At 38.2% G+C, this 72089-nt stretch overlaps 1 protein-coding gene across 1 annotated transcript; it reads left to right on the top strand.

Annotated features, from left to right (window-relative positions):
* Window positions 1-20835: 20835 nt before the first annotated feature.
* On the top strand, window positions 20836-60767 carry CAND1 (cullin associated and neddylation dissociated 1). Its single transcript, XM_056130846.1, has 15 exons — window positions 20836-21178; window positions 32099-32242; window positions 36336-36490; window positions 38846-38969; window positions 40803-41059; window positions 41142-41247; window positions 42131-42276; window positions 45468-45760; window positions 47076-47217; window positions 47561-49054; window positions 49771-49866; window positions 52371-52540; window positions 52644-52808; window positions 54112-54219; window positions 54946-60767. Exons 1-15 carry the CDS (start codon window positions 21111-21113, stop codon window positions 55168-55170), a joined length of 3693 nt encoding a protein of 1230 aa, XP_055986821.1. The 5' UTR covers window positions 20836-21110; the 3' UTR covers window positions 55171-60767.
* Window positions 60768-72089: the final 11322 nt, after the last annotated feature.

Genomic DNA, 72089 nt, shown 5'->3' with positions numbered 1-72089 from the left:
CTTCCACTGTGCTATCGCTCCAGCCCATATATATATATATGTATGTATATGTATATATATACATATATACACACATATATACTAATATATATGTATGTATATATGTAGTATATGTGTATACTACAAAGGCAACAATACCATAAGTAAAAAATCATATATATGTATACATAGATATATATATCCTATATGTGTGCATATATATAGCACTGTAGCACTGTTCTCCCATTGTTCATTGATTTGCTCTAGTGGGCCCAGTAACGTCTCCATTGTGAGACTTCTTGTTACTGTGTTTGGCATATTGAATATGTCACGGGTAGCTTGCCAGGCTTTGCTGTGCGGGTAAGATACTCTCGGTAGCTTGCCAGGCTCTCCAAGAAGGGGGAAGGAATCGAAACTGGGTTCGCCCTGTCGGCCGCGTGCAAGGCAAATGTCCTACCCAAAAACTATATATATAACATATATATTTTTTGTTTTTTTTTTTTGAGGTCACACCTGGAAATTTTCAGTGGTTACTCCTGACACTGCATACAGGAATTATTCCTGGCAGTGTTTGGGGCACCATATGGGATTCTGGACATCAAACCCAGATCAGCTGCATGCAAGGCAAGTGCCCTACCTACTGTATTATCTCTCCAGCTCCTCAAGTATTTATATATGTTTAACTTATATCATCTATTATTAACCAAAAATTAATGATAACTTAAACAATTGAAGTATAATTTTATAGCAAAAAAACAATCTCATTACTAACTAGACAGAGGTTCAAATTACATTTTTCCAAGTAGGCCGTATATACAGATGGCCAGCAGGTACATGAGAAGATGTTCAATACCACTAATCATCAGGGAAGTTCAAATTAAAATTACAAGAGATTTTGCTCCACATCTGTTAGAACGACTATTATCAAACCAACAAGAGAGTTCCAGTGTTAGTGAAGACATGCAGAAGAGGGAACCATTAAGTTCTATAGGTGTCAATTATTACAGTTACTGTGGGAAACGGTACAGAGGTTGCTTTCAAAATTAAATGTAGAGCTACCATACAATTCTATAGTTCCATTTCTTGGAATGTACCCAAAGGAAGCAGAAATATTAACTTTAAAAGTTCTGTGTTCTTTACAAAAGCAACCAGTGCTGACGTGGATGTGGCAAGAAAGGGACCCTCCTTCACTGCTGGTGGGAATGCCGGCTGGTCCAACCCTTTTGGAAAACAGTATGGACGATTCTCAAAAAATTAGAATTTGATCTCCCATTTGACCCAGCTATAGCACTCCTGGAAATATATCCCAGAGAGGCAAAAAGGTATAGTTGAAATGACATCTGCAATTGTTTGTTCATTGCAGCACACTTTACAATAGCCAGAATCTGGAAAAAACCTGAGTGTCCGAGAACAGATGACTGATTAAAGAAACTTTGGTACATTTACACAATGGAGTACTATGTAGCTGTTAGAAAAGATGAAGTTATGAAATTTACATACAAGTGGTACTACATGGAAAGTATCATGTTAAGCGAAATGAGTCAGAAAGAGCGCGATAGACACAGAAAGATTGCATTCAGCTGGGGAACATAAAGCAACAAAACAGGAGACTAACACCCAGGAATGGCTGAGATTAGTACCAGGAATTTTGCTCCATGACTTGAAGGTCAGCCACACGTGCTAGGTGAAAAGAAAGCTCAGATAGAGAAGAGAGCACCAAATAAAGGGTGTTGTGAGGACCCTCCCAGGGTGGGAGAAGCATGCTAAAAGTAGTCTATAGACCAAACATGATTGCCACTCAATGCCTCTCTTGCAAAACACAGTACCCAAAAGAAGAGAGAGAGAACAAGGGGGAATGCCCTGCCACAGAGGCAGGGTGGGACGGGGGGTATGGGGGGTGGGAGGGATGCTGGGACCCGTGGTGGTGGAGGATGGGCACTGGTGGAGGGATGGGTACTTGATCATTGTATAACTGAAACCCAAGCACAAAAATTTATAAGTCTATAACTGTACCTCATGGTGTTTCACTAATAAAAAAATAAAAATAAAAAATAAAATAAAAAGATCTGTGTTCTTTAGAAGGACAGATACCAGATGATCTCATTTATCTGTGGTATATAGAAGTATAACAGGAAAAGGAAATGCATCATCTTAAAGAGAAGATGCCCAGATTGACCTTGCCCCTTGAGCATATAAATTCGGAGGACAGGGAAAGAAAGAAACTGCGAATGATAATAAGAAAAGAGGGATGGCAGGTAACAGGGATAAGGACGGTTCAGGGGCCTCAAGCACATTGATATTGCAGAGATTTTATCTCTATATATACATAAATATTATATACATACATACACACATATATAATTCTAATATATACACATATAAGCAGTACAAGCACATTGACAGTACAGGGATTATATATAATTCATGTATATAGCCATATATGCAATACACATATATATGCTAATATATATGTGTGTATGCATGTAGTGTATATATATACTACAGAGCCAACAATACCATAAGTACAAAATCAAAACTACAACAACTAAATTTTTTAAAATGTTCCTTCCAAGAAGGCAGACTGGAGGTAAGAGGGAATGCTAGAACGTTGGTGGAGAGTTGACACTGGTGGTAGGATTGGTGTTGGAACATTGTATGCCTGAAACTCAGCTAAGAGTAACTTTGTAAATCATGGTGACTTAATACCTAACAAGAAAAAGATCTGTACTCTTATATCAAAACAGTATTATTCAGAGTGGCCAAGTTATGGAACTAAACTAAATGTCCACAGATGCATAAAGGGAAAAAGATGGGTATGCACCTACATTCCAAGTCACATTCATTTTATCCTTCTGAATGTGCCTCAGTTCCACCTTTTGCAGTTCAACACATTTCACAGTTTCTTTCTCATTGTATTTCTGAAATCTATCCTTTTTATAGTAAAAGCTAGTCATTTACCTGCAAATTACATATTTCACATTGTAGCAATTTTCATCAACAGCCTGACAAAGTCAATTTTGACCAAGATCATAGTTTACAAATGGTAGCTTTAAGAAGAGTTCAGATGTATATGACTTCAAAATCCATGCCCTTCTGTACTACTCTATGGCATGAAATGTAATGACTAAATCAGTACCTCAAAAGGTCATGATATTGCAACATCCAGCATAGCATCTTGTACAAAACAGGGAATCACAAATGTTAGTTAATGTGAATTGGCAAATACAAAACAGTTACTTTGAACATATATATTTAAAATATAGATGTTCGTATAGTTCAATAAGTTATTTTATTGGCACTTATAAAATTTACACGGTTCTTTAAATATAGTTTTGTTATTTTCTAAGAGAAAAGAATATAGAGAAAAATCAGTAGACTGCAATAATTTAATAAAGGAAAAGATTAGAAAACACAGAATATAATTAAAGTGGGAAAATAAAATCATTACTTGAAAAAATGTGCTCATTTCACATTCTTCATCTAACATTTTTGTTATTCCTTTACTTTTATCAATTCACAGTAGATGGTTAATGTTGCATATTAAAAATATAGAAGATTTCTACAGAGGAAATTCACTACCACAATGTAGTATTTGCGTACCCTTTTCAAGAAATGCAAAGGCTTACTGGCAATGCCTGCAGCTGAGAGAATAGTATCAAGCATATTCTTCCCTAGAGCCTTCAGAAAGAACATAGTTCTACTGACTCCCAGATCTCAAACTTCCAGCCTTCAAATTGAGAAAGAATGTATTACCAAGGACTGGGGAGATCACTCAATAAACTGAAGTACATGCTTTACAGATAGTAGTCTGATCCCATCCCTAGCCATGCACAGCCCTCTGAGCACCCCCACTCAGGAAGCACCCCCAGAACACCACCGGGCACAATCCCCCAAGCAATTAACTAGGAGCAGTCCATGAGCCCTGTGGGATGTGACTGCAAAAATGAAGCAAACAGGCTGGAGTGATAGTACAGTGGGTAGGGCATTTGCCTTGCACACAGCAGACCCCAGTTCGATTTCTAACATTCCATATGGTTCCCTGAATCCCGCCAAAAGTAATTTTGAGTGCAGAGCCAGGAGTAACCCCTGCGCATCACAGGGTGTTGTACAAAAGAGAAAAAAAAAACCCTGAAACAAAACAAAAAAGAATTAAAACAAAAACAGAAAACAATTATCTATGCCAAAGATAATATCTCAATCTTTTCTAGGTTTATAAAGATGTCTTTTGAATAGTAATTTATTCTCTTTTTTTCATCCGAGTCTGCTTCCCCAAACTGGCATCTGGCCATTCGGAAAACTTTCATATATGGCATGGCCACATTAGGCCACTTTGGTCCATTATAATCTCTATTTTATGTCAATTGTGATTTCTTAGCCCACTTGGTATCTGGATACCGGTGTCCATTTTCATTGCATCCACTATGGTAAGGCTTGGTCTGCATGTTTCTGGGTACCTTTGTTAATGCTGACTAAGGTGTATATAGTAGTTTCTACTAGAGCTGTGGATCTCATAGTGGCATCTGTAGCTAATGAGAATGAATGTTACCCTGACTCATAACAGAATTGTCATTCTCTAGAACCAGCACTTTTCCATACCAAGGAAGATTGACCAAGATGGAGTTAGAGCTCCATTTGGTTATACTTACTCTTCAACTCTGTAATGGCCTATGGTACCTCATTATTGGGGGATTTCTCTAAGGGGAAAAAGTTGTTTTCAAATTGTACCGGAAAAAGTGATCTTTAGCCTTCTGATATGGATTCTCCTCTTTGTATGTCTCTGTTGATATGTCCCAAAATTTAGCTCTATTTGGTTGGAGAAAGGTATTCTTTTTGCCCACCCCTACCGCCCACCATGATTCTCTTTACAGTTTAGCAAGAACTTGCCCCCCATTATATTCTCATTGTCTCTGCTATTTATTTATGATCAACCTTATATCATAAGAAAAAAATTCCTCTTTTCATCTGTCATCTTGGAAGATTGCCTGTCATCTCTCTCTCTGACTTTTTAGAAGTTCTGTTTAGTGACAGAACCGAGCTTACCATACACGGTAAGGGGACAAGAGGGGAGTAGGTGAGGGTGCGGGGAGGGTCCTCAGACAATAGTGGAGGGAAGTGAATGCTGCAGGAGAGTGTGGTGTTGAAATATTGCACACATGAAACCCTACCATTAAAAATACTATAAATTGAAGTATCTAAAATTAAAATAACATGAATACATAAAGTAATGACCAAAATGAAAGTCATACTTTAAGAATGTGTGGGGCTGGAGCGATAGCACAGCGGTAGGGCATTTGCCTTGCACGCAGCCAACATGGCCGACCCGAGTTCGATTCCTCCGCCCCTCTAGGAGAGCCCAGCAAGCTACCCAGAGTATCTCGCCCGCCCGGCAGAGCCTGGCAAGCTCCCTGTGACGTATTCGATATCCCAAACACAGTAACAACAAAGTCTCCAATGGAGATGTTACTGGGCCCGCTTGAGCAAATCGATGATCAACGGGAGGGCCTTTACCTTTACCTTTACCGTCTCTTTCAAAATCCTAATTGTTTCTTCTTCAAACTACAGTCTATCCCAGGCCATGGTCAGCTCTTCCTGACAAAAGGACTACAGAAAATAAAGATAGATTATAAATTATTGAGGAAAGAAAATGCACTCAGTGCTATTTCAGAAATGTATTCTTCTGTGTCAGTGTCATTCATGATTTTGTTGTCAGAACTTCATTTTTCTGAGTGCTCTAACCCAATAGGTTTGGTGGTTTTGAAGGTTAAAGAATTTTTTTCATTTCTCTTCAAAAACCTTGAATTGACTTTAAATGATGAATAAGACTATTTTTGGGCTCAGAAGAGTATCTTTCCTCTTTAAGCTTTAGAAGCTTTTATTTTTTTAATATGAATTTTAGAACGAGTCCTCAAGAGAAGCTCTAGTGAGCAGTCAGGAAGTCCCTCTGGAGCTATTTTCAAAAGGGTCTTTCTAATCTCCCAAGGCCAGATTCTTCTATGATATAACTAAGATTCACTTTTCTCTAATCTTAGGAGAAATTTCCTGTCTTTTAGGGCCTTTGTTAGTGAACTGTAAATCCCTCTACAAGCATTTTCCATACTGTGGACAAAGGAGTCCTCATGGTTTCACCTGAAAGCCTAGGTCAAACAGAATTTCTGTTCTATTAGAATTATAGACAAGTCATCAAATTCTACATTGTGGCAGTGATATCTTTTTCAATAGAATACTTTTTATTTTAATGTGCATCATTAACCATTTACTGTGAATTGGAAAACGTCAAGATTAATAACGGAGTTATATGTGATTATAAAATGAACATATTTTCTCAAGTATATTTTCTTTTTAGTATTTTTCCACCGTAATGATATTTTCTCCTCTTCTCTAGTTCTTTTCTTTACAATAACATATCATAATAGTACACTGATTTTTCTCCCCACATTATTTATTTAAAAAAAAATTAGGTGAGCCAGAGAGGATACATAAATAGTATAGTGGATAAGGCTCTTGCCTTTCATGCATACAGACAAAAAAATGAAAATAAGTGGTCCAGTAGATATAACTCAACAGTCTGGAGCTCACATGTGAGAAGGCCTGAATTTAATCCCTAGAACCACATGGCCCTCCAATTACCACCCGGATGACCTTTGAGTTGGGAGGAGCCCTGAAGCATTACTAGGTGGGGCCAAAGAAATCAAATGAATAATTAATTTAAAAAATCAAGATAGGGTCAGGATGTGGCTTATGGGTAAAGTCCATGCTCTGTACAAATGAGAATTGGGTTTGACCCCCAGCATCACAAAATAACATTAAATTCTTTAAGAGCAATATGAAACCTGAGAGATAGTACAGTGGGTGAGGTGCTTGCCTTATACACACCAACCCAGATTTGGTCTCTGACATACATATAATACCCCAAAAACTACCTAGAATGATTCCTGGGCACAGAGTTAAGAGTAAAACCTGAGTACAGTCATGTGTAGCTCCCAAATGCCAAAATAAATAGATAAAATAAAAAGCAATATAAATTTAGGTGCGAATGAATTGACTTTTTAACTGTATGAGTATATATAATTTAAATAATATATCCTAACAACTGTTTTGCATTTGTTGTTTTAAATTAACAAACATATGTGATGCCCACAGGTGCAATGCCAGATGCTGCAATATCAAGCCAACATTTTTGGAATCTCAGTCTCAGTCATGATGTTTCCTAAATACCAGGGCTTAGCTCTTGAATTAACATATCTTTTGGGGGAACACAATTTTAACCCACAATGCTTCCTAACAGAAATGTGAATTTAAAAGTTGAGCTTGTTTGTATGATCATTTTTATTTTCACCATTTTTCTGTTAAAGATAATAGTGTGCATTGCACACTGTGTCCCTATTCCAGAAGGTAATGACAACTAAACTCTCCTTGTGACATCCATACACATGGAGTTCTGAAAGGGTTTGTTTTGAAAAGGATTGTCAAGTTAAAATAGTTTGAATACCTTGGTGAATTTTATAATACCAAAAAAAGAATATTTTATAAAAGGTGACATGGAAATGAAAACTCAGAATAGGTATTGTAGATACAGTTTTTAAAGAACGTTTTTTCTTGATTGAATAATTGTAATTTATAATAGCACTAATGATGGTTTTCCTTCTACATTATTCCAGCAGAGTTACACTCATTTATTTGTGTATTTTCAATGGATGCTTTTGTGCTACAGTGAAAGAGTTGAGTAAATACAATTGAGAAGCAGGAACATGACACCAAAAACTATTGTATCTTAATAGGAAAAGTCTGTCAACTTCTGATCTAAGTTCATGAAGGATAAAAGGGGGTATTATGATGTGATGCATATAAATGTTAAGAGAATTCTCCAGAGTTTACATTTAAAATACACTGTAGCACTGTCCTCCCTAGCGGGCACCAGTAACATCTCCATTGTGAGACTTGTTGTTAATGTTTTTAGCATATCAAATACGCCACAGGTAGCTTGCCAGGCTTTGCCCTGAGGGAGGGACACTCTCAGTAGCTTGCTGGGCTCTACGAGAGGGGCAGAGGAATCAAACCTGGGTCGGCCATGTGCAAGGCAAAGCCCTACCCGCTGTGCTATGTGGAATGTATAAAAAGGTCTCTGAAATTCATTAGCAGGAGAGATTTTTTTGGGGGGGAACTCCTAAGTGGTGCTGCCAGGACTTGGGTCACATGTAGTCAATCAAGGATCAAACTTGGGTCCTCACACCTACAGAGTATGAGCTGCACCTCTTTAAGCTGTCCGCAGCTGCACCATATATTACTTTAATTTGCTAATTAAGAAAATAAGAAGATATAAGACTACTTCTGTGGTGAATGGCATAATACTATTAAATTGACAATATTTAGTTTAATCACTATATTCTCTCAACTCTTTAAGTAGGTTTATATCTTTACTTAGAAGATTTATCATCAGTTGGTGAAAAGAAACAATAAAAAGAATGGAGGCTAAGAGAGTTAAACAGTAAAGAAATATTGATCTTCTTTAGTTCATCTTGAAGTCTGGATAAACACTATCTCAAGGTACCAAAAAGCATTGTCTGAATATCTCAAAAAGTTGCAAAAAATTACTAAGTGGTAATATTATAAACTTCTAAATATTATTTACAATCTTTCAAAATTTAAAGATAAATGAAAAGGTAATTTGAATGTAGAATCAGGAAAGTAAAACTTCAAAAAAAATATTGCACACTTTGGAGTGAGAACCACCTGTGACTTGCAGTAAGATTATACACAAACAGGTTTTTGTTTTGTATTTTTGTTTCTTTTGGGGGAGCAGATTAGGTCACACTCAATGGTATTCAGGGGCTATTCCTGTCTCAATGGTCAGAAATGCTTAGGCAGTGGTTAGGTTCATCATGTTGAGTTCTCAATCCAGGTGCACATAACTGCTTCATTCGGAGATTTTTGTTCTGTTGAGAGTGAATGGAATGTCAGAAACTAGTTCGTTTTTCATGAACATTGTCTTGGTGAGATTCGGCTGCAGTCCAACCTTTCCACACTTACGGTCGAAGTTGGCCAGCATTTGTGCCGCTTGGCTAATGTTTGGTATTTTTAGAACAATGTCAAAATCAAAGCAGAGGTGGTGTATTTGCTGACCATCTATCTTCACTCCCATTTCTTCCCATTCCAATTGTCCATGACGTTCTCGAGGGTGGCACTGAAGAGTTTTGGTGAAATGGCATCACCCTGCTGAATCCCTCTCTTTATGTTGATGATCACTTCTTTGTAAAATGGTGAGATCCTGGTAGTGAATCCACAATACAGCTCAGGGAGGATCTTGATGTATTGGGCTTGAATGCCCTGATTGGCTAGGGCTTCAATGACCACTTCAGTCTCAACAGAATCAAAGGCCTTCTTTAAATCAATGAACGTTAGACAGAGCGGCATCTTGAACTTGGTGCCAGAACTGCACAGGAGGAAGAGAACAGCGTGGAACGCCTTCAAGAGCATCAAAGAAGTTAAGAGGACAAAGAAACTCCAGCTCCGGGCATATCTTTTCAACTCCACCGTTCTTCTGCACTAACATACGCCTTAGAGACCTGGACCCTAGGAAAACAGGATGAGAACGCTATTCTGGTCTCCCAAAGAGGAATCGAAAGAGCTATGCTTGGAGTATCACGCTTTACTCAAAGTGAGAGAAGAAATCCGGAGTTCCGACATCCGTCGACGATCGAGAATCAGGGACGCTGTCTCCTTTGCCAAGGCATCGAAAATCAGATGGGCTGGACATGTAATACGATTTGGAGATGACTGCTGGAGTAGAGCCATTACTGACTGGATTCCACGGGAAGTCAAAAGAACATCTGGCCGCCCAAGTACGAGATGGTCAGACTACTTCATCAAGACCCTGAACGAGCGGTTTGAGGCTCTTCGTGTTCCTGGAGTGAACAGATGCCATTGGGCTACAGTAGCACAAGACAGGGATGAACTGAGATGTTAGTGCGCCCGCTGGAGCAAATTGAGCAATGGGATAACAAGTGATACAAATGATACAAGTTAGGTGACCATATGTGGTGTCAGGAATTCCAACCAGTGTTAACAGGATTCAAGGCAAGTGCTACTTGAGACTGGTAGAATAGGGTAACTTAAACAAAATTATTGAAAAAGAAGAAAATATAAATCTCTTTATTTCTAGATAGTATTATAATACATATCTAAATTTTAGAATGTTCTTTGACATATTTTCTCATAATAAAATGTATAGACGATTTAGAAGGATGATGTTTATTGATTAAGAAGTACCATCAATAAGGTTATGTGAATTTACAGTACATTAAATTAACAATATTCCTAAAAAGCTGATTAATAAATTAGTGCCCAGTTACAAAGAATTCTCAAAGGGCATAATAAGCCTGGTTATTTATGTTTTACAAATTATTTGGTGAGTGCATCACCTATATGATAATTAAATCTGTAGAAAATTGCTCAATTGAAGGGATAGCTAACCGGTTTCATAGTGAAATCAAAATGCAAAAAAAAATCTTTAGAAATTGAAGCAAAATTCTTCATTTAGATCCCAAGCAGAACAGGTAAAACAAGAATACTAAAGCCAAAACAAAATCGTGTTAGTTTTGTGTCTGAGCTATCTGGGGATGATTTTATTTAATTGGTCTAGAGTGTGATGATGGGTGAACACTATTATTTTTCTGTGTATGCATAAACTATTCACTACATTACAAGTTATTATTATGGATAGATTCAAAATATTGAGACTAGTATGTCAAAGAAGTCAACAAATATATAACTTTACTAGATATTACCACATTTCTTTTTAGTATTATGTTATTTTCTTATTCTACAAATACCCTTTTTAAAAGCATAATATTCTTTAGAAGCATTCTAAGTGATTCAGAGTTATGAGAATCACATTACATTAATTCTGAAAGTAGAAAAAGAGAACAACAAAAGCCCAGAGCATGTAGGGAAAAATACTTAAATAGAGTTGGTGAATGATATGATAAATGAAGCATTGTTGAGATGTGGCAACTGAAAAATCTAAAAAGACCTTAACTTGCAAATATAAAAAAAATTAGGAAGTGATAAAAGTGACTCCAATTCGTTAGATAATTACTTTTACATAAGAGAAGGAAAGCTTTGTAACTGTTCTCACAGTGACTCAATTTAAAAAAAAACTATAGATTATTTAGTGCATTACATTAATTCTGTGGGGTATTTATTAGCATGCCCAATATGTAGTGGAGAAAACAAAACCTTAATGAGGTTAAGTAGTTTGCCTAAATCACCTAGCCAGTATCTAGTGTGGCGAAGGTTTACTGAATTATTCTGTGAGTAATAAGTTATCGGGGTCTATAAAAATTAATCTTTCTAGGAGTTTAATAGAATAGAGAATTAGGAAAGTGTTAACTTGAATATAGATAATAAAAGAAATGCAATATTTAAATTGTTTTCTAAGATTTTCTAGTGTTCATGATTAAAATATTTTTGAGCATATAAAAAAATATGGATAGTACAGCAGAGAGGGCATTTGCCTTGCACACAGTCCACCTAAGTATGATCCCCAACATCCCATATTGTCCCCTAAGCACCGCTAAGCAATTCCTGAGTGCAAAGTCAGGAGTAACCCCTGAGCATTGCAAGGTGTGACCCAAAAAGCCAAAAGCCAAATATATACATAAACATATGTGTAACATTTACACTCGATTGTGGCAACCATATTACATGCATCTCATTGAGGCTCAGATAATCCTGTCATAAATTACTGTCAATATTACTATCATTTTAAGAAATAATAATTTCCCAAGATTCAGTGGTATAACCAAAATTTAAACCTATGTCTATGTGAATTATAGCCTGCATTCATAATCACTTGTCTATACAATATGGCATATTGAGTTTAGATGGGGACTGGAGCGATAGCACAGCGGGTAGGGTGTTTGCCTTGCAAGCAGCCAACATGGCCGACCCGAGTTTGATTCCTCTGCCCCTCTTGGAGAGCCTGGCAAGCTACCGAGAGTATATCGCCCTCATGGCAAAGCCTGGCAAGCTACCCGTTACGTATTCAATATGCCAAACAGAGTAACAATTGTCACAATGGAGACGTTACTGGGCCCACTCGAGCAAATCGATGAACAATGGGAGGACAGTGACACTGACAGAGTTTAGATGGCTCTGCAAGGCTCTGAATGCACTCAGAGGTAGGGTGCATGCCTTATGCATGTGACATTCTAGGATTGATTTTCAGTTCTGCAGAAAATAACAAAATAGAACACTTAGGGAACAGAGATAGTACAGCAGATAGACTGTACATGTAGCATGCATGCAAGTCAGTTCGAATCCTAGCCCCACGTGATCCCCCTGAACATTGCTGGATGCAGTCCTGAATGCCTCTGCACTACTTGGATGACCCAGGTGCCCTGCCCGAGGCCAGATCAGCATCTTGTCCTGGGGCCCCTGCCCTGAGCCTAGTCTAGGGATTGCTGTTGCAGTCCCTGAATCTAAACCATGACTGGCAGTGGATAGGGCAATTTCCTCAGCCCCTGTAATTTCTCTTTGGCTGCTCAGTAATTTTTTACATGTAGATAGCAATATTTTTAATAGCACAAATTCAAAACCAGTAACTATTCCTTAGGTGATCATATTTTTTACATTACCTGTTACTATAAGTAATAATGATGAATTAATTTCATTGCAGGAAATATCCATTACTAAAAGCATCTCAGATTCATTTCATTAAATTTTATTTTCACCGAAATTGCTATTTTTCAACCCTAATTTTATTACAACTTTTCAATCTCTGATCTTACGAGTTCATGATTTATCTTTAATTTTTTTCACACATTTTCCTCCTAGAAATTAAAACTTGCATCTGGTAATAGGATACTTTTTAAGCAATATCATTAAACAATACCCATATTTCAGGCAAAAATGCAATATTAGCAGAATTTTAGCACGTTTGCATCTTTCACCAAAATTGATAACCAGTTTTGCATTTATAACATATTTTTAGTTGCCTATAAATCCTGAAAAGTGCTCTTATAAATTGTTATTAGAGGGAGTATGGTGCAGCCAGCAGGTCAATCTGTACCTGTGAGGTGAGTGCATCAGCAAGGTGATGACGCCTTCAGACTTCCGGATACCTCAAAACTGCTCCTGTGCCTTTGGCCAGACCCCAAAAACTTGGGACAAAGTTTACCAAGAAAGTAAATGACTAAAAGTTAGGTATGTGGGAGACACACCCACAAACCACCTCCAGTTCAGCTATATAATTGGAGGCATGGCCTCTCTGGTTCCTGATCAGACTACTTAACGGCCATGATCCCAGAGACTCAGAAACAAATCTCGAAACCAGTGGCTTTTGGCAGAAATGCGTCCGGTCCCTGCACTAGGTTACCAGCACCAGGCCACCCCAGGTGGGAATTGTTTTTTTTGCTTTGGCCTGTTTCCCCTGGCTGCCCAGTGACCACCATCCTCCAGAGGCCACTGGACAGTCTGGCTTGAGCCCACAGTGACGAGACATGTGGGGTCTCACTGGATGGAGGTGGAGCCGGCCATTTCCTCCCTGTCCCAACGAGACCTCAAGTCGCAGACCACAAACAGTCTCTTTGGCTCCTGATCAAGCTGCTTAATGGCCATGATCCCAGAGACTCAGAAACAAATCTCGGAACTCAGCGGCTTTTGGCAAAAATACGTCCGGACACCACAGTAGGTTACTGTCGCTAGGCCACCCCAGGAGGGAAAGGGTGCTGTCCATCTGCCTGCTCCCCCCTGGTGGTTCGGTGGCTGCCATCTTCCAGAGGTGATTGGGCAGTCAGGTTTGGGCCCTCAGTGATGAGACATGTGGGGCCTCACGGGATGGGGGTGGAGTCAGCCCTTTCCTCCTCGTCCCAACAAGACCTCGAGTCGCCACCCATGAACAACCTCTCTGGCTCTGATCAAGCTGCTTAACAGTCATGATCCCAGAGACTCAGGAATAAATCTTGGAACCCAGCAGGTTTTGGCAGAAATCCCTCCAGATTTAATTGTTAAAATTTCAGAATTTCAGAATCACGTGGCCACTACTGCAGCCACGAAACATCATATGTTATTCATAACCAGCAATAGAAAAAAATTGTCTGCTTTTGCCTTTTTGGCAGATCTGAGTGTTAGGGTAAAATCCCAAATTTATAATGATGGGTCTGGTATCAAAGTGTTGAACGTAATCAAAGTAGAGAGAGAGTAATGTGGAGATCATCTGCCCCACAGGTAGGGGGAGGGTGTGGGGTGGGGGTATACTGGGGTTTTTGGTGGTGGAGAATGGGCACTGGTGAAGGTACGGGTGTTTCATTGTATGACCGAGACTTAAACCTGAAAGCTTTGTAACTGCTCTTACGGTGATTCAATAAATAAAATTTTAAAAAATGAAAACAAAAAAAAAGTAAGGTGGAGTTCATGCCCAATTCAATCAGCCTAATCAGTGGCTGAATAAATAGCAGTACTCTTACATTAAAAAAAAAATGTTATTAGAAAGTGCCAGATTTCAAAATGCCAGATTATGCCTAATAATATAAAAGTCAAAAGTAAGAAAGAGTAGACATTCCAATGTAAGCACTTTGTGATATAAATAATCTTTGTGATGTCCTCTAATATGCTGTAAATGTATTTCTCACTCAGGAGGAATAATCCCTTCATAGAACAATTAAGTTTGATTTAGAGTGCCACTAAAAATTAACCAAGTACTTCTAGAAGTTGTTTAGAAGAGAGTAGATCATAAGAACAAATATAACTGTTGAATTGTTTCCAACCAATAGGAAATAAATCTTCCTAAGATTAGACTTGCCAGAGCATTTCCTTCCTTTTGCATCTGAGTTGAATTCAGTATTGACAAATGATCTGCAAGAGGAAGCATTTTGAGTCAGTTTATTCTTATGCAAAGTTGTTTATACTGATGTACAAATCAAAAATTTCTCCCTCGCTAACATATTGACTTTGACATTCAAAAAAGAATTACATTTCAGAAATGAATAACTGATTCAATAAATATAACTATAGATTTATCTTTTTTTGTTTCCTTTAACTCAATTCATAGAATTCATAGAAGATGTATAAATTAAGTATAGGGCTGGAGTGATAGCACAGTGCTTAGGGCGTTTGCCTTGCACACAGTTGACCCGGGTTCAATTCCTCGGAGGGCCCAGCAAACTACTGAGAGTATCCCGCCTGCACGGCAGAGCCTGGTAAGCTCCCCATGGTGTATTCGCTACGCCAAAAACAGTAACAAGAAGTCTCACAATGGAGATGTTATTGGTGCCCGCTCAAGCAAATCGATGAACAATAGGAAGACAATGCTATAGTCCATATATATTTGATACAAGACTCTTTTTAAAAGAATGTAAAAATTGAGGCCAAGGAGATAGTTCCAGGGTTAGGGCACATGCTTAGCATCTCCTGATTTCTACTTCCTGGCACCACATGCATCACCCCCATCCCAGAGTAGGATACAGTCTGGGAGTCCCTTGAGCAGCACTGGAATGGGCCCGGTGGTCTCCAAAATTGCCCAAGCAACAGTTCATCTTCAGGCCCTAACCTCAGTCATAATGGTCTAGTTGATTGAGAAAAGAATCCCTGGAAGGAAGTATTCTACGGCCCCTACCCACAAAGAATCTCAAATAAACTTAATGTTCTGTCAAAACCCTCTTCCCTTACTATTGCTCATTCAGCTTACAATTTAGGGGGAAAAGTTATGAACAAAATAATTTTCAAATCATATTTGTAATAGTCTCATTCCTTGAGAGGTTAATAGATAGGACTGTAATGAATTCTAGCTTAAATGTGTGCTTAAATAAAGTTGTTTTAGTTAGTTTGGACTGCCATAACAAAATTCACAGACTCTGGTGACTTAAACAACAGAATCAATCTCTTATTTTACAATTCAGAAGACTGGAAATCCAAGTACGTGTGTTCATTATCAAATTATGGTGAGATCTTGCTTTCTGGCTTACAGACATTCACCTTCTTTTCACCTTCTCACAGACCCTACAGAGAGAAAGTAAGCTCTATTAGTGGGTTCTTGTAAGGGCACTGATCCCATCAGGTTAGGTCTTGAAGGGTTCTGATCACAAAGGGGACTAATTCCCTCATAATCTTATAGAAACCTAAATATCTTGGGACCTAAGAGATAGTACAGCAGGTGGGGTTCTTGCCTTGTATGCTGCCGATTTGGGGTTTGATCCTGGGCACCATATGTAGTCAATCTCTTAAATACTTTCAAGAATGATCACTGAGCACAGAGCAGAGGAGTATGCTCTGATTACAGCTATGTGTTTGGCCATAAACGAGCAAACAAAAAACTTAAAAGAAGCAAACAAAAGCTTTTCTCTTAGCCTTTCTCTTAGAGAATGAGATCTAATCTGGCATTTACAAACAAGATTACAAGCGGTCCCTGAAAAGGTGCTTGTCATGACTGTCTCCTGTAACCACAGTCTCCTGTGACCACAGCCTGTAGTTTCTTGCTTCCAGTGTTGTTAAGTACAGGATTATAGATTGGAACGCAAAGTGATTGGTACAATGTCACTCCATTCCAGGGTAAAATTCCTCACCTTGGAGATCTCTTCTTGATTTGTTACCAGAATAGAATTTTTTTATTGGTGAGGGCATCACTGTCTTCAGTCCATTCAGATGATAACCGTATGCTCTATGCTATGAAAGTTTTACTCATCAGAGTTAGTGTAGATGAATCCGAGTTTTGGTGTAGATTGCTGTGGTTACAGAAAGAAGTAAAACAAGTTTTCTTATTATGCCACCTTCTGACAGAATGTGTTTGAGAAAAAACAAGGTAACTTCTTTTGCTTTTACACCAAGAATTTCCCATTATTTCTCCTCTTCCTCCTCCTCCTCCTCCTCCTACTCCTCCTCCTCCTCCTCCTCCTGTTCCTCCTCCTCCTCTTCTTCCATCTCCTTCTTTTTCTTCTTCTTCTTCCTCCTCCTTCTCCTTTTTTTCCTTGGTTTTTGGGCCACACCCAGCATGCTCAGGATTATTCCTGGCTCTGTGCTCAGGGATCACTCTTGGCAGGTTCAGGGGACCAAATAGGGTGGTGGGGATTGAACTCAGGTCCCCTGCATGCAAGGCAAGTGCACTACCTGCTGTATTATCTCTCAGACTCTAAAAATGTCACATTATTCAGAAAATCAACTACATTATATTTCCATTGTCTTTTATGTATTGATTGCTATCTCATAATATGTAATTCACCTCAGTCTTGCTATATTTAGCGTTATTTATTTATTTTTGGGGGGCCAGACCTGGCAGAACTCTGGGGTTACTCCTGGCTCTATGCTTGGGATTGGCTCCTGGTTGGTGCTTTGAGGACCATGTGATGCTGGGGACTCCTGCATGCAAAGCATGTGCTCAGTCCACTAAGCTGTATTTCTTGCCTCTTAATATTTAAAAAATAATTTAGGATCTTGCATTCATTTTAAGTACAAAATAAAATATAAATTTATTTTGAGTACTTGTATATAGCAAGCAATTTTATCAATTTCTCTTTAATTACAAAACTTTTGTTATAAAACTTAAGGTTTGGTAACACAAATGTTCTTCGAAGTTAAGCAACATGTGTTATTTATTTTGCATTCCTAGCCAGGGTCTCATATAGTGCCCAGGACAGGATAGGCAAGCACTCAATAAGTGGGTATGAACTAAAACCAAAGAACTCTTTGATATTGGAAGAACCTTTCAGTAATTTAAAGAACTCTATTTCCATCCCTCTCAAATTTCTTTTCAGTTTCCCATTAAAGAGCATTGACTAGAAACAACTAGAACAAGCAGAGGAGAAATTCACTTTGCAATTTAAAATTGACTTAGCCTTTAAAGGCCTTTTAAAGAAAGGATTTTTCTGATTTTTTTGGTAACAAGCTTTATTGATACACAAATCAAATTTCTAAGTGATCGAGTATACAAAATAAAGTTTAGCACTAGTGAGTACCTGTTCTAAACTTAACAGAGGCTAAGTACTGAAAAGAAGCAGAAGTGGTTTAAAGTTGGTGTACGTTCTTAGGAACTAACTCTAGGGGGAGACTAAGTAATAAACACTCCAGTTCTTGGAAAAGGAGACAGGGTGAGGGGTGTAAAGCATTTAGGTAGAGACAAGCAGTCTAGCATGGAGGTTTGGAAAATGGGCTCGAAACTCTCTGCCTGGGTTTCAGCCCTGACTTTACTGGTGAACTTGAAGAAGACTGTTAACCTCTCTGTGCCTCTTACGCTTAAGTTGTGGGTTAAATGACCTAATGTGCTTGAAATAATGAAAATGTTGATGAACTTAATGACTTGGAGTCTTTGAGTTTCATGAACATTATTAGTTCAGAAAACTTTTGAAGAAAGCAATTGCTATATTAGAATAGCAATTAGAATAGTGGGGAGAAAATAAAAACCTTTCTTTTAGGGAAAGAAAGGTTTCTGATTGCCAAAATTCTTGGACTTGGCAATGAAGAGTTATTGATTGCTTTTAAGAGGGAACTATAATGCTATAAAAAGAGTGTTTTGGAAAAATCTTTAGGCTATATAAAATGGAATGTAACAAAGATAAGTAAAAAGACAGAAAAATAATAATAATGAATTTTTAGGTGCTTTTATGACTAATGTTCAAGAAATGTCTTAAATATTATTAAATTCTGGGCAATTGCTTGACACTTTAGATATTCTGTAGTTCTTTCATATACTAGTATAAGACAGCTATTATAAATGGAATTGTCTCCCCAGAATTAATCTGCTGAAAATGTAACTTCCAATGTGGCGATATTATATAGTCTTTAAAGAAGTAAGTTAAATGTATGATGGGCCCTCAAATCAACAAAATTCTTAAGTATTCTTATGAGAAAAGAAAGTAAACAGATAAAGGGCTGTGTGAATACTTGACTACACCTGAACAAGTGGCCAAAGAACCAGGAGAAACCTGCGGGCCAGCCGCCATTAACCTTGAACCGAACTGTGAGAAAACAGATTCTGCCTCTAGGTTAACCTGTCTATTATATATTGTTATTGCAACCCTGGAAAAAAACAATTTGGTGCCTTTTTGGGGGGGAGGGGTGTCAAAAAGCTGTATTTATTACTCTTTATATAATGTTGAAAACAATACCTCAGAGTTTCAAGACACTTGATGCAATAGCACTGAGGTAACACAAATTCTGAAGTTACCCATGAAAAAAACTGAGAATCAGGGAGTCTAGACAAGATTCATCCTGAGCATTCTGAAGAAAAACATTACAGTTCAGTTGCAAACTGACAGATAAAATAAAGCATTTACACATCACATATAAAAGGAAAACAGAGGTTTGAGGGTCTTGATTGAATTCATACCAAAAATAAAAAAAAAAAAGAGTGGGCCTATCCAAGATTTTTAAACCAGGGGATTCACAGAAGAAAAATCACCCGCTTGTTGGTGTGATGTGTGGAAAGTACATATTATGAAAGGATCGTGTAAAGCAAAAGGGAATTAACTGTGCCGGACCGTAGTGAGAACTCATTAGGGTGAAAAAGGAAGAAATCTGGTACTACTGGGATGAAACGGCATGGAAGTAAATCTACAGGGGGTAGACAAGAGGGGAAGTTTAGGTAGTTTAGGTAAGGATTATGAGCTAGCTCATCATTGTCAACTATTACTATCTGTAACTGTTCCTAGCTTTCAGACGACATGCCATAAACCTTGGAGTTGAAATTTGTAAAGGACTATTCAGAGTTTTTGTTTGCTTTTTATTTTCTTTTACAAGAGGAAGTAACCTTTTGAGATTAAATTTCCTTGTCTCCTATTTATATAAGTTTTTATGTGAGTGTCTGGGGGTGGGGGAGGGGTAGTTTTGCTATTTTGAATTAAAAAGGGTAAGCAAATACATTTCATCGATCCTTGGCCCCAGAGTCCTGTAACTACGATCCTTCATCTTTCAACGCAGAGGGAGTGTGCTTAGACCTGAAGATAGAATCACGAGCACTGTACGACGAGGAAGCAGCTGCTGGGAACACAGGATTGACCCGCAGGGCGCCTGCCAGGCTGCAACAGCCCCGCTCCGGAGTCAGTCTCTAACAGCAAGAGCACCGGCAGAAGAGACTGGAGTCCACCGCCTTCATCCGGAGGGCGCGGCGCTTCCATCCGCCACGGCCCACCTCGCCGGACTGCAAACCCCAGTCCCCACTCCTCCGATGGGAGCCAATGAAGACGCTACAAGTTCCTTCAGCCAATCACCGCCTGGCCTACGGCACCAGCCGCAAGGAATTCTGGGACTTGTGGTTTTTACGTGGCAAAGCGTCTCTCCCCCCCGCCCCCATTCGGCTTCCAGCAATCTAGGCCACGCGTAGATTCGAGACGGAAGGCGCTCCTGATAACGCTTCAGTTGCGCTCCAGATTTACCCCCAGTCGGCACTACTACTAAGTATTACACTCTTTAAGAATAATAATCTTTTATATGTATTTTTTTTTAAATCTTACTGTCACGCAGAAATAACGCCCCTCCTCCTCCTCCCCCCCCCCCCGTTTCAGATCAAGAAATGCTTGTCCCACTCGCCCCCCCGTCCTTTAACCGTCGCTTTCAAGTCTCGCGAGAGCACCCCTCCTTGGTCGTGGTCCTGCCTCCAGGAAGGCGGGTCCTGCGAAGACTGGCACAAGCCCCGCCAATAGGACCGCGCTCTCGCTCAGCGTCTCTCCAGCGTGCGTGAGGAGACCTCGGTGACCCCTGACCCCGGCCTTCCGTCGCGTCTCGCGTCCGCCGCTCCTGCTCCCGTAGCGAGGGAGGCGGGTTTTGGCCTCTTGCCCTACGGAGCGGGTGCGGAGCGAGTGGGGGACGAGCCGGGCCCGAGAGGTAGCGTTTGGGCCCCGCGGAGAGACCCCCCCCGGCCCCGCCCCCGCCGCCGTGCGCGCCGCCGCCGCCGCCCATGAGCGCCTTCCCCGGGGAGCAGCGCCGTCGTTAGGGCGGCTCCGGAGCCTCGGCTTCCCCCCCGGGATAGGCCCGCGCCTCGCCGGGGAGGAGGGGGGAGCCGGCGGAGGCGCCTCCCCAGTCCGCGTCGGCGTCGCTGCGACCCTGGAAGCGGGAGCCGCCGCGAGCAAGAGGAGGAGCCCCAGCAGCAGCAGCAGCAGCAGCAGCAGCGGCCGCCAGCGCCAGCGGGCGGGATCGAGGCCGTCAACATGGCGAGCGCCTCGTACCACATTTCCAATCTGCTGGAAAAAATGACATCCAGCGACAAGGACTTCAGGTGAGGCCGAGATCCGGCCCCGGGCGCGCCGCGGGCCGGCCGGGCCCGGGACCCCCGGCCCTCCCGCAGGCCTGGCCCCACCCCTCCGGCCTCGGCGCGGCTCCCCGCTCCTCTCCCCAGGTGGCGGGCCAGTGGGCCGGCCGCTCAGCTGGTGGACCCGGGCCGGCCTGGCTGCCCGAAATCCCGGCCAGCCGCTCCCCGCCCTCCCCCACCCCCATCCCCTCCGGGCCGTTGCCCTGCTGCGTTCCCCGGCTTGTGGCCCCGCGTCCCGGGTGGCGGGCAGGGTCCGGCGCGGCCCTCGCCGCGGGCAGGGGAATCGGCCCGGACCCGGAGCCCCGAGGCCGGGCCTGCTCGCGGCCCTTGGAGGCGCCAGGCCGCCCGACTTGCGGGCCCAGCGGCTGCTCTGGCCGTGGGGGGTGGTGGCCCCGGGAGGCCCCCAGCGCCGCGATCCGCTTATTTTGAGGCGGGGAAGGAGGGTGCGGAGGGTGCGCGAGTGGAGGGGGTGGGAAACGGCTTAGTCGATCGGAATGCAAACTTTGTGTGTGTGTGTGTGTGTGTGTGTGTTGTGTGTACGATTTCTTTCGTGGAAGGTAGGGCTAATAAGGGGGAGGGGCGCCGCGGGGTGGAGGCCCCCGGGTTTTCCCGCCAGCATCTCTTGTCATTTTTTTCCCCCCCATTTCTGGTTGAAGCCACCCTCCCCCCCACCCTCCAGTCTCCCCCACGGCGGGACCTCGAGCGGTTTTCGGTGGAGCGCGGAAACGGGTGGTGTTGAAAGCCGGGGGTTTCTCCCGGGGGTGCGAGGTGACGGGGACGCGCCCGGGAGCCATGTGCCGGCGGTTCCAAGCCCTGCGCTCGCGCCCCGGGGAGAATGGTTACATTTTCCCGGGTTCTCCCGCACTCCCACCGCCCCCCCCCCCCCGCCCCCCGCCGCGCGGCGCCGCTGGGATTTCTGGTCCCTGCCTTCCCGCCGCCGTCGCGGCGCAAACGCCCCCGGGTTTCCAGAGTGGCGTATTTCGATACTTGTGGCTTTTTGGTGGTGGGGAGGTGCGTGTGAATTTTAAAGGAAGGAGCCAAATGGACTTCGATTAGAGAATTGTGGCAGAGGAGCTCGCTCGCTCTCTCTCTCTCTCTCTGTCTCTCTCTCTGAGGTTATGAATTAACTACATCCTTCATGACCCCAAAGCACGCCCAACCCCCCCCCCCCCCCATCCCGGGAAGAAATTTTCCGATTTGTGGAAGGAGACCCGTGAAAAATGTTAAATGCTCGCGTGCCCAGTAAAAGCCATGTGCTGGCTGGCGTAGTGAAGTCGCCTATGAAATAACAGTTTTGGTTTTGTGGCTGCTGAGCCAAAAGTGTTTTTTTTTTCCCCAAAAGTTTTGCTACCCAGAGAGTTTAGTAACTGCCTTTGACACTTTTTTAAAAGTCAGTTTGCTAATATTAAAGATTTTTGTATCGTGGCATTTACTCAGACCGGATTGTTTGGGTATCGGTAGTTTAGATCTGTGTAGTTGAGGGCCAAAATCAAAGCTGTCGGGAGAAATAAATTGGAAGGTACTTTTGAAGAATTACGGTGGTGGTTACATGTTAATGCACTTTGGAACTTGTTCTCGGTTCAAGCCATTGAGATTTAAGCGAACATAACAATACTTTTGTATACACCTATACATATATCAAAACAGTCAGCTGGAATGTGCGGAGTGATTTTTTTTTTCCTTCCAGTTAGTCTGGCTCGTTCTGTAAAAATGGTGACTTTCATTTTTATTTTATTTTCAAACTAAAGATACCAATTTTCCTATAGTGGTACACTTGTTTAACTAGTCAGATTTGTATATGGGTAATATGTTTAGAAAGCCATGTGTTTTTACTACATACGATTACTGACAAGCTGCCTTTTTGAAATTTCTTGGAAATGTTTGCATGCTTGAGGTTTTTAAAACGTGATAAGAAAGACGCACGATTTTACTCTGTAGTGTTGGGGTTGATTAAGACTATTAATTTGCTCTGGAATAAATCAAAACAGTTTTTTGAAGATGAGTTATTCTAGAAGTTAATACTTTTTTTTTGGTTGATCAGTTGCCGTTTATTCCATTCTCCCCACCCACTGCCCCAGTCTCTGAGCTTCCCATTCTCGGCTCACACTCCCCTCAATCCTGTCTCTGAGGCTCATTTCTCCGTGCTCCATCTGGCAGCCTGGGTTCTCTCTCTCCATGTGCCAGCTCCTGTATTCTTCTTCTACATTCTTCTCTCTGTCCCCGGTCCATCTTGCCGCCCTGAGCTCTCTCTTATTCTCCAACTCAGTTTATACATGTCTAATAGTGAATATTGTAGAAGATAGTGTGTAGTGTATACTATTAGAGTATATTAGTGTGTATTAGTGAGTGTATATTAGTGTATAATAGTGTTGTAGAAGATATTGTTTAGGAACAGCAGTGTCTTCCAGTAATTGACATTATTTTTATATTTTATTGAACGTCTACACCTAATAGATTAATCAGAATGCATTTGAAGTGAAGTATTTTGAGGATTTCTCTATCTTTTAATACAGGAATTAATGACTACATGTGTTCTGTTTTAAAGTAACACGATCTACTTTAAAGTAACACGATCTAATTTCTCATAAATTTGTTAATTGTAATTTGTGCTAAGTTTTAAAATACTTGGCGCTAGAAGGATCATGTTCAGTACAAAGTTAATTACCAGTAGAATATTAATATGTAAGAAATAAGTTCTCATGGTAGAATACAAAGAACAACATAGGGATTTAGACATAATTTTTTTGATGTATGAATTGTGAGATCTTGGATGGGCTACTTAATTTTAAAATAAGTATTAGGGCTTAATTTGGGATTAAATCCTCACTTTCTAGAGTTCTGTACTTTTGATGGTTACTAAAGGCCCCTTGTAGGCCTGAAATTTAAGGTCTCTGGATAACTACATAGTCCACTAATGAAAAAATGACCAAGAAATGTGTGGACTCAATTTTAGAATGTCAGCATTTTTAAAAGAATCTTGTTAGGCTTAGATCATAGGTTCATTTTATCTGGAAAGCACATCCTAGTCTTATTCCCATGTTTTGATATTTTGTGTTCTTTGAAGGGCTACTAAGGTTTAGTACCAGTAGACAGGCTATTCTGTAGGCAGCAGAATGAAAACTTAAATGTGCATGAACCCCACGAATGTTCCACTTATGAAAATGACTTGAAATTCAGTGGGTTGAGGTAAGGAAAATTTGCTTTTATTCTAGTATGTTTTGCCACTAAAGTTTTGGTGCTTACTCTAGACTTTACCTACTTCATTCTAATCATCCTTAAAACTCTTATTAAAGCCAATTTTTTAAATAGTCTTTTATAGTCAAGTTCTTACTGCTAGACACTGGTAGTTCTGGGGATTTCGAATATGCTGGGAGCATAAACTTTCTGAGAGTTTTGTAAAGGGGACAACTAAGAGTTAGACTTTATATTTTCATTTTCTCTAAGGCCTATTATGGAATATTTTGTGCTAGAAGGTACTTTTAAGTAATTTCCTGAGAGAGACAACAAAAAGATTAAGATCCAGTGCTTCGGTAAATCTATATTGTATGGTTAAGAGAAAACAGTATTTACTGAGGGTACTATGCAGTTGTTAGTCTTAATGTGGCAGAGCAGGAGATTTTACAGGTTTGTGAAGTGATGAGAGGTCTTGAAATTCTAGGTAGAGAAAAGGTGCAGGTATGAAAGCACACAATTACAGAACTATTGGGAGGGGCAGTTTTTGACTGCATGCTGGGGGATGACCAGAGAGTGAGTTTATCTCATTGAACTGAGTTCTTTTGTCTGTTGCTTTGGCCTTGTGAGTTCACAGTAGACTGTTTTATTTTTTGTTTGTTTGGTTGTGGGCCACAGAGCAGTAGTGGTCAGGGCTTACTCCTAACTAACTCTTTTCAGGGATCACTTCTGGTGTTCCCGGGGGTGAGGGGGAACCATATAGGTTGCCGGGGACTGGACCAAAGTCAGCCAAGTGCAGGGCAAGCACTCTACCTGCTGTGCCGTCTCTTTCGCTTCAGCCCCCTCAGTAGATGACTCTTACTGAATTGGCCGTTTTGTTCTTGAATTAAAGAGGGAAATGTATATGCATATATGTATATATGTATATATATATATATATATATGGATTTGGGGAAAGTTTCTTTACGAAACCATTGTAAAATCTACCAGTCTTAAAACATATATTTGACGGTCTTGAAATTTTTGTATTGGAGAGTATATTGACTAAGTAATAGTTCTTGCTACCACTTAAATATATGTTTGGACATTGGAGGGTATTTTCTCTCAGAAATTGTTTGAAATGCTAATAATAATAAACCACAAGTTTATTAATGTACTTGAAAGTGTCTTAATAAACATTTACAGTAAAGAAACATGAAATGCCAAATGAAGTTACTTTGATTACCTGTGCTTAAAGAAAAGTAAGCTTAGAAGTATTTTTATGGAGGTCAAGAAGGTGGTTTCTGGGCTGGAGCGATAGCACAGCCAGTAGTGTGTTTGCCTTGCATGCAGCATACCCGGTCAACCCAAGTTCGATTCCTCCGCCCCTCTTGGAGATCCCGCACAGCAAAGCCTGGCAAGCTCCCCGTGATGTATTCGATATGCCAAACACAGTAACAACAAGTCTCACAATGTTATTGGTGCCCACTCGAGCAAATCGATGAACAATGGGAGGACAGTGACAGTTTATATGTATGGATTTTAGTTCTTAGCTTCCAATTCTACTGATTTTTGTGTCTAATTTTATTCTAGTACTGTATAGGACTAGGTCACTTTGTAGTGTAGTTTGAAAGTACTACCATTTTCCTTTTCCTTTTTGTATTTTTTCTTTTTTTTTTTGTTTTGGATTTTATCCTGCCATTGTTGCGGGCTACTCTCAGTTCTGTGTTGGGGATCACTCCTGGTGGGGTTAAGAGAGGACCTTCTGCTGGGGGATTAGACCTGGGCCTCCCACATGCAAAATAGGAGTTCAGCTTGTTAAACTCTTTCTCTGGCTCTCCAGTTTTCTTTTCTTTCCCAGAATTGCCATAGCTACTACTAGAGGTCCTTCTATAATGCCATATAAACTTCGTTATGTTTTGGTTTTATTTCCTTATAAAATAGGACATTGAAATTTTAATTGAGATTTCATTGTCTATAAATTGCTTTTGGTAAATTGACTATATTGACTCCCATCTACAGGAAAGTGTTTTTCATGTCTTAATATCTAGTTCTATGTCTTTAAAAATGTCTTTCATCTCTTGTTTTTAGTTAGGCTTCTGTTGAAAATGTGGAATTCTTTATATCTGAAGTTGTACAATATAGGATATCTGTTTCAAACATTATTTCTGTACCTCTGCATTGGATATACTAAATATTTCCATCCATGTTTAATTTTAAAGATCAATATGCTTTATTCCTTTCAGTAGAGGAAACCAGGTATAAAGTTACAGACCGTAACTGTTCTATTTATAGCTATGTTTGCAGACTTTGGCATAGTTCCTAATGATGTTATCCCCCAAATACCTATTGAATAAATGAATGATATGGCACTGCCTGTAGGTTATATCCATGTGGGACTCCCCTAGGAGCTTAAAAGTTTACATCTTAACTCTTCCCCTCTTTTACCGTAAATCAATCTTTTAATTTTTTCTTTGTCTTGTTGCATTACCATCCTTTTTCAGTGCCCCAGATGGGAAACCTTGAGGTCACCTTTCCTGCTTTCTCTTCTTTCACTTCACTGATGAATATTCTAAAATTGATCTCCCTGTCAGCTTTTTTTTCAGTCCAGTCTAATTCCTTCCATTAAAATTTTCTTCCTAAATATAACTGATCCTTGCCTTTCTCTCTAATTCCTGTTGACCAAGTCACTAAACGTAGCTTTTGTCCCACCAAACCAAGCCCCTTGAAATTCTAAGCTCATTGAAATTACTCTCCTCTCTTTATAACTAGTTGAGTGGATATTTTATTTTCTCACATATCTGTATGTGTGCACACAGTTGTTACTTAGAGTAAGTCCTTGAAATTCTCTTATAAAGATAGCCCTGGTACGGGTAGAGTTTATTATATTACAGACAGGGAGATCAGACTGTGATGTATTTCTTAGTTAAATAAGACTTAAATATTTGGATTTAAATAAGAGTTTGTTTAGTTATTTGGGGGAGGATTTGCTGTTAAACGTGGAGATTTGTTTATCAAAGTGTTGGGTGCAGGGTCATTTGACAATACAGGGAGACCGAACTAAAGCAGAGAAAAAGTATAACTGGCAAAGAAGCAGTAGTCATTCATTGAGTAAGAAAGGAGGATGTTTGGTATTTGGTGGTGTTGCTTATGTGTACTTAACTGGGATGTTTTGCGAGATTATTTCTGCCTAGGGAAGTATGAGCTCAAATGATGGTGAAAATGTTGAAGGATTGGAGGATGCAACTGACTTTGTTATGAGACTTTTTTTCCCCTTTATTGATTATCATAACCAATGCTAGCTTAACATCATTTCAAAAAAATTAATATTTTTTGGCCTTTTTTTTTCACACCCGGTGATGCCCAGGGGTTACTCCTGGCTCATGCACTCAGGAATTGCTCCTGGCGGTGCCTCGGGGGACTATATGAGATGCTGGGAATTGAACCTGTGTCATGTTGGCTGCCTGTAAGGCAAACACCCTACCCTCTGTGCTATGGCTCCAGCCCCGCATCGTTTTCTTAAATGCAACCCACATTTGTTTTAAGAAACCAGGCGTAATTTTTAATTTTATTGGGAGGGGGTGTCTTTCCCATGGTGGGGAGTGGATTGGTGACTATTCCTTGCTCTGTGCTTCTGCAGTGCTCAGGAGGCCCTGTGTTGGAGAATCATCCCAGGCCTCCTGCATACAGACCATGTGCCCAGCCTTTGGGGCCATCTCCCTGACCATCTCTACTGTTTTCATACTACCTGTCATAGCTCTTCTCATTTCACGATCACGACCATCCTGTTATTCGTTGATTGCCTCGAGCAGGCCCCAGTAACATCTCCTTCGTCCTAGCCCTGAGAGTTTTAAAAAAGTGCCATATTCAAGGCTCTTTCAGAGTTAGGAGAATGAGACCCATCATTGTTACTGGTATTTGGCATATTGGGTAGACCATGGGGAGTTTGCCAGACTCTGCCTTGTGAGCAGGTTACATTCGATAGCCTGCCAGTTTGTCCAAAGAAGGAATGAGATAATAAGATGTCGAGCGACCGAGAATGTGGCTGAGCGCTTCTGGGAGCTGGGTTTTATAGTCTCTGGGTCTTGGCCATTGATGGGATTACACGGCGCCAGGGGGCCAATTGGTGGGTGTGACCCCCCCCCCCCCCCCCCCCCCCCCCCCCCCCGCCTACTGGAATTTGGAGGATGCTCAGCACCGATCCGAAGGCTTATGGTCTCAGCATGGTGGTGGCTAGTTCTGGAGCCGGAGCCCTGGTCGGGGCAGGGAGGGAAACTCAACCCGCTTCCCTCCAAGGGGCCCCGGCGAGGACAGCCAGGCGCAGGGGCAGGAGACTCTTCTCATTTAGTCTGGCTAAATGAAAATTGGCTCTACCCAAACTTCCACAGTGTTCCTGGAGTAATATTTTTGAAATGCAATTCTGATCATTATATTTGCTCTCCATCTCCTACATGCTTTTTAGTAGCTTTCCATTGTAGTTAGAGACGGAAATTCTATTCAGACTTACAAGTTGCTTTATATTTTATCTTTATATTTTAGCCACTCACAGAAAGGCCCAAGGGTTACTCTTTGCCTTGCTCAAGGATTACTTCTGGTCGTGGTTGGTGAACGGAGATGTTGTGCCTGGGATAGAACCTGGCCCCCTGCATGTAAAGCATGTGCTCAGTTTGCAAAGCTATATCTTTGCTTGCGCTCTCTAATTTCTTGGTCCCTTCGTTATTGTCCCCGTACCCACCTACTCTAATTCCTGTCTATGCTCTAGAGTCTGCCTTGGTACACAAACCTTTCCAGTCTGGTCAGTTTACTTTGTACCATTGTGTTTTCTTTGTTTCATATTCTCACAGCATTATCTCAGTTCATAATAATAATTAGTATATGTGTGTATATAATATATATTCATGTGTCTGTGGTTTTAAAAATTAATACACTTCTCCTCAGCCTTTAAGTTCCAAGGCTGATTTTTCCAGCCCTGATATTCCTAGCATCTATCACAGTAAGTTCTCACTAAATGGGGGTGGAGGGGGGAATACATAGATAAACTTTACAATCTCAAGCCAGCTTCAGCCATACAAACCACTGTTTGCTTTTGGTTAGGAGTGGTTAGATCCAGCGTAAACCTCAGTTCTTCAGCATTCTGCTAAATGCCCTTGAATAGTGTTTCAAAAATGGCTTTGCATTTATGGTAACATTTACTGTCACATTCGATGGAAAAGTTAAAAGAAAGGGAGTCTCATTCCAGTGCTTAAAACCATACCTAAAATGGTAATAATAGACCATTTATAAACTGCACTGCCACTGCCCTCCCGTTGTTCATCGATTTGCTCGAGCGGGCCCAGTAACGTCTCCATTTTGAGACTTGTTGTTACTGTGTTTGGCATATCGAATACATCACGGGAAGCTTACCAGGCTTTGCCGTGCGGGCGAGATACTCTTAGTAGTTTGCCAGGCTCTCTGAGAGAGGTGGAGGAATCGAACCCGGCTTGGGGCTGGCTGTGTGCAAGGCAAACGCCCTACCGCTGTGCTATCTCTACAGCACATTTATAAATTGAGTTCAAATGTGCTATGTGCTAATAACTTCTATACAAATAGGGGTGTGTAACTGCGTGGGGATGGGGTGTGTGTGTGTGTGTGTGTGTGTGTATGTGTGTGTGTGTGTGTGAGAGAGAGAGAGAGAGAGAGAGAGAGAGAGAGAGAGAGAGCGAGCGAGCTTATGTGGTGACAGGGAAGATCTGGTCTGTTGAATGCAAGTTAGCCTCTTACTCCTGTACACCTTATCTGTCTGGCCTTAAGTACTGTCCTGTATAACTGTCCTCCTGTTCGTTGATTTTCTCGAGTGGGCACCAGTAACGTCTCCATTGTGAGACTTGTTCACTTTTTTTTTTTGGCATATCGAATAGGCCACGGGTAGCTTGCAAGGCTTTGCCGTGTGGGCGGGGTGCTCCGTAGCTTGCCAGGCTCTCCGAGAAGGTCGGAGCAATCGAACCCAGGTCAGCTGTGTGCAAGGCAAATGCCCTATCCGCTGTGCTATGGTTAGGGTTTGGTACACAGTTTAATATTAAATTAACGGAGGAAGTTATTCTTAGGACTTTGGGTTTAGAGTCAGCAATGAAAACTGTTACACCTTTTCATTCCATTGTTTTTCTGAATTTTAAAAAATACTATCTTTTTAATTTTTTAGAACTCTCCCCTCCTACCCCCCAAATTTACCATTAGTCAGATTTTGGCTTCTTTCTTAGATGACTCCAGAAGTCAAGGTTTATTTACTGTTTTTTCCTTTTCCAAGCCTTTGTAGCATAATAGAAGGTAACTATATAGATAATAACAATAGGATGACTTGACTTACCAGTAAAATATGTTTAGAAATGTTATACAAGTTTTTGTTTTGAGGTCACCAGCTTTTTTTACTTATATTCATGATCACTGTTTTCTTGCGTTTTATGAGTAGCGTTTCAGAGGTCCTTGAAGGTCAATTGCTGTGGTTAGTTTATTTTTCTGGTTTTTTTTTTTGTGTGTGTATGTGTGTGTGTGTGTGTGTGTGTGTGTGTGAATCTCAGAATGGTTAAACTACTTCAGTGTGTTTTGCAGAAGTGCCTGCAATAGTGTGCTTCTTCTCACTTGTGGTTTTCTGGTTTGTACACGTGTTTTTACATTCAGAATATTGTGAGGTTTTAATTCTGTTTTATTATACAAAATGAGAAGAGGTTTCCAATCATAAGAGTTACCCATTTTCTTAAGGTTCATGCTTTATTTTTATTTTATCTCATTTTAAATATAGGCTTTTTAATGAACAGTTTTACAAGATTTGATAGAATTATGCATGCATATAATCTAAAAATTCAAATTGTATTTAAATAAATATATGTACCAGTTACTAAAATGATTCTTAAAATTTCCTTAAAAGTGATGAATTGCTGTGTTAGTGTGCTTTGTCAGTACTCAGGTTATTTTCTTTGATGCTGATTTTTATTGCAGATTCAGTAATTGTTTATTAATTGACTTAGGATAGATTTTTACAACTATGGTGACGTAGGCATATGAGGAAAAGTCTCAAGCCTATATTTCCAGTAGTTCAACTGTTTCTCTTTTTTTTTGCTTTTTGGGTCACACCCGGTGATGCACCGGAGTTACTCCTGGTTCATGCACTCAGGAATTATTCCTGGCGGTGCTTGGGGGGACCATATGGAATGCTGGGAATCAAACCTAGGTCGACTGCGTGCAAGGCAAACGCCCTACCCGCTGTGCTATTGCTCCAGCCTCTCAACTGTTTCATTTAGTTGAGATTAAATAGTGGAGCATGGTTCAGTGTTTAATCTTACTTTGTACTTTTTTTTTTCAAGGAGAAAAGATTTGATGTCATTCGAAACGATTTTTTATAATCCTCTTCTTGAAAACACACTTGCTACCTAGTGGTAAAAGTTGAGGTGGAGTTGAAAATTTATTTTGTAAATTTCTCAATTCACACACAGTATGACACAGGAAGGTATTCAGGAAGATGTTCTTAATATTCATAGTTAAAGCTTCCTAGATAAAATTCAAATCACATATAGAGTAAACGAGATACTCACTTTCTGAGAGCAGTGATGCATTAGAATGAAAGAGTACACATTGTTCATTCTGTTAGTAAATTTGAAATTAACTAACGGGAAAGATACTGTTTAAATAAGTTATTAGGAAGGGGAGATGATGAAAGTCTTTTTTTAATAATTTAAAAGTTAATCAAATTTTAATTTTTTACAGGTTTATGGCTACAAATGATTTGATGACAGAATTGCAGAAAGATTCCATCAAATTGGATGATGACAGTGAAAGGAAGGTAGTAAAAATGATTTTGAAGTTACTGGAAGATAAAAATGGAGAGGTACAAAATTTAGCTGTCAAATGGTAAGTTTCTTTGTACGTGCTCCCCATCTCATTTGCCTCACTACTGCTCCTCCAGCACCCCCTTGTTAAAAGCCTTAGTGAATAATTGGTAGTTTTTTACTCTCTGGAATTTTATGTAAGAACTTGTAGGTAAATGTTTACTGATTGTGCTTGGGACTTTTGGTACATTTTCTCATAATTCTATGTTAACCAAATGTGTCAATCATGGCATGTTAATTCTTAAGAAGTACATATGGGTGAATAGGGACTTTCTCACTTATTTAACCATACATAACCCAGGTTTTGGGGTTTTTTTTTTTTTTTTTTGGGAAAAGCTAGGTTAAAAGTTTTTTTATCCATCTCTTTGTTCTAATTAGGGTATAAATTTAAGAATCAATGATGGGAGTAAAATTAATACAGAGTAGCACCAGTAAAATCATATTTTTCATACCAATGGTAGTTACAAAGAATGTTTAAAATTGTGGGAACTGCAATTGTGTCTACTCTACACTAGGAACACCTTATGTTGTGTGATGTTGACTCTCCTAATAGGTGTAGGATTTCAATTCTTGGACCTATTAACACATCTATTGAATTTGTGTATACTAAATTTTAGAAATACTTAGTTTGCATAGTTAGTAAAGATAGTTTCTTATAAAATGAAGTTAATGAAAATTTGTGTTATTGAGCATCAAATGAAGCATTGTCTTATTTCCTCAGTTGGATTTACTTAGAAAGATTTTGTGTGCTAAGGCTTTTATTAATATTTGGTGAAACAGGAGAAAATACTTCTCGGCATGCAGCAAAGTTTTACTTAATTTGGGGAATTTTTATCAGTTTAACAAAAGGAAATAGGCTTTCAAAATAAGTTATGGTAATGCAGATGAATCTATTTTTATGTTAGCCTTTTTGATCTTTTAATAAACAGAAGTAAGATTTCTTCAGTACTGCTGAATGCTTACCAGCATATCAAGATTAAGAGTGGAGAGGTGGGGCTGGAGCGATAGTACTGCGGGCACGTGGCCAACCTGGGTTCAATTCCCAGCATCCCATATGCTCCCCTGAGCACCTCCAGGAGTAATTCCTGAGTGCAAAGCCAGAAGTAACCCCTGTGCATCGCCAGGTGTGACACAAAAAAGCAAAAAAAATATAAGCGTGGAAAGGTGTATAGATCTTAATCATGAGTATTGATCTTTATTTAAATGATAGAAATTTGATTTTTCTATTTTAATTTTTGCTTATATTTATTTTGTGGTTTGGGAGCCATAGCTGTTGGTACTCAGAGCTTATTCCTGGTTCTGCACTTAAGGATCAGTCTTAGGTTTGTTGGGAGGACCACGTATGATGCTGGGGATCCAACCATGGTTCTCCCCATGTGAGTCAAGAACCCCACCCATTGTACTATCTTTTTCATCTTTTTGACAATCTTACAGTTAGTGGGTTGAGGGGAAAATGACACATTTTTAAGAAAATAAGAAATTAAGATACATGCAGAAAGTATTACAAGATGAAACCCTGGAGCTTATTTTTACAAGAGAAAACCCTAGTAAGGAGACAGATTACTAAGTAACTTAACAAGAAATTGGGGAGGGCTAGAGGACTCAAAGGGCTGCGTCCTTGCTTGTATGCAGAAAGCCTAGGTTTGATCCTGAGCACCACATTGTTTCTTGAGCTCCACTGGGAATGACCTCTGAGCACCTCTGGGTGTGGCCCACTGCCCCAAATTGGGGAAATAGTCTATGAACTAATCATCCAGAAGAAACTCAGAAGGCACGAAAATCCGTGCTCTGTTTTTTTAAACCTCAAAGAAAGGTAATTTAAGTACAGATGGTGCCTAATACTGTTTCAGAACATAAAATATGAAAGCTTCTGATCTTGTACTTAAATACTGACAACAGTTCCTAACTGGAGTGAATATTAATAAAGAAAAATGAGTTTTAAATTTTATGACATTTACTTTCATTTAAATGTACAAAATAAATCCTAATACTATTACATACCATGACTCATTGGGGTTCATTTTAAGAATACAAGGTCAGTTAAATGTTTTGTATCTTAATATGTCTATTTCACATTAGAGGAAGAAAAAAAACTATCTGCTTAGTTGTCAAGGCAGTGATAAGATGCTACATTGGTATTTAATTTTAAAAGGAAAAAAGCTACTGAGTATATCCCCAATCCTGTCTCTGACCTGTGTGGTTTTTTTTTTATCTTTTTTGTTTCTGTGGATTTCTTTTTGGGTCACACCCAGCTATGCTCAGGGGTTACTCCTGGCTTTGCACTCAGGAATCACTCCTGGCGGTGCTCGGGGGACCATATGGGATGCTGGGAATCGAACCCAGGTCGGCTGCGTGCAAGGCAAACGCCCTACCCGCTGTGCTATTGCTCCAGTCCTCCGGGTTTCATTTTTTAATGTGAGTTCTGTACCTCACCAGCCAGATGGTAAAATTTTGGAGCAACCATACCTTGTTACTCAAAATAATTTTGAACTTCATGGCACTTTACTGAATCTACTAAATCTACTAAAAAGTTCCTAATATGTGCTAAATTCTGTGAGAAGAGCATGAAGATAGGAACTTTTCTCCACTCTTAATATATGAAGACTTATTGATATGAAAGATTGGAATGTTTCAAAGCACAGTGTAGTACTAATTGCATTTTTGCAGTTACTTTTAATGCTTCTAACATTTAGATAACAAAGAAGAAAAAATAGGTGATAAGCTTTTAATGACATTAAGGATAGAGATGTTTTACAGACTTAACCCCAAAGGCAGGGACAGTGAGAGTAAAGATAAACAATTAGAGCTGCATTAAATTGAATTGAGGTCCTTTTTCTGAGGAGGCCACAACTGGTGGTCTTGCTTCTGGCTCTGCACCCATGGATCACTCTTGGCAGGCTTGGGGGACCATATAGAGAGCTGGGGATTGAACCCTGGGCAGGCCATATGCATGATAAGCACCCTACTTACTGTATGCTCTGGCCCCTTAGTTGAAATTAAAGGAGGTCTACTGTATTGAAAGATACTTATTTGTACATCATATCTGATAAGTTAATATCTAGGTGTATAAAGAAGTAAGCATAAGATTTGAATAGATATTAAAGAACACATTCTGTTGATAAATTTATGAAACAATTAAATTTCACTGATTAATGGAAGTACAAATTAAGGTCATGTGAGGTATGTACCTGTGAGAATGGCTTACATCACAAGCAGCGTAATACATTGGCAGCAATGTGACAGAAAAAGAAGTCTGTGCTGTTGAGAATGTGAATTGGTGCAATTGTTTTGGAAAATAGTAAGTGCTTTCTAATGAAGTTACAGCAGTCATTTGATATAGCTGCCCCACTTTTGGCTACCTGTCTGAAGAATTAAAACATCAGCACATGACGCTGGAAGGACGGTATAGAGATTAAAGTGCTTGCCTTGCATGCAATTTATGGATCAAACCCTGGTGCTGGGCCCCTTAGCACGGTCTCTGCTTGGCACAAAAACTACAAAAAGTTTTCTCCATTCTATATATATTCTTCATTCCATATATATTGCAGTAGTTTTTACAGTAAAAGTATGGAAGCAACTGAATTAGCCAAACAAGATTGGATAAAGATGATGTGCATTTATACACTGGGCTCTAACCCAGCTATAAAAAATAGGAATTTTGGTATTCACTTAAAAATGGAAGATGAAGGGAATTTGTGAAGCAGTATAAGAACGAAAGACAAGTATTGAATTAGTTTACCTGTAAAATAATTACCTTTACTTGTAATATTTTTTTCATTTTTTCATTTGTAATGTAAAGGTATAAAAATTAATAGGCAAGAACACAAAGCAGTGTAAGGTTATTGAGGAAAAGATGGGGGCAGGGTGGAGATGACTTGGGAATGGTGTCCAAACCCTAGTAGCAGGGTATATTGTTTATAAGAGAGCAGACAACTTTCCCCTTTCATATTTTTCTCAGTGACACTGTTTTACTTCAGTAAAAGAAAAAAAATACCCTTCATTGGTAAACTATTCTTGATACTTACTTTTTGTTGATAGTCATTAGGCAGAAAAATTGATATTCCTAATTTCTGATTTTATATTTATCTAGATAAATTTTTTTCTTTATATTACAGTCTTGGCCCTTTAGTGAGTAAAGTGAAAGAATACCAAGTGGAGACAATTGTAGATACCCTCTGCACCAATATGCTTTCTGACAAAGAACAGCTTCGAGATATTTCAAGTATTGGTCTTAAAACAGTAATTGGAGAACTTCCTCCAGCTTCCAGTGGTAAGTAGAACATTTTTACCTATGTTCTTGTATATGGACTTCTCCTTTACTTTTGTTCCTCCTGGGCAAGTAGAGATTTGTTTATCCTTAAAGACTTTTGTAAGCATCCCTATAATTAAATATACTCAAAATTTTAGTCTTAAATTAGTTTTTTGTTTTCTTTTTGGGTTGCGCCTGGGGTATTCAGGGGACCATATCTGGTGCCAGTGTTTGAAATATGGTCAGCAGTATGCAAGGCAAGTGCATTACCCCTATTCTCTCCAGTCAAGAATATTATTTTCATTGAATTTATCTCATGAATATCATTTTAAAGGATTTTCACATATATGTAAGGTTTTCTGTTTTATGGATTATGACTACAGAATAGATCTAACGGCCGATGCACAGTGCTGTGAGGGAAAAATATAGCTACAATCACGGGGTATTTCCTATTAGCTATTTTCAGTATTAATTTTGCTTCACATCAAAATGTATTATACAAAATGTAATAGTTTAGACAGCTGTAAAATACTTCAATTTACTAGTGTCTTTAATTAAGACTGAGGCTCATATAATTATTTGTAGTTTTAAAAAGTTAAAATTAAAATTAATGAGTATGTCAGTTAATTAACTTTTGCCTCTTGACAGAAATGCTTAGTCAGTGTAAGTTTTAGAATTGGTTTTGACTACCAAGCTATTGTCTAAAATTAGTAGGTTAAAAGTTATTGTCTAATGTGTAAATGGGGTGAAATATTTTATGAAAAGCTGTGGATAATGTAGATTTCATGTATATAATTTTTTGCCCATTAGCTTAGAAAATATTGACCATTCACTGTGCTGGTTATGCTAGGTGACGCATAACTGTATTTTCCTGTGTATTTACTACAGATTTTATGACTTTTTTTTTTTTTGCTCAAAAATAGGCTACAGCCTATTATTTCTGTCCCCAAAATTGTGTCAGTGTTACTTAAAAGCCATTTATTACTGAACTCTACAATTGCTCTATTAAAGGTTATAAACCAAATTTTGGACTGAAAAAAATATGGTATGATGATTATGGGTGAAAGGCAGATATTTTACTTGACCTAAACATCAGTCATAATAGGTCTTAAGTAGGAGATCTTAGTAGATTTGTTGAGGGAATGGAACATGAACAAGAGTGGGTTAATTCATGCAAAATTTTAATTAACTTATTGAAGATTCAGATCTATTTTCTTTTAGTTCAAAACTGAACTGATGCTTTTGCTGCTGTATTCTACCATTGTTACTTTACCCATATTCGTTGTTTCAATAAACTGTTTCATTTGTTCTGAGATCTATTCACTATAATTGTGTTTAGTTATATTGATAATTTTCCCCACATTTTTCTCCCATTAAAAGAAGTTTCTTTTTACTGGATACTAGTTCCAACCAGAATTTTTATTTTTCCAGCCAGATTGTTTCTTTTTCAGTTTCTTCTCTTTTCCTCTTTTGTTAGGAATATGATCTATTTGAAAATAGTAGTAACTTTGATTTGTGTCTTCTGAAACATTTCTTCTGCATAAAGAAGTTAAAAAATTTGAAATGGAAGGGTCTGAATAAAGGTTTTAGCTATCTTTTAAAAAACATGTTAATTGTTGGAACTCAGACTATAGCTTGTGTTTTTTTTTTAATTCACTAAAAGTTAAAAGTAAAGAGGTTACAAGTAAAGAGGATTCATGTATAGAAAATTCTTTCTGCCTCTTTTCAGTCTAGAGTTACAACCAACATCTTAGTCTTTTTTTGGTGGGCAAACACACACAGTATGCTCGGGGATTGCTCCTTATGGGGCTTAGGGGACCATTTGGGTTTTGGTTTGAATCCACATCGGCTGTGTGCAAGGTAAACTCCCTCACCCTACTCTGATTTCTCTCCAGACCACTCCATAATCTACATTTATGTCAGTGCATAGAAATAATTATCCAATAGTAGTATTTCTTTTTGTGTGTTCTGTTGTTGTTTATTTGGGGGCCACAACTGGTGATGCTCAAGGGCCTACTTTGGGCTTTGCACTCTGATATCACTCTTGGCAGACTCAGGGGAACCATATGGGAGTTGAATCCAGGTAGGCAGCTTGCAAAGCAAACACCCAGCCCACTATACTACCCCTCCAGCTCCTAAGTATTTTTTCTAGGTTACATGTCCATTCTGTAGTTATTCTAATTTCTATTATATGAAGTAAGTTATTTTACTGAAAAATTACTTATTTTGAAATACATGGTTTTCTAAAACGGATTTCTTAAGTCAGTTTCATAATCAAGTTTGGATTTGTTGAATGCCTGCTGACCACCGATGAGCATAAAAGGTGAAACTCAGCATACGTGTCTTGAAATTATTACTGATTTCTTACTCATCCAGGTTCTGCTTTGGCTGCTAATGTATGTAAGAAGATAACTGGACGTCTTACCAGTGCAATAGCAAAGCAGGAAGATGTCTCTGTTCAGTTAGAAGCATTAGATATAATGGCTGATATGTTGAGCAGGTAAAAATGCCTATTTGAAGTAAATTTTAAGTGCATTTATTAGAAGTTCTGCCAGTACATTAAAATTTAGCCCAATCGTACTTAATTATGGTTATTTTACAACAACATAGGCGTGACGTATTCGATATGCTAAAAATAGTAACAACAAGTCTCACAATGGAGACGTTACTGGGCCTGCACGAGCAAATCGGTGAACAACAGGACAGTGCTACAGGGTGAGGGGAGAAAAAAGGAAATAATATTGATCACCATAGTAATGTTGGATAGCACTTATTGTTTTGTAGTTTTGAAAATAATAAAATCTTTGATTCAAATATTTTAAAACATACTCAATATTCTTTCATGTTCTTGAGTACAGTGCTATTTAGATAGATGTGTTAGTAGACTTGGCAAAGTTGCTGGTAGAAATGATACTTGAAAACATCAGCTACAATGATATATGGGACAGGAAGTAGCTTCACTTTATACAATTGTTGATTTCTTAACTTTCCTCTGGAAATAAAACTTAAAAAGATAGTTCTAGGCAACTACTAAAGAAAAATGTCTTAAAAGACTTGGCTTTTAGTTTAACCTTGAGCTTATTCATCATAGGTCATCATTATTATATGTTTTTTTAATTTTTGAATTATACCCAATATCCTGGTACCCAAGGAACTATTCACAGCTTAGTGATTAGAGAACCATTTGTTGCCGAGGATCAGAGTTGGGCCTCCTGAATGCAAATCATGTAGTACTCTAGCCTGGCCCATCACAATTTTTTTGTTTGTTTTAATGGGCCACAACCAGGTTGCTCCTGGTGGTACTTGGGGCTCTGTGCTGGTGCAAACCAGGTCTTCTGTAGGCAAAGCATGTGATTTAGCCCTTTGAACTGATCTCAGCCGTGTGTCATTATATTTATGCTATAATTTTGCGTAACCCGCTAACAAATGTGTCATGTACAAACTTATAGTAAAAATGTAGAGCTATTATCCTAGTACACAAAAAACTTACATCTTAGTATATTGACATAATTGATATAATAGAAGGCACTATGGGGCTGAATGTTAACTGATGTATATCATGCTTTGTGTTTACAGTAGAGTGATTCATAAAAGTTTATGAAGGAAAGTGTGGTGCCAGAATTTAGTTTTGAAGAATGGGTATGCTCAGGCATAGAGTATGTATCAGCATAAGTAAGTCTTTGTGTTGGAAAACATGGACCAATTTTCCATAACATAGAGTGAACATAAGAGTTGGAAGAAGTCATTCTGTTAGATTGGTTGAGCAAAGTGAAAAATTTATAATTGAATTTTATAAATAGTGAAAGTTCAGTTGGATTTTTTTTTCCCTTGTGTGGGACTTAATCACAAATACTTTCCTGGCAGTACTTTGGCTTCTCTTCACTTTAATGAATCACACATCTGAAGTAACTTGGAAGATATGGTTGGTTATTCCATTAGGGTCAGTGTAACTTAATAGATAAGTAAAGGCAATGTGGTGAGGGAGCAGAGTGGTAAGACATTGGTTTTAAATGTTGCAAAGTCTCAAAAGAAAAAAAAACTTCAGTAGAGAAAATAATTTAGAGATCTGAGAAGGGGTAAAGTGACAATTTTTACTTTCAGATGTACTGCCGAGCCTATTGGAGATACAAATTTTCAAATTGATTGCATTGACTTAGCTCAGGTTTTCTTTAATGTTAATAAATGTGATAATACTTTGGTGTTTCATTCTGAGTTTGAATTACCATCAACTAAATTTTTACTGTTTGAATACATTAAAATCAAGCTAGACATTATTACAATGTGTTTTGGCATTTTGAATTATTTCTGTCTTTTTTTTTTATTGCATTTTAAGGCAAGGAGGACTTCTTGTTAATTTCCATCCTTCAATTCTGACCTGTCTGCTCCCCCAGTTGACCAGCCCTAGACTTGCAGTAAGGAAAAGAACCATTATTGCTCTTGGCCACCTGGTTATGAGCTGTGGAAATATAGTTTTTGTAGATCTTATTGAACATCTGTTATCTGAGTTGTCCAAAAATGATTCCATGTCAACAACAAGAACCTACATACAGTGCATTGCTGCTATTAGTAGACAAGCTGGCCATAGAATAGGTAAGAATTGTTTAATTATTTTAAATTTCTTTAATTGAAAAAACTGATGGATGTATTGTAAGAAACAATATGCTTTTCTTAGGTGAATACCTTGAGAAGATAATTCCTTTGGTGGTAAAATTTTGTAATGTTGATGACGATGAATTAAGAGAGTACTGCATTCAGGCCTTTGAATCATTCGTTAGAAGGTAAGTTATTGGGAACTCTTGTTTTGCAAATAAAAATTATCCCTTAATAATAGAATAATAGTTAAGATCTAGACAAATCAAAATCTTAAGGTTAGATATAGAGAGGAGACATGGGTTAGTTTACCGATGCCCAGGATTGAGTTTTGGATTTCAGATGTGAAATAATTCTTACTAAGCACTAACTGGCAAACAATGAAAATTTGAAATGTTGTTATGTATAAGAATGAGTATGAGTAAGAGGTCTTTTTTTTTTTCTTTGCTTTGGTTAAAGGCTATCTTTTATCTTTGTCAGTAAAGTAGCACTGCCTTAAAATTTCAACGGGTTTATGGGCCATAGTAATTATCACATCATGGGGCTTATTTTTGTTCTTTCAACAGAAAAATTACTCCTTTATTGGGCATTTGTAACTGTTCTCATATCATTTGTATAAGAATTCGTTGACTTCAGAGATGTTAAAATATGAGTGGGAGGGAGGGAAGGAGGGATTCTTTTTTTCAGTACATATACTCAGGGCATTCTCTTGACCCTGTGCTCAGAGATTACACCATAGTGGGGATTGATATCAGGGACCACAACTGGGTCAGTAGTTAGAAGGCAAGCACACTACCCGCTGTGCTGTTTCTCCAGCCCCCCAAAGGGTTAGTTATTGTAGCAATAGCAAATTTATTAAGTCTTTGTAGCAATAGCAAATTTATTAAGTGTAATTGAAAGATAAATCTTTAAAGCATGAAATGAGTGGAATAGGAATGAGGGTGATTGTTGAAAAATTGGAGAATCACTTTCTGAAGTTAATTAGAGATCTGTTATAAAACAAAGTGTGGTAAATATTTACAATCAAAGATGAAAGTAGTTACTGAGTGCAGTTTTTGTTTTTGTCTTTAGATGTCCTAAGGAAGTATATCCTCATGTTTCTACCATTATAAATATTTGTCTTAAATATCTTACCTATGATCCAAATTATAATTATGATGATGAAGATGAAGATGAAAATGCAATGGATGCAGATGGTGGAGATGATGATGACCAAGGTATGTCATACAAAGTAAAATTTGTCACGTTTTCACAGAAGACCCAGTATTAGAAATTACGATAATTCTCATCCCAAATGATACTGTTTATAATAATGACAATGGATGTAACTTAGTTTCAGCAATATCTAATTGGTTAAATTACTGGGCTGTACTGAGCAGCAGTGTTTTCAAAACTTTCAAAACTTCAGTGTTTTCAAAATCGTGTTCTTCTTTATATTAAAGCTATAAATTAGTTGAGTGAAAAGAAGATAAAGTGTCTTTGCTTTAGTTTGGTTTAGAGCAGTGTATACATAACTTCTTTTATGGAAATGCCCAGATACTTTTGAGGTGCCATAATAATTTTGACAGATAATCTAGACATTCCTTAGGCTTCTGAGAGTGATATTTTACTATGATGTATAATTTTACTTTGGAAAGGAGTAGCACATCAGAGATATAGCTTGTATTTCCAGTGGTTTTAAGGAATCATGTAGAGGTGTTGGGTAAGTCAGTAGGTGTCCTTATGGTTTGGTGGTTTGATGAAGTTCCTGTTATTTTTTCCACTTTTTAATTTAGTTCTCTCAGTATATTTAATGTAATGACTTTCTAGGTTTTAGATCTGGCACTTCAGCCAATATCAAAAAAGACAAGATGCTATTCATCCCTTATACTTCTAATAGCTATTCTCCATTTTTCATCTTTATAGCATAACACCTCAATAATTTCCTACAATTCTCTTTTACCCTCTTTGTTGACTCTAGTCTTCTAGTGATAGATTGGATCATCAGAGACCAGAGATCTTCTGTCTTAGCATTTACTTCTAGGGTACCAACATTGACTCTTTTTATTCTTATCTTTGTTGTTATTCCTTTGTTATTACTCCACTAAATTCAGATTTCACTTAATATTATTTCGTTTTGTTTTTGTCATACCTGGTGGTGCTTAGGGGCTATTCCTTCCCTGCTCAGTGCTTCTGGTGTTGCCAGGGATTAAACATGGGCCTCCCACATGCAAGGCATGTCCTTTGAACCATCTCCTGACTAGACTCTTATTTTCTTGTTTTTTTCTTCTTTTTTTTCCTCCAATAAGTGATAATGCTCAAATTCTGGTTGTATTTGAAAGGTATTGTGCATATGATTTCAGTGATCACACACATGATTGCCAGGTTTCACACAGGCGATTGCCGTACTCTAGAAATTATTTACCCAAAAGTGGGGCCAGAGTTCACCCCAATAGTATAGTACAGTATCAAGTTCACAATCTTAGTCTTACAAGGGAGTTATTTTTGTCACTGAACCCTCCCTGCGTCCTATCCCTATGTTCTTGTTGATCTCATTAGTGTCTTAGCTTCAATATCAGTATGCTAAAACCCAAATTTTACCTTAAAAAATGTTTTTAGGGTTGGATAGTATAAGAATTAATATGGTTGTCTTGATTTAATAGTCCCCTGAGCACCGCCAAGAGTAATCGCTGGGCACTGCCAGTTATGATGCAAGACAACCGCCATCCTCTCTCCCAGCCTAAAATAATTTTACCATTTGGAGAACCTTCCTAAAATAGTGGTGCTCAGAGACTACTAGGGCTACACCTAACATTGCTGGTTGTGGGGATGGTACGAATGTGGTGGCAGGGATTGAGTTTGGGGCATTAAGTATACCAAGTATGGGCTCTCGCCCTTTGAACTAGCTATCTCTCTTACCTCCCAAATTTTATATTAACTCTGGAACTTGCTTATAAATTTGAAGTTCTGGGCCTGGGGCAATAGTATAGCAGGTAGGGCGTTTACCTTGCATGTGGCCTACCCGAGTTTGATCCCTGGCATTCCATATGGTCTCCCAAGCACTACCAGGAGTAACCCCTAAGCATCCCTTGGTGTGACCCACAAAAACTCAAAAAATTAATTTGAAGTTCATATATGTAACATTTTAAATTTTAATGGATCATTATGAGATACATTTACAGACTTAAAGACTTTCATGATTGCGTTTCAGTAGAACAACGTTCGTGTACCCATCCCTCCACCAGTGCCCAATCTCCACCACCAATGTTCCCGGTATCCCTCCCCCCATCCCCACCCCCACCCCTTTCCACCTCCAACCTTGGTGGCAGGCACAGTCTCACTCTCTCTGTCATTTTGGGTGTTACAGTTTGCAATACAGGTAACAAGCAGCCATCATGTTTGGTCCATAGTCTACTTTCAACATGCATCTACTATCCTGAGCCATCCCTCCAACCATCATTTATTTAGTGCTCCTCTCTCCATCCCAGCTTCCTTTTCCCCCATTGCATGAGATCAGCTATCAAGCCGTGGAGTCATCCTCCTGACACTTATTTCAGCTGTCCTTAGGTGTTAGTCTCCTATTATTATACGTAACATCTTAATTGATTTTCTGCTCAAATATCTTAAGAAATCTTGTCTTTGCCCACCCCTATTCCCTATAAAACCCATTTCTTTTAGCCATTTTCTATCCCCAGATAGTTCTATTATTTGTAGTTTCTTGAGACAAAATTTTTGGTGTTATATTTGATTACCTCTCATTTCTCCTTCAGTCTTCCATCTCAGGATGCAATTTTCCCGTAATGCTCTTAGCTTCCTTTCCAGAATTTCAAATTTATTTTACACTTAATCACTTTCTGACGTGTAATTAGAATGTAAGCTGCATGAAGGTTAAAATTATAATTCTTTGAGTACTTAATTCTAGTGCCTAGGTTTTGTTTGGTGCAAAATTAACATGTGTAAGAAGCCATAATTTATAGGAATCTCCTTTGGGGGGGAAATAAAATGGTAGTAATACATTTTCCAGCATTTGTTTGTTGATTTTTAAGATGCTAGTTCTTTATGTTGAATTCATTATGCCTATTTCAGCCATAGTATTATTAGATAATTATGTTCAGATAATTATAGAATTGCTAATATATTTATTTGTCATTCTGTTGACTGCATCTCACATAACGAATTTGGTTTTTATGGGCTAGAAGGAAATAATTTTCAGATAATTCACACACACACACATAAAGGTCAAGGGGCCAATGGTGGAACAGATAAGTAAAAACTCTATCTAAATTTCAGGTTTGTTTTTTTTTTTTCACTTCTCCATTACTGTATAATGTTAGTGAAAAGTTAATTTGTGGGTGTTAATTTGTTTTACATATTAAACAACAAGCTTTTCTTACGATTAATAATGTATTTAATATTAACTTTTTTTTAGGGAGTGATGATGAATATAGTGATGATGATGACATGAGTTGGAAAGTGAGACGTGCAGCTGCTAAGTGTTTGGATGCTGTAGTTAGCACGCGGCATGAAATGCTTCCAGAATTCTACAAGACTGTTTCTCCTGCACTAATCTCCAGATTTAAAGAGCGTGAAGAGAATGTAAAGGCAGATGTTTTTCATGCATACCTTTCTCTTTTGAAGCAAACTCGTCCTGTGCAAAGTTGGCTCTGTGACCCTGATGCAATGGAGCAGGGAGAAACACCTTTAACAATGCTTCAGAGTCAGGTCAGTTTAAAGGAATAGTTTTGTTTATTTAAAAATAAGTAAAAGGTAGTTAATTTTAAAATAGGTGGTTTTGTAAATCACAGGAATAAATATGTTGCTTTTAATTCTGTTGTTTTCATTTGGAATTGGGAGTTTAAGAACGTATTTTAGGGGACAAAATCTGGGGTATGTTTAAATAGTAGTTTCATATGTTTTTAATTTTATTTGTAAATCACTTTTTACAAATTTTTTTTAGTTTACTGAATAAGCAAAATAATTTTAAGATTCCATAATCTGATGAAAATTTAAATGCCTGCTATGCACAGCTTTACTATTAACAAAGTACATATTTTTCACTTCAAGACATCTTAGATTTTAAGTGTTAGAACTAGTACAAATTAATCATTTTCCTGTGTTGCAGATTTTCATAAGACCCCCCCCTTGTGTAAAAGATTTTCATAGGGTTACATATTTTATAGATCACAGCAGAAAATGAGAGTTACTAAACCACTAATGTAGGAAAGCAGATATATAAATGATTCAGTTTGAGGGTTCGAAGTTATGGTACTGCTTGGGACAATGTGGTGGGGGGATTACCCAGGCCACCCCAGCAATGCTAGTGGATGTATCTTATTTTCAAATATTGCAGGTTTAAGTTTATAGGGGTCAAGTATAATCACAAGTAATTCTGATATCTTGATGTTGGTATAGGGCATTAAGGGTTTATTTCGGTCATCAGTCTTTCTGTTGGTTAGGGTATGTGTGATATTGTGGCATCCAAAAGAGGGAATTTAGGTTTTACCTGGCCACAAAACAATGGAAAGATTAGAGGTGTTTGAATTATACTTTGTGCTTGTAAGTTTGCTTTTGGTGCCATATCTAGTGGTGCTAGGGATCTCCTGCAGGTAAAATATGCACTTAGTCCATTGAGCTGTCTTTCTGCTCCTTGTAATTATATTGGAAGTGAGATTGATTTTATTGCAACTGTAAACTAAATGTAGTGACAGCATTAATTCTTTTTTCCCTTGTAATGTGTATGTGTACTATTTTTGTTCAGAATACTATATAGTTTCCTTCTAAAAGTGTTTGCAAATGACTGGTTAAATTTATTTCACAATTAATCATGGAAAATTGTTTTACTTGCCAGTATAGAAAAAAACGTTGTAAAAGAACACACATAATAGATAAATGCTACAAACTTTGCATATAATCTTATTAGTAGGATTAGCAATTGAATAACAACAAAAAGATGATTCCTCATCCCCTGTAATTGTGTTAAGTGTACTTGAGGGAAAACTAATAACCCAGCCTCCTAATGCATGTGTGATAATTACAGGTTCCCAACATTGTTAAAGCTCTGCACAAACAGATGAAAGAAAAAAGTGTGAAGACCCGTCAGTGTTGTTTTAACATGTTAACTGAACTGGTAAATGTATTACCTGGTGCCCTGACGCAACACATTCCTGTACTTGTACCAGGTATGAAAACAGTAAATCACTTTGGGGATTTAAACATTTTTATTAAAATTTTGATCAGCTTAGTTACTTAGTTCCAAAAAAAAAATCTGTGCCAATTTGTGTATGGAATACATAGAGTCGTCTTGCATATTGAAAGTTAGAGATTTGAAGGTAACGTTTAAATTTTTACCTTTAAGGTTTTTGACTCTTGTTATTTGTAATAGTTAATGAAACTTCCACTGCTTTATAGATGATAAAGTACTTTAGCAGATACTTTAGCAGTATAGTAGGGATTAACTTTTTATTCTCTTCTTTCATAAAGTATGCATATAATTAGGTTTTTTTATTTATTTTCATTTTTTAGGTATCATTTTCTCACTAAATGATAAATCAAGTTCATCAAATTTGAAGATTGATGCTTTGTCATGTTTGTATGTAATCCTCTGTAACCACTCTCCTCAAGTCTTCCATCCACATGTTCAGGCTTTGGTCCCTCCAGTGGTGGCTTGTGTTGGAGACCCATTTTACAAGATTACATCTGAAGCACTTCTTGTTACTCAACAGCTTGTAAAAGTAATTCGTCCCTTAGATCAACCTTCCTCGTTTGATGCAACTCCTTACATCAAAGATCTATTTACCTGTACCATTAAGAGGCTAAAAGCAGCTGACATTGATCAGGAAGTCAAGGAAAGGGCTATTTCATGTATGGGACAAATTATTTGCAACCTTGGAGACAATCTGGGTTCTGACTTGCCTAATACACTTCAGATTTTCTTGGAAAGATTGAAGAATGAAATAACCCGCTTAACTACAGTGAAGGCATTGACATTAATTGCTGGGTCACCTTTGAAGATAGATTTGAGGCCTGTCCTGGGAGAAGGAGTGCCTATCCTTGCTTCATTTCTTAGGAAAAACCAGAGAGCCTTGAAACTTGGTACACTTTCTGCCCTAGATATTTTGATTAAAAACTACAGTGACAGCTTGACAGCTGCCATGATTGATGCAGTTCTAGATGAGCTTCCACCCCTTATCAGCGAAAGCGATATGCATGTTTCGCAGATGGCGATCAGTTTCCTTACCACATTGGCAAAAGTTTATCCCTCTTCCCTTTCAAAGATAAGTGGATCCATTCTCAATGAACTAATTGGACTGGTGAGATCACCCTTATTGCAGGGTGGAGCTCTGAGTGCCATGCTAGACTTCTTCCAGGCACTGGTTGTCACTGGAACAAGTAATCTAGGATACATGGATTTGTTGCGCATGCTGACTGGTCCTGTGTATTCTCAGAGTACAGCTCTTACTCATAAGCAGTCTTACTATTCCATTGCCAAATGTGTAGCTGCCCTAACTCGAGCTTGTCCTAAAGAAGGACCAGCAGTCGTAGGTCAGTTTATTCAAGATGTCAAAAACTCACGATCTACAGATTCTATCCGTCTCTTAGCTTTGCTTTCTCTTGGAGAAGTTGGCCATCATATTGACTTAAGTGGACAGCTGGAACTAAAATCTGTAATATTAGAAGCCTTCTCATCTCCTAGTGAAGAAGTCAAATCAGCTGCATCTTATGCGTTAGGCAGCATTAGTGTTGGCAACCTTCCTGAATATCTGCCGTTTGTCTTACAAGAAATAACCAGTCAACCCAAAAGGCAGTATCTTCTGCTTCACTCTTTGAAGGAAATTATTAGCTCTGCATCAGTGGTAGGCCTTAAACCATACGTTGAAAACATCTGGGCCTTGTTACTAAAGCACTGTGAGTGTGCAGAAGAAGGAACTAGAAATGTTGTTGCAGAATGTCTAGGCAAACTCACTCTAATTGATCCAGAAACTCTTCTTCCACGACTTAAGGGATATTTGATATCAGGTGGGTACCTATATACATATATATTGGTTTTGTTTTGTTTTTTGTTTTAATTTAAAAAGGTCGTTTTTGTCAGTAGTTGGTTGCTGAAAAGATACCTGGTAAACTAGTTGAACTTCACTTCCCTAACACATTGTTATATATCAAAGCTATTGCTTTATGTTATGATTTCTTCAGGAGTTATAGTTGAATGACATTTTGTTTAAAAGGACCAAAGAGTTAAATAAATCTGTTCTAATTCCTGTTCATTCTATTTAATATTGGTTTTGTTTTTGGTTTGTTTTGGTGGCATCTCTTAAAACATCAGTAGCTTGCTGTTACTAAATATACTAATATTAATGTACTTAGGTCAAGTAGAAGAATTTTCACATTTACCAGTGTTAACCTCTTAGATATTTAGGTTATAAAATTTTCTCTTTTTTTTTTTTTTAGATATAGCAAATTGATTCTTAGGGATTACTTTTATAATTAAATTTGAAGATCTCTGTGAATTTGATCAGTCTCATTTTTGTGAAGACTAGATTTTTCCACTATTCTCTCAGATATCTTTGGAATTCTTTCATGAAATGAGTAAACTTTGCTCCATTAATAATGCTGAGATACAGCGTGTGACTGAAGAGAATTTTAAGGAATTTAAGACACTGATATTACTTGAATTGGTTCGACAGTGATAAAGATACTTGAGAATTTCAGTAGACTTACCGTTTATTTCTAATTAGGCTCATCGTATGCCCGAAGCTCGGTAGTTACGGCAGTGAAATTTACCATTTCTGATCATCCACAACCTATTGATCCACTACTAAAGAATTGCATAGGTAAGTGGAAGCAAAGAAGAAAGTACTAATTATATTGAAATCTAATTGTATGAAAAATCACCCAATTTCAGTAACTTAATCACCAAGAGAACTGAAATGAGTTTAATCTGGTCTTTTTTTTTTAAGGTAGTTTAGTGATGTTTTAACTTCAATTTTATCATCCTTTAATGAAATTATTATTATATAGTTCTGCAAAGAAGTAAAATTTGGCTTTTGTTTTTGGATTACTTCTGGAGGGAGAAACTAAAATCTGTAACCACATTTCATAAGATATGTGAAGTCAACCACGTATTTCATTTTTTGGGAATGATTTAAAACAACTAATGGATAAATAAGAAAGCTGTTTAATCATAATTATTTGTGGGGACTTATAAGGTGGAGATGCATAAGAAAAAAAAAATTACGAACAGGCAGAACTAATTCTTTGTGCGGGCAGGGGTGGAGGGGTTAGTTGGAGGACTTCCCAAGCAATGCTTGGGGGCTATATTTGTGTGGGTGTGAATTTTGACCAGCTGGGCCAGAGGTTCAATGTCGGTGGTGGGTGGAGGCTGCAGTGCCACCAGGGCTACATGTTTGCCAAGGTGCTGCTCTAGGGGCTATGAGGTAGCTGGGGAATGAACCTGGTCACGAACCCCTGTACTACTACTGCATCCCCAGAATTAGAGCTAATTCTCAGAATTAAAATACCCTATGGGGGCTGGAGCAATAGCACAGCGGGTAGGGCGTTTGCCTTGCATGCAGCTAATATGGCCAACCTGGGTTCGATTCCCAGCATCCCATATGGTCCCCCGAGCACTATCAGGAGTAATTCCTGAGCATCACCGGATGTGACCCAAAAAGCAAAAAAAAAAAAAATATATATACCCTATAAAGATAAAAAGACACTTTTAGGATTATATTTTGACACCCCCTCCCCCCATTGCATTATTTCCCTGTGTTTTGTTACTAGAACTGGTAATATCTAGAAGCTTCCAGAACTCAATTTAGTGGTTTTTTGAGGGTAGAGGTATATGGCAAAGGAGCTAGCTCTTCAACTTCTTGCCACTTTGTAGTGAGCCAGAATAGAGACAGCCTTTCCCCTATCCCATAATTTAAGGGTTCTACTAAAAGGGATTACTAAATCAAGAATGAGGGGAATGAGTAAAGCTGGGTCTTCTTTTGGGGACTTGGAGAAAGTATCAGAAGCTGTTGTTCAGACCTGTTTTTACCCTTTGTATAATTATTTCTCAGAGATAACAGTCAACTGGCGTCCATCATTGATATAGTCAGTAATTATTACTGTAGTTGTATTTGTGATCTAGTTTAGTATTGTGACTTGGTGAATAGAAGAAACACTAGGAAGCTTTTTAAAAATAGAGATTCCTAGAGGCCAGAAAATAATGACTCAGATGGTACAGCATCATATATCAGACAGGTAAGAGATCCCCGAGTTCAAATTCTGGAACTGAATGGTTTCTCCTCCCTGTCCCTTCAGCTTAGCTTGACAGCTTCTTAGTTTCATATATTATAGCAGAACACAAGACTTTTTCCCATAGCTAAAGCAGTAGTATTCGTGTGTGTGTGTGTGTACACAAATTTCCCATTTGTTTTTAATATGGACCACACCGCCAGTGCTCAGGATTTCTCTCTGCTTGTTGTTTGGGTTGAACCACCAGAACGATAGCTCTGCCCCTTGAGTTTTCTCTCAAACTTCCTATACCACATCATCTTTTCCATTCATCTTTCATTGGGCACTTCAGTTTTTTCTACATCCTGATTCTTCTAAACAGTGCTGTAGTGCATGTAACATTTTTAATTAATATTTTGTGTGTTTTGGGTAGAAATTGAGTAGAAAGTGAAATTGCTGGAACATGTGATTAAAATTGACATCTATATACTGTTTTCATAGAGATTGAACTAGTTTTCATTCCCACTAACAGTTGATGAAGATCCCTTTTTTCCACTTTGCCACTACCATTGTTGTCTCTGGCTTTTTGATCTAAGCCATTGTCATTGACGTGAGGTGATACCTCTTTGTTTCCTCATTTGATTTGCATTTCCTGATAAGTGGTGATGGGTAACTTTTCATGCTCTTGTTGGCTTTTGCTGTCTTGGCTTTTGTTGGCTTTTGTCTGTTCAGCTCTTTCCATGTTTTTGTATTTTGTTTTGCTTTTGTGAGTTCATGGATAGTAGCACTTTCTTTTTCAGGTATATGGTGTGAATAGCCCGATGCAGTAGGATGTCTTTTTTGGTGAATGAATGCCTTACAATGCAGAAGATTTTTAGTTGGATGTGATCCCATTTGTTTATTTTTTGCTTTAGATTTTCTAGAGAATAAAATCATCAAAGACACCACTGAAACCATTATTGTATGGAGTAGTTTGCCTGTTTTTTTTCTTTTGTTGTATTTTATGAGTTTGGGTCTGACATCTAAGTCTTAAATCCATTTTTAGCTATCAATTTAGGGGAAAACTTCATAGTTGAAACTTACTGTGACTTTGTGTTGCTTTATTTATAATCTTTAGGTGATTTTCTAAAAACATTGGAAGACCCAGATTTGAATGTGCGAAGAGTAGCCTTAGTCACGTTCAATTCAGCTGCACATAATAAACCATCATTAATAAGGGATCTTCTAGATACTGTCCTTCCACATCTCTACAATGAAACAAAAGTTAGAAAGGAGCTTATAAGAGAGGTAAGTTATTAGATGAGTGCTTTTCAACTCAGTTCTCTACTTGCTGGTCCACAAATGTGGTTTATATAAGCTTTTATTCACACATTCTTTTTGTTTGAAACAGGTAGAAATGGGTCCATTTAAGCATACAGTTGATGATGGCCTGGATATTAGAAAGGCAGCTTTTGAGTGCATGTATACACTTCTGGACAGTTGTCTTGATAGACTAGATATCTTTGAATTTTTAAATCATGTTGAAGATGGTTTGAAGGACCATTATGATATTAAGGTAAGATTTATGTCTGTTTATAAAATTAAAATACTGACTTACTTTGACTTCTACCCTTATAATTAATTATAATTAAGTGAGAAATACTGTTTTTATGTAGACCACACTGGCAGTGTTCAGGGGCTTTTCTCTGCTTTCTGCTGGGGTTGAACCGGCTGAGAGATAGCAGTAAAGTGTTACAATATACAGAAGGTAATAGTGAAATAATATAACATAAGTTAACTATGCAGAGAAAAATCTAGTAATCGTTGTTGAAGGAAAGAAATTCTGTCCCATCTTGTTTAGGTAATAAACTCAAGATTTTTTTGATTGGTTTGGTTTTTCAAAAGAAGAGTAAAGACATTTATTCCTTTTTGGTCTGTCATATATAGGACCATAATTAAAATAGTTTTTCTTAGTTTCCTGTTGTGTACCTAATTCTGTTTGACTGTCAGTTGGGCTTTCCTACATAACTATATTTACCTGAAAGGGTGGCGATTGTGTTGTATGCAGGTTTTACTGAGTTTTGTTATAGGGTAACATGGGTGAACTATGTTCAAATACACAGCAGTCATGACACTTTCTAGGTTTAGTGCATGAATTAACTCAACTTTTTATGTTTCCATATGTTTTAGTGACTTGATTCCTAGAAGTCAATGAATAGAGTGCTCAGAGAAGTACAGGGTATTGCATTTTAAGAGGAGGGGAAGATTATATATTAGGCATGATTACAGGTACTAGGCTTTATATAGATTAATAAGAAAAAAATCATTTTTTTTCAGTTGGTGCTTTGCTCAGTAATTTTCTATTTGGTGTGCATGCATTTTTTTTTAAGGTAGTCAGGGCTGGAGAGATACAGGGATTAAGTAAGGTATTAGTCTTACGTTCAGCTAACCGTGGTTCAAACCCTGGTTCAAATCACTGAGCACTGGCAGGAGTGATCTCTGAGTATGCAGACCCCGAAGCATTCCTTTACCCTCTTCTTCCCCTCCTCCCGCCAAAAAATAAGTATGCCTCTGAGCTGGCAGTTCACTTTGGAATAGAAATGTCCCTAGAACCGTTTAGCTCCTGTGTGCAGCCATGATTGGAAACCACTTTTCTAATTCTATATTCTAGAATTACATTGTGGGTAAAATCTTTTTGGTGCTTGCAGGAAAAATTCTCAGATAAGTAAGGTTTGAGAGACGTGTGTTACTTAATGTTTGATAACATTGAAGTGAAACCCTATGTATGTGGGAGTCATTTTCTTTTGAAGTTTTGTCTGAATTTTGTATTTAGAAAATAATGCAAACATTCAAATTTTGTCTTTTTTCAATTCTAATAGATGCTAACATTTTTGATGTTGGTACGACTATCTACCCTTTGTCCAAGTGCAGTACTGCAGAGGTTGGACCGGCTTGTTGAGCCTTTACGTGCCACTTGTACAACTAAGGTAATGATTGCAGGAAGCAACTTGAGCCAGAAAAAGTGTATTCAATATTCCTAGTAAAGTATAAATTTAACCATGTATGATAGCTTCATATGTGACAGTTTTAAAAGTAAACAGTTGAAGATGAGATATTTTAGAAAACTGTTGCTCTTAAGTATCATCCTGAAACTTCATTTATGACATGTTTTGATGCACTTATGATTGAATGTAATAGAGACTAAAAAGCTTCCAATGGAAACAAAGGAGAATTGTTTTGTTCCTTTGGAAGAGGTGGGTGGAAGTCATAGTTTCGTATGAGTGTGACTTTTAACCGGATCTTTAAATAGTTGTTTTTAAATTCTGAAAGAGAGCTTTTTATTAAAAAATAATTACATGAATAAAGGCTTGGAGGTGTCTGTATATGATGTGACAGAGAAATTTTGAATAAACTGGGTATCTAGAGGAGTGGTTACTTTACTTGGTAGAGGCCAAAGTAGTATTTGTTAAGAAGATAATGGTCTTTGTTTCAGTCATGATTCTGAACTATTTTGTTCATATAGTAGAACTATATATAAAATAGTTCCCTAAAAGAAGACAGCTAAAGTTTAAAAAAAAATTATAAAAATATAATGGGGTTTTTAGGTTTATGAAAGAATTTTCTTTGCTTACCATAAATTTTCATGTGTTTAAAATTCTTCATGTACAAACTGCCTTTTATAGCTTTTAATACAAATGTATTCAATATTGCAGGTAAAGGCAAATTCAGTAAAACAGGAATTTGAAAAGCAAGATGAACTCAAGCGATCTGCCATGAGAGCAGTAGCAGCACTGCTAACCATTCCAGAAGCAGAGAAGAGTCCACTGATGAGTGAATTCCAGTCACAGATCAGTTCTAACCCTGAACTAGCAGCCATCTTTGAAAGTATCCAAAAAGATTCATCATCCACTAACTTGGAATCAATGGACACTAGTTAAGATGTTTGTTCAGCTTGGGGACCATTATATTTACCATACAATGCACTGAATTGACAGGTTAATCATAAGACATGGGAAGAGAAGTGTTTAAAAGCTTCATAATGTTCCACTTTTTTTTTCCTTCATGGAGACGGTTTGGCTTTCTTCCATTGTTTTTGTAGCATTTATTTCAGAAATATGTATTTCCATAATCTGAAAGTTGTAAAACCACTAATGTTTTTGTGGTTAGGGCAACATTTAAAATGGAAACTAAAAGTTAGGCTTTATGGAGAATGGAAATAGGGTCCAGTATCTATTTGCCCTGTAATGTTTAGGATTAAAAGTTAAAATTTTGTGACCATGAATTCCTTTCTTTTATAAATTTTCTCTTATTTAAAAATCAAAAATTCTGCAAGACAAAAAACCATGTTTCTTTTTCTTGTATAACTTGTTTCAGCAACATAAATTGATTTTTAGCTGGCAGACAATATCTGTGTAAAATTTATTACATTTCAGAGGGTTTGGCAGTTAAAAATATGTAATGAGGTATTTTTTTTTAAGTATGGGGATTAATGACATCCCTGCTGCACACACTAATTTTGCATGAACAAGTTTACAAATATGTATTGTCTATAAAGCAGCATGTGCAGATTATTCATAATACAAAAGTTAAAATAAGTATTATTGTATTAGTGCAATTTTCAGATATTTATTTTTGCACAGAAAACATATCTGGAGAGAGCGAGAGAGAGAAAGGAGTAAATTTTTGAAACTTTGGTTTTCTTAATGCCAGTGTGAATTTGCAGATGTTTTCAGCAAATCAAGTCACAATAACAATTTGCCACTTTTTTCTATTATAAATTTTATTATACAGTTAAAATTTGAATATTTAAGTATTCAGTTTTTCTCAGTTGACCATTGTGTGCGTGTGTTTTCATCTAGAAATTCTTCCACTATCCACTGTCCTCCCATCCCAACTAGAAATTCTTAAAGCCAGATTTTTCTTTTGTTGCCTTTGGGTTTCTACATTCCTTATCAAATCATACAAATACTGTATGCTTTGGAGTTTTAGTTTTAGGAAAATTCTGAAACCAGCTGTCACAGGTTTGTTAGCTTACAATAGTATTTTCTTTTTTTTGCGCCAGATTCCCCCCTCTCTTGCAGAGCTCATTTACTTACTGTATTTGATGATAAGTGTTGACTTCTTTCCTGATTAAGTTGTCTGCTGGTTGGGGGGGGGAAGCTTTGCAATACCTATATTGTAGTTAACATTCCTTCAGTGAGCTCATTTCACACTGTAGCCTCTTCAAATTTGTGGTGCTCCTGTAATAGTAAGAGCTAACTTCTGAAATAAGAGACATCTCCCAATGCTGTGCAAACAGTTTACATGTATTGAAGGAGGCAGTTGTTAAATTGAGTGACCAATTTGAAGCAATCAGATATTTGAAAACTGCACCCTTTATTTTTGAAACTGTGAATTAGAAGTACTTTTTAAAATGCTGTATTACTTACCTGCTTTAACATCCAAGTATGCAGTGATTTTAATTGATAATGTACTGTGGTTTTTAGATTACCAACTTGACTTCAGATGTTCAGATAATGCTAAGAAAGAAATCCTTACCAATAAGGATTTTGACTACATTGACATGATAACATTACATGAAGTAGGTGCCATTTCAAAATGTGGCAGGTGATAATCTTATACCATAACTGCATAAAACTGTAAAAGAAATTTATTTTGAGATGTTAGTATATTATGTATTATGCATTATGTGGTATAGATGTTGTGGATATATTTAAATATTTGGTTACATGGTTTCACAATAAATTACAAATCTGCAGGCTGTAGGACCAAATAGGAGACTTAACATGCATATGTGTGTGAATGTCTTAGTTAATTGTCTAAAGTTAAATCCAAATACTTTTCATTTATTGGATTTCTCTCTTATTTTAAACTTCCAAGGCTCTCCCCGCCCCCCCCCCCCCAACACCCCAGCGCACACGCACACACACACACACACACACACACTTCTTAAGCCTTGCAAAATTGGCTAATTCTAATACAGCTGAGATTCTTTCAAAATACAGAAGAAAAAGTTGTGAACAGTTTGGGTTGTGAATATGATATTGTTCATATACGCAGTTGATCCTTGAACAATCGTTGTTAGAACTGAGTGGGTCCACTTACCTGCAGATTTTCTTGAAAACAAATAACAAGCTATATTTTTAATATTTTCTTTTCTCTAGGTTACTTTCTATATGATATTTAGAGCATATAAAATATATATTGTTTTTATCAGTATGGTATTTTGGTCAATAGCCATTTATTAGTTAGTTTTGAGAAAATTCAAAGTTTTACATGAATTTTTGACTACATGGTGTTCAGTACCCTTAACCCTATTATTCAAGGATCAGCTGCTTATGTGAATGGACATATACATTAAAAGAAATAACAAGATATTCAGATTTTTATGTGGAGTTATGCTGATTAACTGCTTTTAGTGAAAGTGAAGTCCTGATTATAGAATGGGAGTGGCAAGGTTTTGGGGTCTTGTTATAGTTGGCCACTCCTATTACTTACTGGTCTTGTAACTATGAGGAAGTTCAGTTTTATGTGTAGGTTCCTCGTATGTGGTTCCTCATACGTAATAATAAGAAAACAGTTCTTTGCTGACTTGAGGGCGTTTAAATTTGTTTAAATCTACCTGATTTCTTTCAAAAAAGATTGATACAAAGTTAAGTTTTGAGGTTAGGTGATTTTATAAAACAAAGGCATAAAGAAAATTTGGTATGACGGCATAATTTTAAGTTTTTTTTAAAATACTTTATAATTTTGTAAGTGATACCAAAAACTAAACCATTGGGAAATTTATAAAATATTGGGGTATGATGATTTCATCTAATGTTTGCAATATTGACATAGTTTTTAGGGAAGTGTAAAACAGCCACTTAAAATATATATATATATACTTTGTTTAGTAAATGATGTAAAGAAGTAACAGGTACATACCCAGTTCTAAGGGATATTATGATCTTTATATCAAGCTCTATTTCAGGTATAAAATGTGATTGAGGTTCAAAATAATGAAATAAATAAAATCCTCAAGTCATAAAAAAAAATTTTTATTTGACCAGGGATGTTGGTAACTCAGTGATAGAATGCATGCCTTGCATGAGTAGCACCTGAGTTTGAGCCCCAGCAATGCAAAAATAAGATGTGCCAAAATGTTGAATTGATAATTACCAAGTTATATTTAGCCACATGACAAAGTATAGTGATAGTTAATAAAGTCGAAGTGACATTTTTTACACACATTAAATTTTACTTAAATTGTTAATTACCTGCCAATCTTAATATTAGTGTTTTGATATTAAAGATCTTAAATTTCAGTAAATTTTGTGATAAAGCTCTTGAACTGAATCCTCATCTTCAAACCACTGCCACCCCAGGCATGTTTTTATCTGTTTTTGAAATCTTAATTTTCCTTTGTGGAATGGAAAATGGACAGTGTAGTAATAGTCCATTTTTCTGTTTAGAAAAGGGTATCCTGGTTTTAATTGAACTCTCCATTTAACTAAATTCCTTTGTACCTCTGACTGCAGAAGTGGAACACAATGGATTAGGTGGCAAGTTGCCAAAAACTCAAGATTTGGCCATTTTCTTAGGATATGCAATGAAAGTACATTTTCCTTTTACAATAAAGTTTCTTATTTTCCCATTGATACTAGAAAAAAATTGAATACCTATACTATGTATAGTGTAAGGCAGTCTATCAGTATTATGTTTTTGTCCTTTACATCTTAGAAAATTGCTGTAAATTTTAAGTGAGATTTGATGATAGGACATTAAAAACAACTTGCAGATATTTTTACTTTCTAAGACCCCATAACATCAGTGTGAAAGTTTCAGAATGATTTCAAGTATAAAGATTTATGCTTGGGGAGTCCGAAAAACCCTTTAAGATCTTATTTCAAATGATTATCAGTAGTGATTTTGGCTAGTTGATTTCTTTCTTTTAGGTCTTAGAAGAGAAACTCATTCTCAGTTCTTTCCAGATTGGGGAATGTAGAATTCATGTACTCAACCATTATAAACAATTGATGGTTGATACTCACAGATTTTGTTCTAAAACGCTCTCATGAGGAAAAAACTTTGTACTCCAGAACTGTGTGATGCCATGGTACCATTATGTTATAATAGTCTGTAATAATCCTGTTGTTGTTCTAAAGCTATTTTTACGTGTTTCTCCAACATTTCATTTTTAATATAATCCCAACTGCTTACTTGGCAAGGGCAGCTAAATGTGTGTGATAATAGCTAACTATAATCCTAGTATAGTATATTTTAAAGACACAAAGTGTGCTTTTTGCTTGAAAAAAGTTAACATCCATGATCTAAGTTAGGTTTTCGTAAAAGGTCTGGAAATAAAACTCCTGGTTCCTTATTCTAGAAATAAAATCCATGCTTTCCTCCAGAATTTATGCATCAGTAGAATTGCATGTTTTTTTTAGAGCAGGATATTGCAAGTGGCAATATTGGCACTTTGAACTGGATTGTTCTTTGCCGTGGGGGAGGGGAGTTATCTTGTGGTTTCTACAAGGTACTGAGACTTCTGTCCACTTAGACCCAGTGGTATTGCTGCTGCCAACCTAGTTGCAACAACTAAATTCCTTCCTGCTGCTCTATAGTGCCCCCAAGTGGAGGTAAGGACTGGGCAAAGCACATAATTGCTCCATTTGAGAAACCACTGTTTTAGTGGGAAAAGTTTACTGTTCTAGCATCTTTATGTAACTAAGACTAGGAACATTTAGAAGTTTTCCTTGACAGTTTTTCAAATTAAGTACTGCTTCTAATCTATATTCTTCCAGTTATAACCATCGTGGTTTAGTGAAAATAAATTTCTATATTATATATCAATAGTACATTTTCCTTAAATTCTTATTTTGAAAAAGCTGAGGAAAGCCATTGTTTTAAGTAAAAGCTTTTCAAAGTTATTTGCATTCTCTTCAAGAGAATAGTTGTCCATTAATTTGCTTTTGTGACTTATAACTTGTTTCTCAGTGGGGGTAATTTTCTGTTGAACTATTGTAAATAGACATGCCAAGTGGTGATATTTTGTGTAATTTCAAAACAATATATACTTGAACTTTGCAAGCAACTATTAAACTGACTATAGCAGGTTTTCGCTATTTTTCAAGAATTGGTTGATGTCTGAAGAGAATAAAGTGCTTTTTTTTTTAAATGAAATTTGATGCCCATACAGGGTTTTAAAGACTTCTGGTGGTAGGCAACTGTCAAGAAAACTACTATAAATTGTTTGTTTACTTAGGGGCTGGAGAGATAGTATAGCGGATAAGGTGCTTCCCTTGCAGATAACGAACTGGAATTCAGTTCGTGGAACCCCATATGATCCCCTGAGCAGCAACAGGAGTAAATAAACTCTGAGCACCCCAGTGTGGCTCCAAAAGAAAAAAAGTTTTGAAATAAAACATAGTTTTTTAAGCTTCTGAACCATTTCCATCTCAGTGGGAAAAACAGACATGTTGAAATACTAACATGGCTGAGTTTGGAAACCTTGAAAATCATTCAATAGCTCTTAGACTTTATTATTAGTAATTTTTTTCAGCATCAGTGGTCCTTTAAAGTATTAAAATATTATCTTGACGACCTTTGGCTGCTCAGATGAGAGACCCTCCGCTGATCTGCATCGTTGCCCCTTCCCTACATGTTGAGTTTTATTCATCATGTTTTCTTTCTATGCTTCCACTTCTGTAAGTGGAGTGAAAATCAAGGCAAAGCTACTCAGGAAAATAATTTTCCTCCTTTCCTTGCTACTTCTTACTCTTTAGTTCGTTTTGTGACATTGAGGCCATTGTTAAGAGAGAACTCCACATAGTTTTTTAATTGGGAAAGCCTTGTGAGCAGTGTTGCTTTAATTTCAGGGACAATGGCAAGCCATAAAGAAGCCAAGTCGCAGTATAATTTAGATTTTTAAGATTAACTGCAGATTAAAAAAAAAAGATACTGGGTTAAAATATAACTGGTATAGTACATGCAAGGGGCTTGAACTAGTGGAGTGGCACAAGGTATCTGACAGGACAGCAATTGATTGGATATTGGAAGGATAGGCAGTTAAGCTCACTGCCCCCCAAAATATTGATTCATAATGGCTTACTCACATGCTATGGGTAGCAAGAGAGTTCTGCTTACTTAGTCACCAGGATTCTTGATGACCAAACTACCCTAGGGAACATTGTCCTTTGGCCGTGGAAGAGGGAAACGAATTACATCTCTTGATACTTTTGCCAGAAGTAACATAGACCACTTATAATCAGATTTGGTGGGGATATGAAGAGCTGACTTGCAAAGGTGAAATACTAAGTTCAGTTGACCTCAGAGTGGGGGGTATTTATAAGAGAGGAGCTAAATTGTATCCCATGCCCTTCACATAAAACATAGAAAGTAAATGCTCTGATCTATGAAGTTCTCATCCACCCTACCACTGTGTTTCTCCATTTCTTCATTCATCCTTACTAATAACCTCCTTTATGATTGTTTCTTCCCTATCCTGTACAGTTTTATCCCTTGTACACAGTACAAATTAGGGTTTTGGGGAGTGAATCATTTACAGCAAAGGATTCACCACACTACACACCACCCTCACATTTACAGTGTTTTCAAACAGCAGTCTCCCTACTTATATGATCCATTTAGATATTTTCTGAGATACTTTATTCAGTATTCTAGCTGCAGATTTTTTGCTTTGATCAGTCATCTTACTACTTCAGCCCACTCCTCTGAAGACAGCTTGGATGTTTTCATTCTGAGTGGTTCATACTTAAATCCAGTATTCTGTTCTGAAGCTTTTGTCATTTTCTCTCATTCAAAATTTTTTGCCTCACAAAGTTGGTGTTGCCCACCATTTTCTCTCAGCCTCTGCTCACCTGTCTTTACCCAGTCATGATGTCCTGATTGATAATTATTTGTAATATTAGTTACCTTTGTTGCATTTTGAAATGTTTCTACTTTCATACCGGTATATTATATTTAACCCTCTATACTGAGAAGAGCACCATTAATCTCATCAATAAAACTGTTCTGGTCCTCCCTAAAACTTGAGCATTCCAATTGTATTCACAACCAGATTGTTGCCCATTACCTCAAAACCAAAGTCTCCTGGACCCCAGTTCTCTTCAGCCTTTTCCAGGTTATGGTTAAGTTGGTCCTTCATATTCCTTTTGTCACACCACTCCTACTGGTTCCAACATGTTCAAACATGTTAAGTCTGGGAAACGGGTAGTCTTTACAGGGTCCTTCATTGCTGTGCATTTTGGTACACATGTTCTAGCAGTGCCTCTGGAGCAACCATTGGGCCCTGCATCAGCAACTGAATAAGCTGACTCCTACTCGTGGTTATATTTTCTGCTATTTTGAGTTGCCAATCCCCAGACGAGCTAATTTTGCTACTCAAGCAGTTTAGCATGAGCTGAAGGAGTTGCCACATGTTTACAAGGCAACTGGTCTCTGGGGACAGATACAGAGAAGACATAAGGACATGAATTTTCATTGTGGGTTGAGGCCACCAAGAAAATAGTGTGCTCAATATCTCTGGTGATTATGATGGTAAGTAAGCCTCAGCCTCTGGGTGTTTTTCAGAAGCAAAGTTAATAGTGCCTACCTGGAAGGTGTGATCAAGGAAAAGTGCTAGTCATTGCCAGTGCTCTTTGACTGTGAGTGGGACATTTCCATGGAGAGGTAACCTTGGTGTTTACAGTTTTAGGGGTAGACTGGCAGGTACCTTTGGGAAAACCAGGTCTCTAAATACCACTATCACTTTTACCAACTGCATAGAGTACTGAGATTATACATTGAGACACTTGATAGTGATGTAAAATTCAATAAGTTTGCTGAGAAAAGACATTGTAGGGGGCAGAGATTGTAGTGGGTCAGGTTTTTGTCTTGCACATAGCCAACCTGAGTTTGATCCCTTCCACCACATTTTTTCCCTAAGCCCCAGCAGGGGTCATCCCAGAGGAAAAAGCCAGGAAAGCCCTGAGCACCGCTGGGTGTGACTCCCAAAACAATACGTTGCTATGGCCCATTTTACAGAGAAGTTAGATTCAGTGATTTTTAAGATTTGATCACACCACTCCCCTTTATGGATCAAAAATGTACATGAATACACTTTAGTGATTGCTGCACAACTGTGGTTTATTAGTGACTTTTGAAAAAATGTTATGTATTTGTAGAAAAATCACACTTTTTTCAATGTTTCAATGATGAAGAAAATCATACTGAACTCTCATGCAAATCTTAATTGCGTTCTCTACCTCTGCAAAGTAAGATTTCGTAAATTTTTGCTTTCATTTTATTTCTCAACCTATTCTAATCTAACTTCCATCCTCTAATGCAACAGAACAACTTCAATGACATCTTTAAAAATCGTTTTCAAGTTCTTTTCTTACACATTGATAATCACTCCTATGGTTTACTTATAGTTTCATTGTAAAACTACCTATTACCTTGACTGCTAGAACACTTAATGCAGGTATTCCTCATGTTTCCTTGGAACCATTACATCTTGATTTTCCTTGTTTCCCTTAAATATTCACTTGGATTAGCACATTAGTCCATATGTCTGATTCTTTCTGGGCCGTCTCATTTACTTTCACGGTACAGTTTTCTTCTGTCTGTATCCTATTTTCCATACTATTAAACCTTGTAAAGTATCTCAAAAAGCATTTTTATAACTGACCTAGTTACTACTATCTTTGTCTTTCCTGAAAGTGCCTCTTTACTCAACCACTTCAGCTGGAAATCTTAGCACAAATTTATAGGCACAGTTCTACTTGAATCACAGCTCAGTATTAGTTATCTAATAGGCAAATTGCATAACCTCAGTAACATGGGGATAAATCTTCATAGGGTCATTGTGGGAAAAAATTAGATTTTTTGTAAAGCATAGTACTAGTTTTTAGCATTCTACCCATTATCTAGTAATAGCTTAGACCCATCCCAAGTAGTCATTTGGTTCTAGCATTCCTTTTCTCCATGCATATTGATCAGAATATCAGACTCATATCTGGTATTTCTTTGTTCATTCAGGCTTATTCAAATTCAAGCTCTTCAGGTCTTGACATGGCTGCAAAAGCAGGTGAAACTCTACCGATAAAAAGAAATGCTGGTTTACTATGATAAACTGCACAAAATTTGACTGCATCAGGAAGCCTCTATAGGGGACGGTGCTGTTGGTGATAGAGGATATGATTATGTACTGGGGTGGTACAAAAAGGTTCATAGAAGATTAGAAATGACTTGAAATATGAGGCATTCCTTGGAAGAGTAATTAAGAGTAACTTAGAACAGTCGCCTGGAATGTTTGTCAGAAGCATTGTTGGTTCTACCATACAAGTTCTGAGTCACTGTGTTGGAGGGAGCCTGATGATAATGCAATTCTCACAAGTTTTCAGGTCCTGATGCCATCTCCTCATTTGGAACCACTGCATTACAACATCTGTCACTGTCACTCTCCTCCCATTGTTCATCGATTTGCTCAAGTAGTCCCAGTAACATTGTGAGACTTGTTACTGTGGCGTATCGAATACATCACGGGGAGCTTGCCAGACTAGATAACATTTATTCCTACATCTTCCACACAAATGCCAAACCTTTAGAAATTTCACATTCTTGCACTATATCATTTTAGGGATCATTCTGTTGATAGGACAAAAACAAGCTCCAAATATGATTGTTGTCTGCCTCTCATTACCATCTGTCACACTTGGGACTGACCTTTATCCTCTGGCAAGAATGAAACCAATTCCCTTGATTATACTAAATTTTACTTTCATATCTTTGTTCAAGTTAAAGATATGTCTTTTGCCTGGAATATCTTGCCTTTCTTTGGTTTAGTGCCATTTTGTAGGCCAAATTCAAGACATCTTGACTGCTACCAAGTGACAAAGATATAACCCAGGGATCATCTCCCATGATGGGAACTTGGGCCTCCTTCCATGTAAGTAATAACAACTTACTTTTAAAGGAAAGTGGTGTATATACTGCTTGCAATTTTTTGTTTACCCTGATGCAGCTGCTACTAGCCATTTCTCACCTGTTCTTGCTAAGTAGAAAGGGTATGGGAAGAGCCAGCGGGACTGACTCTTTACAGAAGCCCGTTATACAAGTGAATACTGCCAACAGTTGAGGCTCTGCCTAGTATCTCATAGCTTCAAGAATTTACAGGCTTGCCTGGACTAAAAGATCCTTACATTGTGTGGTGTATGAATTCCTGTTTGTTTAGTTCTGCCTTCTATAAGTTTGAGAGAATTTCTGAACTACTTAGGTCTTCTGTGTGTATGGCTTTGAATTTATTCCTTTTTAACTGATATTTCAGTAGAATTTTGAGTTTTAATAATAACAAACAGACTAGGGATGTCACTCACATATTAGAGCATATAACTACCATGTGTGAAGGTTTCCCCTAAGTACCACTGAGTGTGGGCTTTGTAATTTTTTTCCTTTTTTTTTAAAATTTATTTATTGAATCACTGTGAGAACAGTTACAAAGCTTTCAGGTTTAAATTTCGGTCATACAATGATCAAACACCCATCCCTTCACCAGTGCATATTTTCCACCATCAAGAACCCCAATATAACCCCATTCCACCCCACCCCATACCTATGAGGCAGAAGATTTCCACTTAACTCTTTCTCTACTTTGATTACATCGTTATTTCGACAAAAGTGCACCCTATTATTTGGAATTTTTCCCCAACAATCAGACCTACTGAAAAGGCATCATGAAATAATTTATTTTCTATTGCTGGTTATGAAGACCATATGATGTCTTTTCACGGCTGCACGATTTTGGATTTATGATATTTTACTAATTAAGTCTGGAGGGATTTCTGCCAAAAGCCGCATAGTTTTGAGATTGGTTTGTGTGTGTCTGGGTCCATGGCCATGCTGGAGAGTCGCTTGTGGGGGGCAACTCGTGGTCTCAGGGGGCGGGAAGCTGTGATTTTTTTAAAAAATTGCTTAAAAAGGGTTGTCTGCCTTCTTGAAATTTTCTTGTAACATTCATAGGCCTGAAGAGAGATAGCAGCAACATAATACTAGTGGAGAACTTTAACACTGCATTTTCAAATCAAGGAGGAAACAATAGCTTTAAATGAGGAGTTAGATGAGATGGACTCCACACACTATAAGCCAAATATACATTCTTCTCAGGGCACATGGAGCATTTTTGAGAATAGCAAACATGATGGAACACAATACAAGTGCCAATCCACTTGTAAAGATTGAAATTAGATTGGGTATATTTAGACCACAATAGTAAAAATAAACCACAAAGAAAGCTGGGGAAAAAATATAAAGTTAGGGAACTGAACAACGTGCAGCAAAGTAACTATCAGGTCAACAGGGAAATCATTGAAGAGATTAAAAAACATACTGGAAAACAAGGATGAAGACAAGAGCTCTTAGACACAAGGGTTACAGTAAAATCAGTACTAAGAAGTTCATAGCATTGTGGGCTTATATTAAGAAATGAGAAAAAGCCCAAGTGATCTAACCAGACCTTTAGGAGCTAGTCAAAGAACAAATGAAACCCACAGTAGTAGCAGAAAACAAAAATATTGGAACAGAGAGATACAATGTTAGATCCAGGTTTGATTCCTGAGCACCTGCCAGGGATGACTACAAATTTCCAACAATAGTGCTACTAGGTTTGGCACCAAAACAAAAACATAAAAATTAAAAAGAATATAGAGCCAGAGAGTCAGACATCAAAGGGCTGAGAGCTTGCTTTGTATGCATTCTGTGGCACTGTCTTCCTTTTGAAAGTAAAATGCTTGGAATTTGCATTGCAGACCAGTGCTGCCACCAGCTTTTGCAGTTTCCTGCTTCTGCTTGGGCTTGACCATGACTCTAGAGTAATAGTACCTAGGTTTGAATAGCAGCTGCAATAAAGCCTTCATCTTTGTAGAAAAATGCACTGTAGCACTGTCCTCCCGCTCTTCGATTTGCTTGAGCGGGCACCAATAACGTCTCCATTGTGAGACTTGTTACTGTTTTTGGCATATCGAATACACCACGGAGAGCTTGCCAGGCTCTGCTGTGCTGGCGGGATATTCACGGTAGTTTGCCGGGCTCTCCGAGAGGGGCGGAGGAATCGAACCCAGGTCAGCCGCGTGCAAAGCAAAGCAGGTCACCCTACCTGCTGTGCTTTTGCTCCACCCCTTGTAGGAAAATAATAAACAGAAAATAAAAGAACAGACAAGTATTAGAACAACTGGAAATCACCTAACAAAATGGCCCTAAATACATAAAAATATGACCTTACATGTAGATGTATTAAATTCACTAAAGGCAGGGTGACTGGATCATAAAGATCAAACTATATGACTCTTTAAAGAGATTCACCCAAGGGTGACACTCAGACATTAAGAGATGTAAAAAATTACTCAATGCAAATGGAGTTGAAAGGAAAACTGGGAATAACATTACCAAGACCACAAGAGTATGTACCTTCAACCAGAATGAGACCAAACAAAACAAACTGTATTGCATATATTCCTTGTACTTTGGAGATCAACACAGACTGTAGTGAGGGATGTCATGAAGATCCATGCATTGGCACAGTGGAAGCTTGTGGAGAGAAATATATGAAGGCGATCTTGGGTTGACGAGGGAGCAGTGAAGGCAAAACCAGAGAGCATGACTGCTGGACATCTCTGGAGGAAAAAGTGTAAATATGGATATGACATTCTTGGCACAGTTACATATTGTTGGTTCTGGAGTATTCACACCACTTGGGGAACAGAGAAAAGAGATCAGTTTTTGAAACTTTGGACCTCAGTCCATAGGGGGTTGTGTAACTGTGAAAATCACAAAATAAATTGGCACTAATGAAAGGTTTCTGAATACACAATATTCCAAAATCAATTCTAATGTATCTGCAAGGTGTTCACCATGTGGCATCTTGTGACTTCACTAAAGCCTTGGTTCTGAGGCAGTTTACACTGTGTATGATATCATGCCACATAATGCTCACTATCACTGCCAGAAAGAAACTTAACTCAGATTTGAGACAATTCTCTCTATGGTGTGAATTGCAGGTCCTTTTTTGTCGGGATGGGGGTGGGGGGAGGTGTAGGGAGTGGGTGGAAAAGGAGCACACATTCAACTGTGCTCAGGACTTACTCCTGTCTTTTTGCTCAGGAATCACTTCTGGTTGTGCTCAGTGGACCATATGTGATGCCAGGGATTGGACTGGGATAGGCTTTATGCAAGGTAAGTGCCTTAAATGGTGTACTATCTCTGGCAAAAATCACAGTGTTTTAACTGTGTATACAGAGTTTTTGGTTCTTACAGAAACAATAGCTTAATTATAGGAAACAAAAATTTTTGTTATCTGTTCTTTAGCTTTGTGAGTGCTCTACATATTTTGGATATTAGCCTTTTATCTGATTTATGATGTGGTATGCAAATAATTCAGGAGCATGCCTTTTTATTTCAGTTTGAGTTCCTTTTTCCATATAAAAAATTTTCAGTTTAATGTTGATCCAGTTATTTTTATATTTGCTTTCGTTTTCTTTGACAGTAAAATCAACTTATTGAAGCTATCTTGCTCCATTTTCTGGAGAGTTTTGCCTCTGTCTTACTCAATGTGTCATATGAGTCTAGTCTTCGAACTCTTTAATCCACATTCAATATTTTTCCCCTGTCAATTTAGGGTACTACAATCTCATCCCAATGACTGCCATATTGCCATCTAAATGTAGAAACTTATCCATTACTAAAGTAAAAAATATTTTTTCCTAAAATATAAAATATTGCTAGCAATTTCTTAAATAAATTCTAATATATTGCTAAATTAATTGCATTTAATGTTTAAAAGTGTTCACACTTGTATACACATACAATGCTGACAGTGGAGAAATATTATTAAAAGGCCTTTGTCTTTACTACTGATGTTAAACACGTTCCCCCTTCCCACTTGGGGAGTAACAACAATTTTTCAAATCATGAATCGTGAATCACGACCATCCTGTTATTCGTCGATTGCCTCGAGCAGGCCCCAGTAACGTCTCCTTCATCCTACCCCTGAGATTTTTAAGAAAGTGCTATATTCAAGGCTCTTTAGGAGAATGAGACTCATCATTGTTACTGGTATATGGCATATTGGGTACGCCACGGGGAGTTTGCCAGACTCTGCCGTATGGCCAGGTTACATTCGGTAGCCTGCCAGTTTGTCCAAAGTAGGAATGAGATAATAAGAATGAGATAATTTTTCAAATGAAACATTTAAACATAATAAAATCCAAAGATATACTTACATGCTGAAGAATGATGGTAGAAAAATCTGTCACTGTCTCTGTTACTGTCCTCCCGTTGCTCATCGATTTGCTCTAGTGGGCACCACCAGTAACGCCTCCATTGTGAGACTTGTTGTTACTCTTTTTGGCATATTAAATACACCATGGGGAGCTTGCCAGGTTCTGCCGTGCGGGTGGGATAGTCTCGGTAGCTTGCCAGGTTCTCTGGAATGTCAGAGGAATCGAACCTGGGTTGGCCGTGTGCAAGGCAAACACCCTACCCACTGAGCTTAGTTATTTCAAATCATGAGCTTTGTACACCAGATAGTTTTCACAATTCCACAAAAATACAAACATGCTTTCAGACACAGGAAAAGCCCTTTGGTTTTTTACCAAGCTTTGATATTAGCATAGAAAAAACACTTGAAGTGCCAATGTTTATGAAAACATGAGGAAACTTTATTTTTTTGTACCTCTGTTTATAAAATTTTTATAAAATTTAAAAATTTTATTTTAAAAATTTTATAAAATTTTTATAAAAATATATTTTTTTTTCATTGAAATTGGCTGAAGTTTGTAAGATAAAGCCTTGCATTCTCTGAACTCTTATTTCACTTTAGTTTCAGGCTCTAGTTCTCCAGCTCTTCCTAGATAGTACAGATTCTGAAGTTCAAAAGAATTTCAACTGTTAATAACCATTACTGTTCTTCCAATAAGAAATTTAGATTGAGAATTTTTGCTTTCTCTGTAGGCTCAACATTCTGATAAGAAATCTTTGTTTAAACCTGGTCTAACAAGTTCCAAAAACACCTAGAACCTTTAAATTGCTGGACTGCATAGCATATCACTCTGATCTCTTGTGATGATCCTGCTTCCCCAGGTCTAATTTCTACTACTGATTTTCACTCTGGCTCCAACACTCACATAGACAGACAGACAGACAATGAACTGACTAAAAACACCACACGTATATGTGCACACGTGTGGAGTTGATCGATCGATCTGACCCTTCAAAAATGGCAGGGAGAAAACTGATGGGCTGAGAAAGGAAGGGGCAGTCCCCAGGGCAAAGTTCAGCCCTGTGGGCTGGTTGGGAACATTGCTCTCGGTTCCCAGCCTGATCAGCCAGTTTCCTGCTTGTTAAAAATGGGTCAAGAGGGCTGGAGTGATAGCACAGCGCATAGGGTATTTTCTTGCATGTGGCCAACGTGGGTTCGATTCCCAGCATCCCATATGGTCCCCTGAACACCGCCAGGAGTAATTCCTGAGTGCAGAGCCAGGAGTAACGCCTGTGCATTGCCGGGTGTGACCCAAAAAGCATAAATAAAATAAAAATAAAAATGGGTAAAGAAAGCGCCTTTGTTGATATAAGCCAGCAGAATAAACTATGACAAAGTTGTTGAAACCTAAGGAGATCAGATGTTACCATATTTTGGTCAAGGCTAGTTCTGAGGCAGGGAGCTTCTTATCAGACATGGGGATAGGCTTTCTTAGTGACACACTTCATTGTTTCTGATATCAAACAGTTGATCGTATGATCTTGCACTTTCCTGCATCCTCTGCTTTGATAATCCTCTTGATGTAGGCAGGTAGAGAGGGAAGGCCCCCTTCCATGGCAATGGCAAAAGCCAGCCCTGCAGAAAATAGGAAAACGGGAACTAAGGCCTGATAAGACCCTCACCTGGCTCCAGCAACAGACCCAAAGAAGCTCCTGCAGGAACAAAAGGCCAGGAAAAGGATTTCAAAGAAGATCATCACCATTCCCAAACCCCCTGGTAACCTCCTTAGCAACGAACATTGACCTAGGAGGAAGCCCCACGTGGGGACAGGTTGGAGAAACCCTATAAAAGCCACCTTGAACAAAGGAGGGGCACGCGTATGCTGCCAGAGCCCATGTGCTGCTGGTGCCCATGTGGCCGAGCACCTGTGGTGCCTAGGCACATGTGTCGCCTGCATCTCCCCTCTTGAGATGTGTACTTTCATGCTTTCATGTCCAATGCTAGGATGTGTGTAGGGGCTCTCTCCGCCCTTGGAGAAGCCTGTGTTCTCTCTTGAGTATGTTACTCTCTCCTCCTCCCCTTCCACACCTTAAAAATCCTCCAAATAAAATCTATTTCACTGCTTGTCTACTCCTGAAATTCCTTTCTGGAAGGTGAGACAAGAACCCAGTAACCCTGGGCCACAGGTGGCAGAGGCAGTTGGGGAGAAAGTGACCATCTTTCTCCTCCCCCGTTTCCCATAAGTCACCCGTTTGGCCCACTAAATAGTCACATCACTATTTCTTTTGTTTCCTGCAGAAATGATCTGGTAATGCAACTGCCATTCACTGGCCATCTTTCCCTGTGCTCTAGCTTATACCAGGCCACTTGGTCTTACAGAGGTCAATGAGACATTCCTTATTTAAACTATCTAGCTGGTGGCTCATCCAGTGTTTCAATAAGCAACCCTAGGGAGAATATTTGGGTATCAATGTAGAATTATCCATATCTCCTAAGTGCCAGCAATAATCTATGAAAAGGAATGGTACCTTAGCAAGCTCTTCTCTTAGCTTCTTTAGAAGGGGGGTTGTCCCCTTCTGCCGAGACTGTGTGGTTTTAGAGGGTTCCAATGCGGACATGATC

This window comes from Sorex fumeus, unplaced genomic scaffold, assembly GCF_029834395.1.
Source record: "Sorex fumeus unplaced genomic scaffold, SorFum_2.1 ptg000081l, whole genome shotgun sequence".
NCBI classification, from domain to species: Eukaryota; Metazoa; Chordata; class Mammalia; order Eulipotyphla; family Soricidae; genus Sorex; species Sorex fumeus.
The sequence above is the reverse complement of the archived record's forward strand: the minus strand, read 5'-3'. Positions and strand labels throughout refer to the sequence as shown.

Bases quoted from the DNA above. Each gene is read 5' to 3' on its own strand.
- CAND1 (XM_056130846.1), top strand. From the start codon at position 21,111: ATGGCGAGCGCCTCGTACCACATTTCCAATCTGCTGGAAAAAATGACA. The intron at 38,970-40,802 runs GTAAAAATGCCT...TTGCATTTTAAG, and splicing joins ATGGCTGATATGTTGAGCAG to GCAAGGAGGACTTCTTGTTA. The intron at 41,248-42,130 runs GTAAGTTATTGG...TTTTGTCTTTAG, and splicing joins TTTGAATCATTCGTTAGAAG to ATGTCCTAAGGAAGTATATC.